This window comes from Xyrauchen texanus, chromosome 24, assembly GCF_025860055.1.
Source record: "Xyrauchen texanus isolate HMW12.3.18 chromosome 24, RBS_HiC_50CHRs, whole genome shotgun sequence".
Taxonomy (NCBI): Eukaryota; Metazoa; Chordata; class Actinopteri; order Cypriniformes; family Catostomidae; genus Xyrauchen; species Xyrauchen texanus.
This window is the reverse complement of record NC_068299.1, coordinates 4451234-4514117: the sequence shown is the minus strand read 5'-3', so window position 1 is coordinate 4514117 and position 62884 is coordinate 4451234. Positions and strand designations below refer to the sequence as shown.

Below are 62884 nucleotides of genomic sequence, written 5' to 3'. Positions count from 1 at the left end.
ATGATTTACCGTAACAAATACAAGTACTCTCTTGTTAAACATAATATAAAATCATTCTATTTTCATGTAAAACATTTTTTTGACAATGTTGTATTTTAAAATTACATGTATTGTCTTAAAAAATGTAATGTATGATAATTGTTTACCTTATATTTTAAGGTAAATGTCCGTTTACCAATTACACTTTTTTACGTAGCATTTTTGCAGTCTTATACCATTAAAATTATTGACATTTTTCACATCGTAAGTTCATGAAAGAAAAAAATTCGATAATTAAAGCATTTTTAACTTTAAATCGGCGCTTCCGTCCAGGGCTCAGATGCTGTTTGAAACGGCCAAACTCTCGCGTGACATCTTCTGTTGTAAATAAGCCCCGCTTCCGAATTCTCGCGCGAACTCGCTGACATGCTTATGTCATGTGACAGCTATGTGATGCGTCAACCATAGACATCATATATGTCTCTATATAATATCTATGGCGTCAATTGCTGGCAGGAAGCACTTTTTAAAAGTCAATAACATTTTACTGTAATTAACTACTTTTTTTTTTTTTTTACAGAAATGCATCAATTTGTGTCATTAGACATTCATTGATCGACTGGAGTAATATGGATTAATTTTATGCTGCCTAAATGTGACTTTTGGACCATCAAAGTGCTGCCACCCGTTTGCTTGTATTATAAGGACCTGACAGAGCTCTATCTTATTCTGAAAATCTTTATTTGTGTTCTGCTGAAGAAAGACAGTCATACATATCTGGGATGGCATCAGGGTAAATGAATAATGAGAGAATTACATTTTTTTAGTGAACTATCCCTTTAAAGGTATATTTCACTCTTCTTATGTTGTTTCAACCCTGTTTGACTTTCTTTCTTCTTTGGAATAAAAAGCAGATGACACGCAGAATGACAGCCTTAGTCACCATTCACTTTAATTGCATATTGTTTCTCCATACAATGATTCCATACTTTTTAAAGCGTTTCGCCATTGGTGCTCACGTGTTCTTTATCCAAAATTGGGAATTGGAAAATGAAATGTGAGAGCCACAGTGCTTAGAGGGCAACAATTTAAGTGAAAAAAAACTTAAATGTCTGCCTTGACTTCACACAAAGTTGTTGTATGACTCAAGATGACTGAATATTGTGCATGATTTTTATGGACTAATTTTATTGCACTTTTATGGTGATTTTGGAACTTGACAAACATGGTCACCATGCACAACACTATATAAGAAATAAAATCACAACAAAATCACATATGACATTAATAATAATTTAAAAAAAAAACATAAAATTCAGACAGACAAGGAAAACAAATTGACTGAAATAGATGTGCTCTGCCACATTGGGTGCTTCCAGCGGAGCTATATTGATCATTATGAGAGCAATCTAGTTTAGTGAAGACACAGTATGTGTGTTTTAAAGTGTGTAATGGAGATGTTAATGACTCCACAATAAGCAGAGCAGTTCTACAGTATAATAACTCTCTCTTTCTTTAGTACCTCTCAAACTGCCCCTCCCCTGCCCTCCACAGGGGCATTTCACACGCTGTTCACGCTCTATAGTATCTTATTTAATTCTTTAGTGCCAAGTTAATGTGTACCTAAAACTGCCTTTAATACTGCCTCATTTTGAAGTTTAAACACCTACACATTGTCGGGCGAATCTCACAAAACCTGTCAAGAACATCTCTAGGTCTCCCCAAAATCAAAAGAAAAAATTATTTATATTTTGCATTAAGAAAATTAAGCCTATTTTTACAGGACCAGATATATTACTATATAATTTTATATATTATATATATTTTTTAGATATTATATACATTTTTACTTTATGTATATGTATATATATATATATATCGTATATAATTAGTTAGTTAAATGTCACCTGTTCTTGTCAGGTATTGTGAAATTCACCCTGTCACTCTTAATGTACCATCTAAACACATTCTTAAGACAGGATTAAAGTTAGTTGAAAGAGTAACCAAGCAAAAACATAAACCGTAACCATATGATTGACTAACCATATTTCTTTTGCATTTGTTTGGTTTAGTTTGTTCATATATGTACTATAGTTTTGCTTTTTTTGCACAAATGTGTGAATGCGGTTTTGTGTGCCTGTGCCTGTGTGTGTCTGTGAATGTGTATACTGTATGTGTATGTGTGTTTTGTGTGTGGAGGCGGGTGTATACGACGCTTTTGGGACATTGAAGGGGTGTGCGGGGGTGAAAGTGTGCCCCCTCTTTCATTGGCTTTGGGCCTAATGTCACATTATGCATCTCATTGTGTCTTTGTGGTGTTGAGGAGTATAAATACAGCCTCCTCGATGTTCACACACACACACTCACTAATTCCTTCTACAGATCTACAAAACTGAATCATCAGAGAAAGACGACAGAAGACAGTGCATTGTTTTAGATAAAAAACGGACTAAAAGTGTCCTTAGATATCTTTATATTTAACTTCAGATTGCTTTAAACTTTGTTTTTAAGTAGCTTTAAAGGTAGACCATTTTTTCCTGAGAAGATTGTAAGTTCTCAGCCAAGCAAGAAACTTTGCGGTCACTAGCCTGGAAAGGTCCAAAGATTTTTGGCATCAGTTTTGTTGCTAATAAAATGGATTCTGATGCAAGTTCCACATGCAGCCGATCTTCTTCCCCTGACCTGGTCGTGGACTCCACTGTGGGTGGCTTTTTCTCCAACAAGATGTTCCAGGCATATTGTGGAGACCGGGAACCAGGACAACCCACAGAAAAGGGTTCTGGACGGACGCAGAGCTCTGGACCCGGCGGAAAGAGCCGAGCAGAAGCAGACCTCTCCAAAGACGACCAGCAGGACTTGCGATTGAAAGTCAACAGCCGTGAACGCAAACGCATGCATGACTTAAACCAGGCTATGGACGGACTTCGAGAAGTGATGCCGTATGCACAGGGCCCATCTGTACGCAAGCTGTCCAAAATCTCCACCCTCCTCCTCGCTCGAAACTACATCCTCATGCTGTCCAGCTCTCTGGAGGAGATGAAGAAGCTAGTTGGAGATGTGTATGGAGCAAACGCTCAGAATCACTCAGCTAGACGAATTTTACCTCCAACCCCAGCTGCTCCGGCCCCCCAGTTGTCCCTGCTCTCACTGGCCCCATCCCTGCACTCTCTGGTGGGCAGCACCTCAGCTGTGACGGCCGCCCCGCTCCAGCACACCACCACAGCTCAAGCCCCGCACTCGCCACCCTCGGCTGGTTATCTGGGCTTCCATGCACCACCTCTTCACACCCTTCTGAAGGACCCTCTACACCTTTCAAGCAGCTATAGGCATTTTCCCGGCATGCCCTGCCCATGTTCCCTCTGCCAGCTGCTCCCTGCTTCCACAGCCAGCCTGCACAGCCTCTCCATGGGGAAGTGATTCAGTAGAGGCCCAGGCTTCAGGCTGGAGAAGGCCGAAGTTGAATTATGGACAATTATGAAGAATTAAAACATCTAGATGTGTTGTATACATGTAAATATACTGTACAGAATATTTTCTCTTACAAGCTGCTGCTATTTTTCTATTGAAGAATGTTTTGTAATTTGAAAAGTGTTTTTGAATAGTCACTGTATGAACATAGATGCTTCTATGTTCTTTCTAGCAAAATGGTGATTGAAAACGATTTGTTTTGTTACCGCTCATGGTTTCTTAAATTAAAAGATCGATTATTTTAATGAAAATATATTTTCTCATTTTTCAACTTTTTCAAATTGACTTGATTGTTCACCCAAAAATGAAACATCTGACATATATTTCTTACCTTTTCTGTTGTAAACCTGTATGACTTTCATCCATGGAACACAGAAGGAGATGTTAAGCAGAATGTTAGCCTCATTCACCATTACATTCATTGCATTTTTTTAACATCTCCTTTTGTGTTCCATGGAAGAAAGTCATACAGTTTTGGAACAACATGAAGGTGAGTAAATGATGACAGAATGTGAATTATTGGGTGAACTATGCCTTTAAGTTTGAACCAATATTATTGGGGTTCAGGTTACCTGTTCAAGTGTGCAAACATTTACAAGCCCTTCTTTTGACATTTGGTGCATTTAGAGTCCATTTCTGATACTGCAATGTTTTCATTGAAATCTGATCCATTGTTGAAGAACCAGATCATTTTTTCTTAAATCTATTAATTACATTTGGCCAAAGATATTTGTCATTTTTCAGTAGCCTATATTGTTCTCTAACCTGAACATTATCAAAACATACATTTTCAAAGAAAAGTTACAGTTCTGAAATAGTAGGAAATCTATTAAATAGTTCAACCTTATTAAATCATTTAAGAAGAATGACACAAGAGACAAAATATGCATGAAAAAAATCATACAGCCCAATGTAAAAAAATACAAGGTAAATATAAATAATACATACTTAAACATTCAATTGACTGAAATAATAAGGTACTAAAAAACCTGTCAAATAGGCATCTGCTCAAACAGTCTGTTATATGGGATCATGTGTGAGTGTCTTTTATGATATGCATGAATATCAAAAGAGTCCATATGAGATCATCCTTTCCTGCACCATTGCTACAATATTGTCCACAACATGTTTATGCTTTCAGCATATGCTAACAAACACGGACATCATTTCAGCCCAATATAAAATGATTCTGAACCATCTGTAGTGAGACTAGTTAATGCATGAGAAAGACACAGGGCCAGACCACTCGGAGCCCGGGGCCTACTCACACCCATCAATCAGAGAGAGAGAGACGCCAGGTTGGCGCGTCAGCATTGTGCTGCACACGCGGGGAATGGGCAGCACTCCTTTTCATGATAGCACAGGAAGATTTGTCACTGTCCAATAAATCTGTGATCATATTCACTCGCACACACTAGGAGACATTTTCACGAGAGTCTCTGACAGCTGTGCACATCGTCATTTGTTAGCTTGAGAAATCAGAGGACATTCGACTGCTTGGTCTTCCTGATATGATCAATAGAATGGAAAAGGTGTTGAATAAGTTTAACTAGATTTACAAAGATATAAGCACAGTTAACAAGAATGCATAAGACCCAAAACATACTTTAATACATGATTGCTTTTCTGGCTATGCAAGTTCAAATTGTTGCATTCTGAATAAAGTGACCAGATGACCAATCAGGACATGTGTGGAAAGCGCCATTTAAAACGTTTCTTTATTCAAGATACCTAAAGCTAAGACTAATTATCTAGACAAAAAAGCATCCAGGCTGTACCTCCATTGGTTTTATCTGGACAGCTGGTCACCCCAATTCTGAAACGTGTCAGATATAACACAATGGAAGCACGTGTTGAACTCAGCATTTCCCCAATCTCGGTACAATATTTGTGTAAATATCTACAGTCAGTTTTGTCTGTCAGGTCAACTACTGCCATGGCAGAGGAACATTTAGAAGAAAATCTTGTCGAGCTGGTAAGTTGTACAACGAATCCAGTTTAATAGAAATTTGAAGGTAACTCTATCGCCCCCTTGTGTACGGAGGTTTGTTAACGCCACAGCAACATGCCAAATGTTGCAAATGCCAAATGTGTTCTATGAGTTTAGTGCTTTAACTCGAGTGTTGGTGGCGTAGCGGGCTAAAGCACATATCTGTTAATCAGAAGGTTGCTGGTTTGATCCCCACATCCACCACCATTGTGTCCTTGAGTAAGACACTTAACTCCAGGTTGCTCTGGGGGGATTGTCCCCGTAATAAGTGCACTGTAATTCGCTTTGGATAAAAGCGTCTGCCAAATGCATAAATGTAAATGTAAGTGAGTTCAGTGTTCACTGCTTAAAGTGTGCTTAATTGATTGTTCCAAGTGAACAGGACTTTGAGGAAAGTTATGTCAAATCAGATATGCATTGTGTGAAAGTTACCTGGTTAACCAGCTTTAGATGACTATGATTTTGCACAGACATAATTAAGACAGCCTAGTGTCATTTTAATAGACAATCTATGTCTTGTGGCTATATTTTTCAGTGTCGGAGATGCAATCTTTAAGTGGTTGTCTACACATCGGACGGGGAGGGGGATGCCAGAGATTTCTGGGAGGGGATCCATGGGTACAAGGAAAATCTAGGGGCACCCTTAGACCCAGCCATGCTTTCGATACTATACTTGCCCCATAGACTTCCTTTATAAATACATTAATGTAAATCAAATTTTTGTTTATTTTACAAACAGAGATTAATTGAAATTAGTCAAAGTAGTCACACCGTTGATGAAATTCCTTAAGTTAGTTTTATTGGCTTTTCTAACAGGTTAGCTATTATTTTACTAAAGGCTAGTGTATACTTTGTTTGTCTGCATGGCATTCTGTCTTGCACACTGTTTAGCGCTCAGCCTTTCAAAGTTGACTGTTTTGACCGTGAGTCTATACGGATGCATTCATCGCATGCACACTACGAATGCTTTGTGATCCTGTTTTAGTCTACGGCAGGCGTAGGCATCAATGATGTGCAAAGACGAAAACTATCAACATGTCTATAAAACTAGGCTACACACGGACGATGACATCTGTGCCATGAGCACAGTACATGATACATACAGGAAAAGCAAAGTATACTTCAACCTTAAAACTGATACATTGTTGACAAACACTTATATATTGATAGCGCGCTTATGGGCGGCAAGCAAAATGCCCATGTTTAAACTTGAAATCTTCATTCCTTTTACACACACACACACACACACACACACACACACACACACACACACACACACACACACACACACACACACACACACACACACACACACACACACACACATTTTCAGTCTGTATTTCTCAAGTGCCTAAATCGAGCGTGAAAAATACACATTTCTCCTCACATGATTTGAAGCCTGACAAGAGAAAGATCAAAGGAGAAATGAAGAAATATCTCTCCTCTCCTCTTCTATTCTCCTCCCTTTCTCTCTCACCCAAAGTGGAGGGAGACAATAGCACTCGCTCTGAGTATAAAGAAAGGGCGCAGGGGGCGGCCAGTAACACAGCCCCCTCTTTTTGTCCTTTTATCCATTCTATTTCAGTATGGTAACAGGCCCGGTCATCCTGCAGAGGGCCCTGACACTCCAACGGCAACACAAAGACGCTTAGCTCCTTATTTATGGGCCCATTGACAGTGCTAAAGAGCTCCTGTCAGGGGCCGCCACGCAGTCAGCTGGTGAACGTCCCAGCGGGGGGAAGCAGCTGCCATGATGCCCAGTGAAGAAGCTCCCTCAGTGGGACCCCGTGTCCCTCGGGCCCCCATGAGTCAGGGCCCCCCCTCCAGGTCCCAGGCACAGGTGGGTATGGGAAGATGAACACATTGTGGGGATTACTGGGATCTGTGGCCCGGCCTGCTGCACAGGGATAATTAGACACATTGACTTGTGCAAAGCTGGTGTTTCCTGATTGGGGGCAGATGGTCCATAGAGAGAAGTCACAGCAGGGTGTGTATCTGTATGTGTGTACATTGCTAGAGCAAGGTAGAGGCACATAGGAAACATACAGTATGTATATACTGTAATAAAATACATAAACATAATGTCTACATATGCTGTATATACTGCATATGCATGTTTCTTCAACTTGATGTACTTTTAGCACTGTGAACATCTAGAAAAGTAAATTCTGGTAAAAATAAATCAATCTCACACTCTCACTTATTTGTAAATTATGTCTGCTAACAATGTCCAACAGTATATGTAAATGCATCCCTGGATATTTATGTAATTTTTGCCATGAAAATTCCCATCAAAATGTAATTCCCACCACAGAATTTCACAATACAGTATTTGAGGTGTGCTGGAAATGACACTGATGGAAATTATATTTTTAATGTTAAAATTATTTTTGCTTAGTCTAATTTCATAGCTAACATTTGATGTATCTTAAACACAAACAATCAGAATCAGAATGAGCTTAATTGCCAAGTATGCTTACATACACAAGGAATTTGTCATGGTGACAGAAGCTTCTAGTTCAATGAATTAAGGAGAGTGATGGTGGCGTAGTGGGCTAAAGCACATATCTGGTAATCAGAAGGTTGCTGGTTTGAACCCTGCAGCCACCACCATTGTGCACTTTTCAAGTTGCCCCGGGGGGATTGTCCCTGTAATAAGTGCACTGTAAGTTGCTTTGGATGAAAGTGTCTGCTAAATGCATAAATGTTAGTAATATTTTCACACTTTTGCATTATTAGGCAAAATTTCAGCTTCTTGGAAATTATGGCCAATAAAACAATGAAAGTGATATTTACCTTAAATTTTCTTTGCATTCTAATTTGTCAAATATTTCATCTCAAGCATGCTCAGTGACATTTTTGTTAATTTGGATAACAAATACACTAACTTATTAGGGACATAATTGCTTGGCGTGGTGGAATTGGTGCCACAACTGTGGGACAGATGTTATTTTATAAATATATATAGAATTAATTTTCTCACAATAAATGTTAGAATTGTTTGTTTATTTCACTTTTTTTTTGTTGTTGATTATCTTAATTTTAAATATGTAAAAAAATTAATATTTCTATATGGAATTTTGTTGAAACATGGGGTCTGGGACAAGGCCAAAAAACAGTAAAGCCTGTTCATAAAAGGCATTAAAAAAGTACAAAAATAATGGCAAAAATAATATAACTGTCACAATCCCCTGTTGTCTGTCCTGTGTTTCTCACTTGTCACCTGTCCTAAACTACACTTCCCATAATTCCCTGCCCTCATCACTGCCAGCAGTCATTCATTGTCCTCACCTCTGTGTCGTTTATTCATTATCCTTGTGTATTTAAACCCTGTTGTTTCACCATTCGTAGTCGGTTGTTAAATGTAAATGTCATGTATGTGTTTTTGACCCTGTGCCTCATCCGTGTTATGTTTGCTCAGTTCATGTTTGCTCTTGTTATGATTTCAGTTTCCCATCATGGATGTTTTGTTTGCTCCAGTCGTTTGTCTTTGTTATTTTTCAATAAACTGCATCTAGATCCCCACTCCTCATCTGCCTGTGTAACAGAATGACCGACCACGAATGGTGAAACAACAGGGTTTAAATACACAAGGATAATGAATAAACGACACACAGGTGAGAACAATGAATGACTGCTGGCAGTGATGAGGGCAGGGAATTATGGGAAGTGTAGTTTAGGACAGGTGACAAGTGAGAAAGACAGGACAGACAACAGGGGATCGTGACAATAACAAAAATTAAAAAGTTGCAATATGTTTTTTTTTAAATAAATATCAACCCCCGGGACATGAAAGTGCCCAAAGTTGAAGCAAAAAGGAAGTCACTACCCCTTACTTAATTTAATTGTAGTTTTTACAAGTAATGTAATGTCTTTCATGTCTTTAATGTCTTTATGTCTTTCATTACAATGTTATGATGTAAGTTATACTGAGCTGACATAATTGAGTTGGATTTGGACAAATGTATGTACTATGGTAGTTTTTACTCAGCTTCACCATGTTCATCAAACTCAATTTTAATACATTTCTGTCAGTCTAAATTAATTAATTTATTAATCAATAGTAGTGTCAGGATCCTGTCACTTTGCCAGTCATATTTATTGCTGTGAAAGGACCCTGACAGTCATGTTTACATGTTCTGAGCATGGTGTCTGGGTCCAGCCTTGTTCGGTTTCTATTCTGAGTTGGAATCCGGACACTCGTTCTCCATGTCTCATCTTTGTGACATTTTGATATTCGTTATTGAACGAGTAATAACATATTTGATCTGAGATTTAATCACACAGCACATAAGCGTTTGTTCACATGACATTTCATTCCCTCTGCTTGTGTTTTTGTTGCCCAGTGATGCCTCTGCAATCTGTTCTGAATGTGAGATAAAGGGAACGTCTAATCAATAAATGAAACGCCTTATGTGGCCACAGATTTAGACTGACAAAGTTAATAAGAGAGCCAGAGGTCCCAATTAGTGGGATTGGAGAGCATTTGGGGGACATACTGCGTAACACACGCACATATTGCTCTATGTCTGGACACAGCGAGACTTCAATTAAGAGGGAGGCAGAGCGCTGACCCTGTGACATCCTCTTAAAACCTCACTTCCTATCAACTGCTTAGTGATAAGCAAAATACAGCTGGGATAGGGGGTCTTCTGTTAGCCTGTTTATAATGTGAGGGGCCCGGGACCTCAGGTGTGTAGTTAAGCACTCCCATTAGGGCTCCACCATATGGACTGCTCTGAATTCTAATGAGGTGATAAACTCCTCTTGTCAATTCCATAATGAGCAAATACATTTCTTGATTATGTGTAACAGCGTGACGAGACAAGCCCTCTCCCATGAGGCTTAACACCACTTTTGATACCTATAAACTCCTAACAAACTAAGTTATCAATATCCTAATGCGCCAGTATAGTGTTCTGGCCAAAAATCCCCCACTGGCCCTTATCTATCATGGCCCCCTAATAATCTCCATCCCTAAATTGCTCACATCACACTGCTCTCCTGTCCACCAATAGCTAGTGTGTGGTAGGAGTTCTGGCACACTATGGCTGCTGTCACATCATCCAGATGGATGCTGCACACTGGGGGTGGTTGAGGAGATACCCCTATACTATATTAAGCACTTTGAGTGCCTAGGAAAACACTTTATAAATGTGAGGAATTAATATTGACTTCTGATTTTGACTGCCAAGTGGACAATAGTTTTTAGTTTTTTTTTGTAACAGGTGAAAGTTTAGATATATCTGTTACAGAAATATAGCTTGCATGGTGTATGTATTAGAATTTTCCTAATTTTAAGAAAATAAAAAAGGAAATAAAAAAAATCCGTAATTTAGTTTAGAGGGGATGTTAAAAAGTAAATAAAGAGGAAATAAAAATATTTATTTAAAATTAAATAATAATAACAATTAAAGAAAATAAATTAAACAGACACAATAAAAAAGATTGAAGCTGATATAATCAATCAATTAAAACTAGATTTTTCCCCCTTTATAAATCAACAAAAGGAAGGAAGGTTCCCCTGATATAATATTTATGTTTTATTTTTGTCATAGGAAGTTTGGCTGTACAGCATTACTGTCTCTTAAACAGTTCTTACACTACATTAAATCAAAGTCAAATATATTTAGCATTTTTATGTATTTTTAACACAGTGCTAAACATGTGGGATATATCAAATACACATTTTCAGCAATGCATTTATTTATACATGTATTTATTAAGAGAATTGCTCATGCACTTTGACTAAATAATTGTTCTGGGGTTGTTAGTTTTGTTGCCCCCTGCAGGCCGTCAGCGGAATGATGGATGTTTTTGCATTTTATTGCAATTATGATCCTTTTCGTTTGCCGTACTCGGCAGTATAAGTTGCATTTGAAATAAATGAACAATTTCACATTTATTTTCACGTTTAATGCAATAGATATGTTATAAAGACTCACAAAATTATTAATAAATTATCTCTGACGTTTTAAATTAGTTTTTCAGGAATATTATTTTGAGACGCTGTTCTGGCCATACGGATGACGTCATGCGCTGAAGATGGCAGACGGGTGAGTTCACAGCTCAAAAACATCCACTTTACCAATTGAATTCACTATATAAGCACTCTGTACGCATTTTATAACACTAAACTCACTCTTAAAGACGTATAGCTTCATTAAAGGCATGCTACTGATGTTTTTAATTGATGTGTTTTTGAGGGCCGATGTCGGAGAGGAAGACCGACGGATTTGTTTACAAAAATCTCACCGAGTCACATACATGACATGAACTCAACATTTATGAAACAAACAGCGTTATTAATGATGCATTTCGTCTAAACCCATCGCATATGAACCTTAAACGGTCAGAGAGCATGTGTATCACAGTTGAGTGATGATATAGTGTAGTCAGGCTTTAAAGGGTCATGAAACATCCCTCTTTCAGCTCAGCTGCTCAAGTACATTTCACAAACGTTTAAAAAAAATGTAACTCAACTGGGCGTGGACATTTGTGAGAACAAGTGCCCTTCCGGGTGGGGCAGGGCAGGGGAGAAAGTGGGGACAGGAGATCTGTCATCTCAGTTTCCTTATTTATATAATAAAGTATACTCTGATTTGTAAGCTCTCAATACAGTACACAGGATCCAGGGGTGGAAAGAGTACTGAAAAATCTGTTCTTCATTAGCCTAAATTACAACACAAGCATGTGCATTTAAATGTTACAGAGTTCAAAAGGTGCATAATAGGAATGATGCAAATATGTCATGTCCATGAGTATTAGTTCGATGGATTATGTGTTTATGATCTCAGGGAAGGAGGATGGTGGGGGGGCTGGCTGACACAAAGTTTACAGACCGTCAAAGACAAGGTGAGTCAAATCCAGACCAGTAATCCAGATCAGATACAGATTGAAAATCTAGATCAGATTTGGATTGCTCATATGAATAATGCTGAAATGTCTTTGATCTAAGATATTAAGTTGATTTAATTGATCGATTGTCTCAACAGTCAAATGAGGCATATGAGTTCATCAAACGGGATCTGACTGAATTCTCCAGCGTGGTGCAACATGACACTGCATGCTCCATTGTCGCAACAGCTACCGCTGTTAAGAACAAACTGGCTGTAAGGAGATCATTTGACACCATACCAAAACCATGATGTTTACCTTCTGTATGCTTTGGTTTAGATTGTTGTCTTCAGTGCTAACACTAGACGTGGAATCACTCTAGTTTTATTTATTTAGATACTGAAAGAGAGTTGCTCATTAAACCCAAAAGTCACACATTGCCGGTTACATGCTGTTCTTAAAGTTCATCTTGTCTTTGTAGGTTGAAAGCTCATCAGAGGCCACGGAAAAGGTGAAGAAGGGCATTTCCAATATTCTTGGTGTGATCACAGATACTTTGGCCCCTCCCCCAGACAAAACCATCGACTGTGATGTCATCACGCTGGTAGCTACTCCCGCAGGCACAACTGAGGTGTATGACAGCAGCAAGGTCAGTCCCACTCTTCTGTACAGCTCTCATAACGCTCTTTCCATCCTACAGTCCTGGTACTTTTTCTTTAGTAAATTTCTAGATGAGAACTGTTACGAGGAGACTTTTCCCCTGTTGCATTCACATTCCCAAAAGTACCCCCGTAGTGACGTCATCTAGTGTCGACCATTTTTCTTCTGACGTGGTTGGAATGCACGATTCAATAGCAACAACAACGAAATCAACAACATCGACAGAGGAAGCCAAGATCAGGAGTTGCTAGGACTGTTTTACACAAGCTTTAGTTGTGTCTCCCGATGAAGACACACACACATACACACACATATGTGAAACGGGTGATCCTTTTTGTAAACTTTTTTGGATTTATTTTCTTTCTGTTAAGGGAATTGTAAATTAGCGCAGTCTTATGAGGCAAGTAGGTAGTTGTTTACAAATGATGTCTGTGGACTCCTCTCCTTAATGCTATTTGTGTGTCATACGTGTTGTCCAATCACAGGCTGCAGCACCTCCCACAGTCTGCTACTGTCTCTATCTGCCCCTAAAGTACCTACTCTGGAGTAGGAGCTAAAAATCCCCCTAAAATGGCTCCAAGGAACTATAGTTCCTCAGGTGTGAAAGCAAAGAAAAGTATTAGTACCGGGGAAAAGTACCTTAATCTGACTTTAGTACCACCAGAGGGAAAGGGTCTATATACTGTTTTTAGAGGCGGCAGATATGGAAATATCAGGCCTCAGTGTAACACTCTCTCCTTCGACTATAAACGTGAGTCCGACCATCACCCCTGGTGAGACAAAACCACGATTCGTCAGTGAAGAGCACTTTTTGCCAGTCCTGTCTAGTCCAGCAAAGGTGGGTTTGTGCCCATAGGTGACATTGTTGTGATGTCTGGTAAGGACCTGCCTTACAACAGGCTAACAAGCCCTCAGTCCAGCCTCTCTCAGCCTATTACGGACAGTCTGAGCACTGATGATTGTGCGTTCCTGGTGTTACTCGGGCAGTTGTTGTTGCCATCCGGTACCTGTCCCGCAGGTGTGATATTCGGATGTACCGATCCTGTGCATGTGGTGTTACACGTGGTCTGCCACTGCGAGGACGATCAGCTGTCCTTCCTGTCTCCCTGTAGCACTGTTTTAGGCGCCTCAACATACAGACATTGCAATTTATTGCCCTGGCCACATCTGCAGTCCTCATGCCTCCATGCAGCATGCACATTCACGCAGATGAGCAGGGACCCTGGGCATCTTTCTTTTGGTGTTTTCAGAGTCAGTAGTAAGGTCTCTTTATTGTCCAAAGTTTTTTATAACTGTGACATTAATTGCCTACCATCTGTAAGATGTTAGTGTCTTAACAACCGTTCGAAAAAAGGATGTTTCTTTTTTATTTGCTGAGTTTAAATGAAAATATGTAATGTGCATTTTACAAGCTTGACTCATGGAAATAAGAAGACAGTGCTTTTGTCCCTTTACTTAAGACATTTCAAATATATATCAACAATTGTACTGTATACATCATATTTATTTTAAACATTAATTCTGCAGACAAAATGTAATGTTGATCATATTAAAAAGCATTATTCCCTAAGGTAATAACTATTAATATGTAGTATTATAATGTATTGTTATTGTGGTTACAATTATTTATGTACAGGTGCATATGTCAGGTGCATATGTCATACACATTACAAATGTGTTATAATGCATTTATAATGCTTTTAAAATGTATTATAAATATGGGCTTCATAGAAAGTGTTACCCTTTTATGAAATATGACCTATAAAGATTCTTGACAAGTTTCATAAGATTGACATATATACTGTATGCAGAGCTTTTACCTACTGAATGCATTCAAGCTTTAATGCATTTATGGACTGCTGTATATAGGTGTTGATGGAGGATAGCAGAGCTTTGTTACTGCATTTTATTGAGTGACATATACTGGATATTCTTTCAGGCTCGATTATACAGTCTTCAAGCAGACCCTGCTACATACTGCAATGAACCTGATGGTACGTAAACATCTCATCTTTTCTCTCTCTCTCTCTCTGAAAAAGTGCCACTGTCTTTAATATTCAATGTGTGTTTATGCAAGATTGAGGTTTAATTCATGCACTTTACTGTTTCCAGGCCCTCCACATCAGTTTGATGCCTGGCTGTCCAGTTTCAGTTTGGAAGAGAGGAAAGCGGAAATCTCTGAGCTGTTGGTCAATATTCCTGCCATCAGAGCTCTCTACACTAAAATGGTATGCTGCTTCATCCCACTATAATAATGGGAAAGGGTTCAAAGACCTGAAGATAGCTACTCATTATAGTTCACTATATCAAAAGCTCTGTTTCAAAACCTAGGGAGCTAATAGTTGTGTTTCTTTTGATTGTGTTTATGGCAGGTGCCAGCAGCAGTGGCTCACTCTGAGTTCTGGCAGCGCTACTTCTATAAAGTGTTCCAGTTGGAGCAGGTATGTACAGCTGAGATATGCGTCTTATACTGACCCTTGAGCTGAAATCTATTGAATTCTATTCAGGCTTATGAGCTTATCTGGACTCAGACAAGCTGATAAACAACATAATGAAATCAGTATTAGTCACATGATGGTAACTGATGGCACAACAATTTCTCTCTTTGAGTTTTTGCGTTTGCTTGAGCTTGTTTGAAGGTGTGGTTTTATAGTCAGTTAAAGATTAACATGGAATCATCCTCTTATGGTCAGAATATGAATCTACAATATTCAATGCATAGCTGTAGGGGTGAAAAAATGCATCTTTCTTTGTATCAATCTGATGGTGAAAATGCAATGCATCAATTACAGAATTTAATAATAGATTAAAAGTGCTATTATAATAATTTATGTATGTCTCATTCATTTCTTATCCAAAATACAATTCTAGTTTGTAAAAAAGTAACAAATCCCAGTCTAACAAATGCATTAGTGACATTCAGATATTTGATTGATGATGCAAATAAATTGTTGAACAGATTCTTTAATTGATTCATTGAGTTTGAACTGATTCACATAAATGAATCGAACTTACCAACTCTAACACCATTTTTGCGACTCAACTTTAAATCAGAAACACAATTACAACATGTCTTAATGCTATGAGACTCTCTACGATACTGTCTTTAAGAAATATAATAGCCAAACAAAACCTGTATTTATTTCATTGTGATATTCATGTTGTTCCTTTAATTCTTTGCAAATATATCATGAATATTTGCCTAGCCTTTGTTACACCTTTGCTTTAGTTAGAATTAGTTTATTATACTGTGTGTGTATGTGTATATATATATATATATATATATATATATATATATATATATATATATATATATATATATATATATATATATATATATACTAGCTCCAGCACCCCACTATCTAAACTCACTACTTCAAACTTAGGTGCCCTCGAGAAGCCTGTGTTCTGCGGGTGAACGGCACCTCGTGGTGCCATCTCATAGAGGCAAAATCACTGTCCAGCACAGATTCAATTCCTGACATCTAATCGTAGAAAACATTCCCTGTCTTAGGTCAGTTAGGATCCCTTCATTATTTCTTTCATCACATTCCCAGTGGGTCAGAAGTTTACATATACTTTGGTAGTATTTGGTAGCATTGCCATTAAATTGTTTGTCTTCGGTCAAATGCTTTGGGTAGCCTCCCACAAGCTTCTCACAATAAGTTGCTGGAATTTTGGCCCATTCCTCCAGACAGAACTGGTGTAACTGAGTCAGGTTTGTAGGCCTCCTTGCACTCCCACGCTTTTTCAGATCGGATTGAGGTCAGGGCTTTGTAATGGCCACTCCAATACTTTGACTTTGTTGTCCTTAAGCCATTTTGCCACAACTTTGGAGGTATGCTTGGGGTCAATGTCCATTTGCAAGACCCATTTGCTACTGAGCTTTAACTTCATGGATGATTTCTTGAGATTTTTCTTCAATATACACACAAAATTTTCCTTCCTCATGATGCCATTTATTTTGTGAAGTGCACCAGTCCCTCCTGCAGAAAAGCACCCCCATAACATGATGCTGCCACCACCATGCTTCACAGTTGGGATGGTGTTCTTCGGCTTGCAAACCTCACCATTTTTCCTCCAAACATAACAATGGTTATTATGGCCAAACAGTTAAATTTTTGTTTCATCAGACCAGAGGAAATATCTCCAAAAAGATCTTTGTCCCCATGTGCACTTGCTGCTTCCTTCCTGAGCAGCCTTTCAGGTTATGTCAATATAGGACTTGTTTTACTGTGGATATAGATACTTGTCTACCTGTTTCCTCCAGCATCTTCACAAGGTCCTTTGCTGTTGTTCTTGGATTGATTTGCACTTTTGCACTTTTCAATGTTTGTTTCATCAGACCAGAGGAAATGTCTCCAAAAAGTAAGATCTTTGTCCCCATGTGCACTTGCAAACTTTATTCTGGCTTTTTTATGCTGGTTTTTGAGCACTTGCTTCTTCCTTGCTGAGCAGCCTTTCAGGCTATGTCAATATAGGACTCTGTTTTCTGTGGATTTAGATACTTGTCTACATGTTTCTTCCAGCATCTTCACAAGGTTGTTCTGGGATTGATTTGCACTTTTCGCACCAAACTACGTTCATCTCTAGGAGACAGAATGCGTCTCTTTCCTGAGCGGTATGATGGCTGTGTGGTCCCATGGTGTTTATACTTGCGTACTATTGTTTATACAGATGAGCGTGGTACCTTCAGGCATTTGTAAATTGCTCCCAAGGATGAACCAGACTTGTGGAGGTCAACAATAGTTTTTCTGAGGTCTTAGCTGATTTCTGTTGATTTTCAAAATGTAGGCCTTAAAATACATCCACAGGTACAATTGACTCAAATTAGCCAAATAGCCTATCAGAAGCTAATTGCCAAAAGGCTTGACATCCTTTTCTGGAATTTTCCAAGCTGCTTAAAGGCATTTATTTCTGACCCACTGGAATTGTGATATAGTCAATTAAAAGTGAAACAATCTGTCTGTAAACAATTGTTGTAAAAATGACTTGTGTCATGCACAAAGTAGATGTCCTAAACGTCTTGCCAAAACTATAGTTATGCTAAAATGAAATCTGTGTAGTTAAAGAGTTAAGAGTTTTAATGACTTCAACCTAAGTGTATGCAAACTTCTGACGTCAACTGTGAGTCGCTTTGGATAAAAGCGTCTGTTAATTGAATAAACGTTAATGTAGAGAACACAACCAGCACTGGCCCCTCCATCCTCCATGATCATTATATTAGTTTATTTTAAACTCTAATATTCTATGTATATAATATTCTATATATATTCAGAACAATGTCTATATATTATCAAACATTAAATATTTAACATAAAATTCAACAGCAAGAAGCAGCATTTATTTATTTAGAATTTCCCTCTTAAACTCCACCCCCACATTTCTTAAGTATGCGTGTTATAGCACCACTTGAATCATAAGCAGTGCTTTTTAGAGGAGCGCTGTGATCTTGACAACAGCAAAACAAGCTCTTGGACAAAACAACCAAGTAAGAGATATATACAACAATTTTCACCAAATGCTTTTTCCCAAGTGAACCAAAAGTCACTGTATGCACTGTAAAGACTCACTGTAACTCTAAATATGTGAGATGAATTTGTGTTCTATAAACAAACGGGCCTAGATTAATTTAGAAAATAATTAAGAATTAGCTTTCCTACTTTTTGTTTCCCATTTATCCAAGATTGGTTCCACGTGGAAGGTGTATAGCTGTTTTATCATCATTTAGTATAATAAAAATGCGGTCTTGTAGATTTTCTCAGAGGAGGGGCTTAATGTTCAAGGCTTTGAAAACCCCTGTATTACAGCATTAGCTTTCTTTGTTCCATGCTGATTATGAGGTTTTATTCAGGTGAAGCGTGTCTGTGTTTGTAGGAGGAGGCAAGGAGGGTGGCATTGAAGCAGAGAGCAGAGCAAACCGCTCATTCTGAGAGTCTGGGCTGGGAGGAAGAGGATGAAGAAGGTCTGACCAAAATATACACAATTTAGAGCATGTGAACTGAAAGTTTTTAGAAAGTATATGCTGCCTACCTTTTGGAATACCTTTTGCATCAGGAGTGCAGCTCTAGAGGTTTTTGAACTTTCACTATCTCTTTTCGTCTCCAGGTGAGTTTCTCGGGGTCAGGTCTACATCTCACTTAGATTGCACCCCAACTTTTGAGGAGGCACGAGTCCCTGCTGTCACAAAAGAGACCACCCCTGAAAGCTCTTCCCCCCCTCAGGGGATTGTCTCCCCCAGCAACTTAGCATCTGACCTCACTCCCTCCGTGAGCAGTGATAGCGTCAGCTTCCCCACACAGATCGAGAATCAAGCGGACCCCGTCACCATCAAAGTGACCCAGACGCCACCTGCTGTGGAAGAGGTGGTCTCATTTAAACTCTCAGAGGCCAGTCTACAGGACACGGCTGTCCCGGAGGAGAGACCAGCACAGCTTGAAGAGACCCCCAGAGAGGAAGTAGCTCAAGACCTCAGAGTGTTCGAGCTCAACTCAGACAGTGGCAAAATAACACCCTCTAATAATGGCAAGAAAGGTGATTATCCCAGGTAGACCTCTAGAGGTGAAATAAAAACAATAACTGACACCTCGTGGGGATTTGCTGAATGCAACTTCATAACTTGTGAATAATAATTAAACGTATTACTCATTAAACCTCATCTGATGAAAAATAAATTTACAAAGCTCTTCATCTGGTGAATATACATTTACATTTATGCATTTGGCAGACGCTTTTATCCAAAGTGACTTACAGTGTACTTATTACAGGGACAATCCCCCGGAGCAACCTGGAGTTAAGTGCCTTGCTCAAGGACACAATGGTGGTGGCTGTGGGGTTAGAACCTGTGACCTTCTGATTAACAGTTTAGTGCTTTATCCCACTACGCCACCACCACTCTACATATATATATATATAGGCTTAAAAAACAAAAAGCTTAATTTGGTCAATACTTGCATATAGAGCATCGGAACAGGGACAAGTCATTCTCATTTCAAAATAAAAGTCCACCGTGTTTATCAGGTTTGCTTTTAGTTAAAAGTAAGTATTGGACTTTTGGTTGCACAATAAACTGCATCTGGGATTTTATTAGTTTTGGCCTCTTGCAGCCTTTATGTCTGTGACCATCATAATAAGGAAAGACAGATTTTTTTTAACATACTATAAATCGATTTTTAATGATTAATTGGCGATCGGTCTTTTCCACCACTTTAGTTATCAGTATCGGAAAAATCCACAATCAGTTGACCTCTAGTTATTTTCATGTTTTTTAAAGGATTAGTTCACCCAAAAATAAAAAGTTTGTTCAAATTTATCTCCATGTCTTTCCAAACCTGTATTACTTTCTTATGTGAAAAGAGCACCCATTATTTTTTTTCAAATATTACCTTTCATGTAGTGTGTTATGTAGCTGTTTGTGAATGTAAAAAAGCCCGCAAAGTTTAAATAATCAAAGTGCACGACAAATGGAGTTATTGACTCCCAAAAGAAAGAACTGATTCTGAACACCTGAAATGAGTTGTTCATAATTCCAGACTTACTTCCTGTACTAACCTACGTAATATGATAACAAAAAAACACCTTTGGTCTTCATTGGCTGCTCACAAACAGCTTTGACCCGCCCTCAAACACTACACTAAGTGATAGACCAATCACAACAGACTGGGACATCTGACCAATCAGAGCAGAGTATGCTCTCTGAAAGGAGTTTAGAATGAATGCTTTAGAATGGATCATTGAACGAGTCGTTTTTGACACTGGGGAAAAAAGGTAATGCTGCAATTTTAATTATGAGCAAATTAACTCTTTCCCCGCCAGCGTTTTTAAAAAAAAGTTGCCAGCCACCGCCAGGGTTTTTGACGATTTTTGCTAAACTTTAATGGCCCGCAGAATATTTTCTTCCATGAATATATGAAGATGCTATATATCACAATAAAGATCTGAGCCTCTGCTTTTAGGCAAAAAAAAAACGATTTTATTTTATCTTCATTTGTTCTTTTTTATTGCGACTTGAACAGAGGTCGGTTTTGTCAAAAACAACATTTCAGACAAAAAGCTGATAAAAAGGCATGTTTATGTCTGATATTTTGAGCTTCTCAATACTCCACTTCTTCATGTTTGAGACGATCGCAGTCTGTTTCTTTGATCAAAGAGTTGCGTACTCTTTCAAAACATGCGCAGGGGTCTTCCTTACCGTATAATACCTAAAACACGGAAACCCGGAAAATTCCGTGTTTGGCGGGGAAGCGTTTTTTCATAAAACACGGAAAATTCAGTGTTTGGCTGGGAAAGAGTTAAAGTGTTTTTTGACCATGAATGCATGTAAATCTATTGTATGAGACCGTTAAAACATAATTCAGCACGTTTAAAAACCATAATAGGTGCTCTTTAAAGAATATCCCAGTCCATGCAATTCATGCATCATATTCCATGTCTTCTGAAGGCATACGAAAGGTTTTGAGGAGAAATATCCTAAAATGTAAGTCTTTTTTCAGTGAAATTTGTGACGTCCTGTCTCACAGTTCACAGTGGAGAACTTGCATTGTTAAAAGTCGATGGTTATTTTTAAATGATTGATTTATAATGTATTTTAGTACTGTGTTCTCTCCATATCGGGGGATAGAATGCAGACATTTAAGAACAGTTAAAGGAACCGAACACCATCAATTATTTGGTTCCGGTATTTTTTGGAACCGGAACTATACGCTTTTATTAGTTTGATTTGCTATTTTATTTTGACAGTTAGAGGTTTGTTTTCATTTGAGCTTTGTTTTTTTTATGTACCGTAGTTTGTTTTCATCATCTAAACAAGCAGCATATATAACATTTTAGTGTATGTATTTGATATGAATAGATTGTTGGTATAATGTGTGTGTGTGTGTGTGTGTGTGTGTGTGTGTGTGTGTGTGTGTGTGTATGCACAGGCTCGAGTACAGATGTGAGTGAAGACTGGGAGAAGGATTTTGATCTGGACATGACAGAGGAAGAAGTTCAGCTGGCTTTGTCAAAAATAGACGCAACAGAAGAGGTTTGTTCTGCTTCACCGAACAGTTAACATTAAGCTAGAAATGGCAGAGATGTGTTTAGGAATAAAAGTATTGTTTCTGCTCCCTCTTTATTATCTCATATTGACCTGATGGGCCAAGATTAAGTATACCAAATAGGTGTTGACATAAAATCTTTTAGGATCAGGGAGCTCTGATGTTACGAGTTACAATATGAACTCTTTTATTTCAAAATATCAAGGAAAACTTGAACCCTTTAAGGGTTCTTCCTTGAACTCTTTAATTGCATATACTGTGTGTGTGTGTGTGTGTGTGTGTACATATATATATATATATATATACTGTATACATATGCACATACACTGCCAAGTATATCTCAGCACAGTATGTTTATGTTAATTATGACTCCCAGCAATGACATCTATCACTTTACAGTAGAGCTGGGATATATATTAAATATATGATTTGCTAGCAATATCAAATTAAGCACTTGTGAATATTTTTAAGATTTTAATGCACTTTTTATTTGGCCATTAAGTTTCCAAAAGAGCATGCCAGATAGTTTTGCAATCCCTCCTTGCCTCGCAACCTGCGAGTATGAAAGTGTTAAGATATTTTACAGTGTAATGAATGTAGTTTTCATTATTTTATGTTTCCATCAGTTGGTGGATGAAGACTGGGAGAACTGGGAATGAAAATCTGGTGGAGGGAGTTCTGGCCTGATATTAATTTGAGACGTTGCTGCTTCCAAAATGAACCATGCTTAATGTATTTAACTCCTAGTCTATGGCCACGCCTGCTCATTCAACCGGTTCAGTGAGTGGGGCCCACCTCCTCCAAATAAAGTTCACATCCAAGTTAAACCTCAGTGGTCCTTAGAAGGTGATCTGTTCTAGATCTGGCTGTCCTAAATATAGCTTGTGGTGAAACACTAAGACTGTTCTGAGAAAGCGAGTATCTGTTAATGAGGAGAGGTCATCTTGCGATACCATTTGTACCTGCCATATGTACATTTATGTTTTTCTTCTTGGGGGATTTCGGTAGAAAAATGTTAATTAACTGCCGGGACTTTTGATTAGTTGTAATCTATCAAGATGTTTATTAATTTTAGGATTAGGAAATAATCCTTTACGTGAAAATGTATGTAATTTATGTTTATTATTTTTCCCCTGACATAAAGGTATTTGGCTTCTTTTTAAAGTTTGGTTCTCTTTAAATACTAACGACTTTAATCTTATGCAAGTTATTCTAGCATTGAGAATGAAAATGGAGTGAGACTTCATTCGTTCTGCTAATGCTCCATGGCCTTGATCAATGTTGTGTGGAATGAAAAAAAAAACATAAAAGTAAAAAAAGTCACTATTTCACTAAAACAGCCTGTTGTTTCCTGTGCTATCCATTAAATATTCCCCTCATTGTCTTTATATCATAGTCTGACATGTAATATAGACGTGTAAATATGATATTGGCCCAGATGATCGTGGGATCAAAACTTGGTTTGTCTAACAGGACTTTGCTTTAGGTAAATAAAATTAAAGGGTTTGTTCACCCAGAAATGACATTTCTATCATCATTTTCTCACTGTCATGCCATCCCAGATGTGTATAACTTTCTTTCTTCAGCCGAAGATTTTTTTAAGAATATCTCAGCTATGTAGGTCCATACAATGCAAGTGAATGGTGACCAGAACTTAATCTCAAAGGAATCATAAAAGTATTCCATATGACTCCAGTGGTTAAATACATATTTTCAGAAGCAATATAATATGTGTGGGTTTGAAGCAGATCAAAATGTAAGTCCTTTTTATACTCTAAATTTCCCCTTTCGTATCTGAAAGTGAAAGTTAAAGCAAAGATGTAGAGTAAAAATGAACGTAAATATTGTTCGGTTTCTCACCCACACTTATTATATTGATACTGAAGACATGAATTTAACCACTGGAGTCATATGACTACATTTGTTTCCTTTGTGATTTTTTTTGGAGCTACAAAGGTCTGATCACCATTCACTTGCATTATATGGACCTACAGAGATGAAATATATATATATAAAAAATAATTTCCTTTGTGTTGTGCTGATGAAAAATAATTTCCTTTGTTGTGCTGATGAAAAAAATAAATAAAAGTCATACACATCTGGGATGGCATGAGAGTGAGTAAATGATAAGAGAATTTTCTTTTTGGGTGAACTATCCCTTTAAGGGACACTGGAGGTCTTGTTTATTGGTCAGTTAAATAACACTTGGTACCAATATAGGTTTAAACAGTGGTCTAATCTGTTGTATAAGTGAATACACCATACAAACTGACTAATATTTTCTGATATTTACAAATATCTTCACAATCCTTTTTTTTTTTTCTGTACACAAAAGGGTTTCTATAGTATTTTACTTTGAGTATAATCTGACATAAGACATTGCTGTCTATATTTTTTCAACTATATTATCCTCTATTTTTCCAATGAGCATTACCATTAAAAGCAATAGCATGCAAATTGGGGATTTGTTTTAACATCTGATTTTATTATTGTTATTAATACTATTACATGTAAGGTTAAATCACACTTGTTACACATGAGCCATAATTTTACAAAACATTACAATGGAAAAACTCCATTGAAAAAACAAAATACATTATTTTGTAAATAATTACAAAATCTATAATAAAAAATAGTTTCAAAATATTACAACATTGACTATTACCAAATTTACCACAGTGCAAGAGATCAAAAAAAAGATCACAAAGATGGGACCTGGTTAGCTCAGCAGGTAAAGACGCTGACTACCACACCTGGAGTCACGAGTTTGAATCCAGGGTGTGCTGAATGACTCCAGTCAGGTCTCCTAAGCTACCAAATTGACCCGGTTGCTAGGGAGTGTAGGGTCACATGGGTTAACCTCCTCGTGGTCGCTATAATGTGGTTCGCTCACACACTATGTCTCTGTGGTGACGCGCTCAACAAGTCACGTGATAAGATGCGTGGATTGGCGGTCTCATACGTGGAGGCAACTGGGATTTGTCCTCCACCACCCGGAGTCACTACGTCACCATGAGGACTTAGAGTGCATTGGGAATTGTGCATTCCAAATTGGGGGAAAAAAAAGGTATAATAATGTTAAAATGTTTACCCTCCATGTTCATGAGCAAAAACTGAACTGACTGGAAAATTTCAATATTTTGTAAGTTGGAAAGTCAAAATTTTTTGAGAATGTCCCATTAGCATTTTCGGTCAGTTCCTCACATATATTTGTTGTGTGACTTTCGAAAACATGGAACATAGCCCATGAGTCATATGGACTGCTGTTTACAGACCCGGTTATTCACTTTTGTTGGAAATCGAAGTGCGTTTTAAGGGAGCACACTACAACCGTCAAGAATGAACTAAGAATTATTTCTGTGAGGATGTGCAGTTAAAGATGTACATTGAGATATGTTGTACTTTAAATACATTTTTATTTAAAATGTACAAAAATGTTTTAATGACATCTCGAGCGTAGTCCTTGAAAACAAATAAAAATGTGCATGAAAAGTCCTTGAATTTCACTTTGAAGCATCTGCGAACCCTGTAAAAGGCACATTTGATTTTATTTTCTCTCAAAACAGCAGCATAAACTACAACAGCTGTTCCTAAACACCCGTTATCCACTATATGCACTGCAAAATGGTCCTAATCCATATGCATGTAATGTCTAGATTTTAAGGCAATTTTATCTAGTTTTTAATACTTTTTAAAATGTTGCAAATTTATGTAGCTGATGAAAATGCCTGAAATTATCACATTTATTTTGAGACAAAATGTAATTTTCAGTTTTGATCAAGGTGGTTAAATCAAAAGTTTTTGAATAACTGTCCAATATGTGAAAGGGTAGTATTTGGGGTAAAAAGCCCCCCTGTTGCAGGGCTTTGTCATGGAAAAAGGTTCAAAGTGTGCTCATGTTGACTGATCCAATCATAATGGACATTCATTTGTTTAACAAATACTTGAGATGTTATAAAATGTCAAATGTGATTGAAATTAAAGGGATAGTTCACCCAAGAATGAAAATCCCTCATCATTTACTCACCTTCATGCCATCCCAGATGTGTATGACTTTCTTTCTTCTGCTGAACACAAGTGAAGATTTTTAGAAGAATATCTCAGCTCTGTGGGACAATACAATGCAAATGAATAGTGAAAAAACATTTGAAGTTCCAAAAAGCACATAAAGGCAGCATAAAAGTAATCCATATGACTCCAGTTGTTAAATCCATGTCTTTAGAAGTTCATTGTTGGGTGAACTATCCCTTTAACAGGATATTTTTAACCCTTTTCTGAAGTAGTTATTTTGAATAAGCATCATCTTAATTTGTTTCTCATAAAAGCATCTTGCTGTCTCAAAATTATTTGCATCATCTGACACATTTTGCACTAACTTTTGCTCCTATATCTGCACGATATCATTATAACCCCCTCTGGGGGCCTATAGCATGCGCCGCAACCATTTACGCATGTGTTCCCAACAGACACTGAACACTGGAGTTGCACAAGAGACCAACAGAATATTGGTCCGACCATTTAAATCTATTCAAAATCTTATCAAGGAATTTTTAATCAGTAGAAATGCAATTTTGTTTTTGCAATTTAGCAATTGCATCTAGGAAATGAAGTGTTAATTAAAGAGCTCCAATGGAAAAAAATATAACATACACAATTAAAACATAAACTCATTATTTAAGTTGTTTTAAACAATTCTGCAGACATCGAATGCAATTATTAATTTAATTTTAACATGAAGCCGGTAGTTTCCTTAGAAGACACCAGATGGCAGACTTGACCCAAACCTGTAGGTTAAAACACTTTTTCTGGTATGCAGAGCAGATACAGTTGAAGGCTTTTATTTATTTGTTTGTTTTATGTATTTACATTTTTTATTTTATTTTTTTAAATAGGTGACTTGCATACATATGCATGCAAAAGTGGGCACATGCAATGCCACTTTTCATGAACTCACAATTTCTTGGGTTACAGCCATTTGAGATGATCAGTGATCATTTGAGGTGTTTTACGCACCTATTTCTGCAAAGGTTTCCTAAACAGACCTTTTCATATAATATAGGAACTTTGGCTCATTGATCCATTTGCATCAGTTTATGCTTATCATCTCTTTGGTTGTTGCCATGCATGCTCGTGTGACTTAAGTGATTTTTTTTATGGAATGGTATGCAGAAAATGTTCCTTCTCCCTGAAAGATATCTGAAATATGTGTTCTGAGATATCTCACAGTCTCGAGTTGTCTCATCAAATTCCTGAGTTGTGGATTTTTGACTTCCTGTGGCATTCTATTGCACTTTTCTATTGCAGCTTCCATGTAAGAAGTTGAAAAAGGTTGATTGTCCAAGTTGAATGGACCTCAGCATTAGTGTAAGGGGATTAGAACAAACTCTAACCTGGATGTTTGAGGAATATCAATATAGTGCTGCCCTGTGGGCACTGTAAAGATGTTTTTGTGTTCATGTGTTATGAGCAAGCTAGGGAGAGATTTAGTAATTGAGCATTAGTGAGTTGGAGAGCGAATTGCATTCCAAAAGGGAAATAAACTGGAAGAGGGGTGGTATCTCATTATCCCGTTCCTATACATTTAACCAAGCCAATTAAAAATAAAGAGATTCTTAATGAACTCTCCACATTTGTCACTCACAGCTCTTAAACGTTCCTGTCTTTCTAAATCCCTTTCAGTTACTTCAACTTCAGCCTCTTTCAGAACTTTCACTTGGGACCTAAAGAGGCCTTCAATGTCTTAGACACACACACCTGGTCCCTCTTTAGATTGTGAGAGATTTGAACAGAGAGTCTGTGAAGTGTTTCTGTCTGAATGCTGTTAATAATAGCCAGTTTTCGTTCTAGTAGCTGGGAACCCATACACCTGTCTTTGAACTGGAACACTTTTTATGCAGCACACCATATACGGTCTACTTTAATAATAAAACATTAAAAAGTAAGCATTATTCATTGACAAACATTTCAAACAGTGCTGTCACAAGACCTTAATGACCATCACGTTGCATGTTAGACTGAGTCCAGTTACCAATAAAAGCTGATTTAATTTTTTTAAATTTATTTGTTCAAAAAATCCAATTGACAGCATTTGTGGCATAATGTTGATTCCCACAACAAAAAAAAAATTCTTCAAAAAGGCAAAAATCGGTTACAGTGCACTTACAGTGGAAGTGAATGGGGGCAATCTGCAAATGTTAAAATACCCACTGTTTTAAAAATATAACCACAAGACTTAAGCAATATACTTGTTAACATGACTTTTGTGTCATAAAATTACTTACTAACTTTTCAGTCACACTTCATATTAGGTGGCCTTAACTACTATGTACTAACATTAAGTAGCACACAAGAATATGTCTTTACTGTGTAACTACATTTACATTTATGTATTTGGCAGACACTTTTATCCAAAGTGACTTACAGTGCAATTATTACAGGGACAATCCCCCCAGAGCAACCTCGAGTTAAGGGCCTTGCTCAAGGGCCCAACAGTGGCATCTTGGTGGTGCTGGGGCTTGAACCCCCAACCTTCTGGTCAGTAACCCTGAGCCTCAACCACTGAGCCACCACTGCCCTCTTTACTACATGTTGTTCTGTAAAATGTCCACATTTGCTGCTACTGAGGTGGATGTATGGGTAGGTTTAGGAGTAAGGGTTGGGTTAGAGATAGGGGTGAAGTTAACGGTGTTAATACAAATGTAACTGAAATGTGACTTTCATTTGTCAATTAACATCATACAAAAGCTACATTAATATTTGGTGTGACTACCTTTGCCTTTAAAACAGCACCAGTTCTCCTAGGTACACCTGGACGGGCGTCTGTTTCTCAAACTAGAGACTCTGATGTACTTATCCTCTTGTTTAGTTGTACATCTGGCCTTCCACATCTCTTTCTGTCCTTGTTAGAGCCAGTTGTTCTTTGTCTTTGAATACTGTAGTGTTCACATTTGTATGAAATCTTCTCTGAAGCCTTCATTCCTCAAAGCAATGATTTACTGGCGAGTTTCTAGATAAATGTGTTTCGTTTTTGCCATTTTTGACCTTATATTGACCTTAAGACATGCCAGTCTATTGCATACTGTGGCATCTAAAAAACAAACACAAAGACTATTTTAAGTGTCATTTAACAAACCAAATAGCTTTCAGCAGTGTTTGATATAATGGCACGTGCTTTTCTAGCACCAAATTAGCAATTTAGCATCATGTTCTCAAGGATAAGGTGTTTGAGTGATGGCTGCTGTGGTCTAGATTTGATCAAAAATTACTTTTTCAAATTGTTTACATCAGTAATGTCCTGACTATACTTTGTGATCATTTGAATGCCACTTTTGTGAATTAAAGTACCAATTTCCTTCCGAAACAGCAAAATCTGTACATTATTCCAAACTTTTGGCTGCCAGTGTGTGTGTGTGTGTGTGTGTGTGTGTGTATAGTATATATATATATATATATATATATATATATATATACTGCATAAATAGTAGAATAGTAGTATGCTATTCTGAACACAGCCAAAGACATTTGTGGGGTAACCTATTCAAGTCAGATATCACATTTAACACATTTATAAAGGAGAGACCATAATGGCTTATATCTGGCATAGTAATTTAAAGTTGGACACAGTGGCACACATTAGTGATCTACTGTACATCTATTAGGTTGGCATGCTTGCTTAGGCTGTTGCTTTTTGGTTTGCAGTGAAGTGGTTGGCATCTTTTATATTTAAATTGCCTGCCATGCCATTGGCAATGTTTTATTTAGTAAAAATGAATATGAAGTAGTTGACGTGGCAGAGTGTTTGTGTGGCTTGGCAGCATTGAGAGTAAAGCTCAAGAGCTTACAGAGGGCAGCCTGTGATTTTCTACGGCAGGTTGGAATCACTGTTATGAAATGTTCTCATTACACTGCAAACTGCCATAGTTGTTTAGATTTAACAATGACTTATTATAATGTAAAATGTCAGAATGAAATCTCATAAGAGAACTGGTGTAATTTATTGTGGGCATTTTATATCCGTTGTTGACGCACTAAATCTTCGCTTTATTCACTTTTTGAAATGTGTGTCATAGTGTATTTTTGTCATATTGTCATGAGAAACCTGGAAAAGTCATGGACATTAATACAATCTTGAAAGGTTAAGAGAAGATATGCTATTCTTTTGGAGTAATGCTCAGCTCTGAAATATTTCATGGGATAAAAGTAGAGAGAAAAAGACACTGGAGTCAGACCAAGACTGAGAAAATAGTTACCATGGAAACAATGTTCCTCATCTTTATTCTGTTTTGCATCATCTGAGTTACTGAGACTGTAGAATTGAGATGTGCCCTCCCTTTCGGTCAGAAATGGATATTGGTTGATAAGTTTGTGATTTGGGTTAGAGCATAGAGCAAACTTCAATGTTTATCTCTTCTCTGTGGTACACAACAATTATTTTCCTATAATGATAGTAAAGTTCAGGGTTTGGCTTTGGGGTTAGACTTTATGTTTAGGTTTGGGTTAGGATATATGTTCAATTCAAGTTAATCTCAATCGACAGCATTTGTGGCATACTGTAATGTTGATTACCACAAAGGTCAATTTCGACTCGTCCCTCCTTTTCTTAAAAAAACAAAATCGAGGTTAGAGTTAGGCACTTATAATAGAAGTGAATGGGGCCAGTCCGTAAATTTTAAAATACTCACCGTTTCAAACATATAGCAACAAGACGTAAACATTATGCGTGTTAACATGATTTTAGTGTGATAAAAACGATTACTTTAACTTTACAGCTCAAACACCAGTAGAATTAATGGAACAGTGCTTCAAATTTCAGCCTTTAAACCCTCCAAAACTGGACAAAAATTCACTTCCATTGTAAGTGCCTCGCTGTAACTTTGATTGTTGCTTTTTTTTTTAAAGAAAAGGATGAACGAGACACATTTTGTTTGCGTGTGTAGTCAGGTCTGGACTGGCAATCTGGCACGGGCCAGCATACTTTGGGGTCGATCGTGGATGGACTGGCCATTGGGAGAACCGAGCGGGCCGGTGGGTCGGCCCCGAAATGGGCCGAATGGGCCACGATAAGCTTAAATGAGCCGTCACATAATGCTGAATGGTCACCAAAATGGCGCTGTGGACAGCAAACACCTGAGCAAACAACCAACATGATTCAACCTTCTCATACTAATTATTACAACTTATATTGAGACCATATTGGATTCTGCATGGTTCCTAGCCGATCCAGGGTGTTAATGTATGATCATTAGCTAACCCACATGGAATCTGAACTCAACAGAAAGCGCTGCATATTTCCCAAATATCTGAATATCCATCATTCACAGACACATTCCTTGCCCATTGTGTGTTTGTTTATTACATACTTGGGCTTATTTGCTTATGTTATCAGACACCAATAAGAGCAGTACTCACAAAAAGTTAGCACATTCCGTCTGGGCTTGGTCATTAGCTGGTCCACGCAGCTCTAAATGATTGATCAGCTGGACTGCCAACCAGTGGGGCTGAGGTGGTCCTGGTATACCATCTTTGTCAAGCTGGTTAGAGCTGGTAGATTTTTGATACAAAGCAGCAATGTTTCAAAACCATCTTGACCAAAAAAACTAAATAAAAAAACAGGGCAAAACTGCTGAATTGAACTATTACTAGTATGATTTCCTTCAGGTTTTCTTTCTGATGAACGGTATGTATCTTATAGTTTATCAGATCAGTTTTTCCCTTCAAACTTCCAGGCTCCAGGAGTTCTTTGGAACGTTTGCTACAAACCATTTTGCTGCCTTTTGGAGTTTTTCTCTTCTCCTGCCACTCTTGCAGTCTGATTGATTACAGATCTCTAGTCAGAGTAAGATCAGAGTGTTTTTTCCAATATAATTTCTTTTCTCATCCATTCACATGAATGGATGGATAGGAATGTTGCCAGCAGCAATAAAGCAATGCTTGCCACTGAGGAATGCTGAGAATGTTTCCTCTGAAGAGCCGAGATAGGAATACAAAGAGTCCCTTTTCCTTTCCTCTTAAGCCCTGAAGGCAGAGACACCATTTCCAAAGATCTTGTGGTGTATTGTGTGTGTTTCTGAGAGTGTGTATGTGTGTGTCCTGAGTGCTCTGAAAGATGAGAATGTGTTTTGGAAGTTTTGGCTGTTTTGAAAAAGTTTAACCTCAAAGCTACAGCGATCAGAGTATTCCATGAACTGAATACCTTTCATTTAGGATCTGATCCCCACAAAAACAGTTTTTAGTTATTATAAATATCAAGTTCTGCTTGACCAGCTTTAATCTGTTTATAGAGGGAATCTATGTGTCTATGTGCCTATGTAAACTTTCATATGTGCTTTAAAGGAAAGGTTCACCCAGAAACGATTGATTTCAAATGCTATTTTGAAAAACGCAATCACAAAAGTAAATTGAGAGCTACAAAGGAGGGGAAGATTATTAGCAAATGATAACTTAAAGGACTGTTCCTGGTTCAGAATAAGTTAAGCTCAATCGACAGCATTTGTGGCATAATGCTGATGACCGCAAAAATTACATTTTGACTCGCCCTACCTTTTCTTTAAAAAAGGAATCAAGGTTATAGTGAGGCACTTACAATGGAAGTGAGTGTGGCCAATTTTTGGAGGGTTTAAATAAAAAAATGTGAAACTTATAATTTTATAAAAGCACTTACATTAATTCTTCTGCTAAAGCTTGTGTATTCTTTTGTTTCAATCCCATTTTTTCTGGATTACTGGGTTTATGACGCTAAGTCGCGTCATAGCAGCAAAGTTATACAATTGAATAGAGCTGTACTTGAGAAAAGGTTAGTAAGCGATTTAATTACACACACACACACACAAAAAAAAAAGCAATTGATTTATTTTTACGTCTTGCGGCTATGCTTTTGAAACAGTGAGTATTTAAACATTTACGGATTGGTCCCCATTCACTTCCATTGTAAGTTCCTCATTGTAACCCACATTGTTGCTTTTTTACAATTCTTTGGTGTGAATAAACGTTATGCAACAAATGCTGTCAATTTAAGTTAACTTGTATTGTACCCGGAATATTCCTTTTAAATAGAAAATAATATTGGGTTGGAGCATCACGAGGGTGAGCAAATGAAGACAAAATTTTAAGAAAGTTAAGGATGTGGCTCAGGTTGTAGAGTGGGTCGGCCACTAATCGCAGGGTTGGCCCACATGTCTCCACATGCCAAAGTGTCCTTGGGCAAGACACTGAACCCCAAGATGCTCCCAATAGCAGGCTAGCGCCTTGCATGGCAGCTCTGGGCCGGGAATCGAACCCTAACCCTGCGATTAGTGAACAACCCGCTCTACCACCTGAGCCACAGCCACCCCGTTACACAAATGTAATGGCCTCGCCATTCTCAGAGTGAGCATCCAGTCATAGACGTCCTTTTTTGCCAGGATAACAGGCTAAATGTTTATTATCTCAAATAATCAGGCACAAAAAGAGAAATGTGCTCAATAAATAAAATGCTTATTAAAAATGTAGTTTTGTGATAACACAATAGTTCTTCACCGAAGACCACACACCCACACATCTGTCTGACAGAGTGTGTCTGTGTTTCCTCAGGGAATATCGGACTCTGGCACTCGTTTAGCTGCTCTATCACTCTACTCGGAGAGAGAGAGAGAGTCAGAGATAATGAAAGCATGTCTGTGAAAATGAAGGATGATCAGAAGAAATGTGAAATCTGAGCATGCTCTTTGCGTTCTCTCTCTTTTCACCCTGGAGATAAACCACAGACATGAGAAAAAGAGCTAACTGAAGAAAACAACATTGAGGTGTTCCTTCGATACCTCTCAAATGATTGTATACCCAAAAATTGTATATTTGTACGTAGCTATTTGTAACATTTAAACATACAAGTTTAGACATTTGAATAGACACTAAAATGTACAATGTGGACGTTTGAAAGCATCTAAAACATTAACATTTTTATGTATTTACATCTTTAGAATTGTAAAATATTGAATGATCCATTAAAACTACATTTGATTACATATTTTACATCCCTTAACCCTACCCCAACCTCTAAACATAACCACATTTCAACCATATGAAACCATGTAACAAGTACATTAATGTACAGTAGCAATCGTTTTTGTTACAATATATACATTTATATATATTTTACAGCCGCTAATCCCACACCTACTCCTAAACTAACCATAAATATTTATTAAGCATATAAAACACGTAAAAGGCAGATCATTTAAATCACAATAATTTATTCAGAAAAATGACAAAATTCAGTACAAATGTAGTCCAAAAGGCGATGCGCTGCATCCGATGTGCTCCCTGACGGCATACAATAGCATTGTGTGAAGTGGAGATTAGAATTTAAGTTATTAATCTCTGTAAATCTTCTCCTGATGCACTTCATAACGGTTCTGTCATATCTCATTCAAACATATACATCGCAAAATACGACATGTCACAAACGGTCACGAGACACTTGAGAGTCTATGAGCATTCGACATCACTGCTGTAAAACCGCGGGTCATAATTTTGAAAACAAAACCAATGAGTGTTGATGTTACAGCGGGCATGACGACGCTGCGGCGGATGGAGACAGAGATAATTGAATAAAAGGCTTGAATTTGGGACTGTTCGTCACAGAAAGCAATCTGAAGATTTGGATTATGGCTAACAAATGTATGGATTGCATTTGTTTTTGTGTCATGGTGCTTTTTGTGGTTTATTTATTTTTTTGGCATATTCTGAAAACTCCTTTTCTGTCCCATGGCAAAATTATTTTTATAATTTTTATTCCATGATTTTTTTTTTATAATATTTTAAAGGTCAAAATGATGTAATCCTGAAATCACACAGGACTGAATGAAACCAGTTGCATTAAATAAATGTGATGGCATTTAACTAATCTCATTGATTATAGATTAAATTTAATTAAATTTTTCAATAATAATCAGTTCAAACAGTACACATAAACATTTGTACATTTCTAGGTGTTGATACATAAAATTATGACATTAAGATGCTGAATACACCAATATTGTACGTTTCAGTGTCTTTGCAAACGTAAGAAAATGTACGTTTGCTAGAACCAAATTTACATAAGAATATAGACGTGTGTATTGTATAATACTCGTGAGATAACGTTGGTATATCCTATTGTTCATAACTGTAACGCATCAAAACTTTGATCAGATTAGCCAATCAGAAGGCTTCAAAGTGCTTTTTGCACTTTTATAGGGCAGCCTATATATGGGAAGCAGGTAGTCAAATGCCATTTTCAGCTTCATAAGCAGTTGTTAGTTGGTCATTCGAAATTTTAACTTGCTCCTTACACTCAGATGACACGCTGCTGCTCTCTTGCCCCAACTCTGATTACACTATTAGCTATGTAAGCTGGCCTTATGGAATTGAGGTGTGTGTCTGATTCATTGGCAAAGTCTGGAGGAACTTTAATGGGGTGATTTTGAGTGTCAACTTGATTGTGTTTTGTGAACATGTATATGGATTTGAAAATGTCATTACTAAATGCATGTCCCAGATTGTTGTCTTATTCTGAAGACATACTTTTTTAAAACACTACTGGTGGTAACATTTCACTTATGGGCGTTCCTGCATCTTCAGGCATTTTCAGCACCATGGACATCTAGAAAGCAAAGTCTTGCTAAAACATTTTTCACACTCTCACTATTTTTTTTTATTTGTCTACTAACAATGTCCAAAAGTGTACACTGGGTTCGCTGTCCTTTTCTGTTTTGTGATCCATTCTGCATATCGCTGTGGCTCGCCCATTGGGTCAACGGATGAGTGGTTATGTCCTTAAACTCAAGAACAGCATTTCTATCGGGAAGACACGCAGGCTTGAGTGAGGTTTAAGATGCCATTTATTTGATAAATGTAAAACAGAAAGTAATGTCTCTCTCTCTTTGGCGTAGGCCCCGTCTGGCGGTCCGAGGGAGTTGTGCCCAGAACCGTCATATCCTGCCGGAGATGGGAGGTAGGGGCGAGGAGCCTACCCCCATGCGGGACAGGGCTCAGCTGGTGGTGGTGGGGTGGTGGAGGTTGCCTGTGTTTTAGCACACTGAAACAGCAATGTGATAGATTGTGAGCAGACTTATAAAGCAATGGCTTACATGCGACTGGCTAGGAATTACCCCGCTAATGAAGTGATGATGTACAGCTGCTAGTCTTCCCGCTAGAACTACGCTGCACTTCCATGGATGAGTAAAATATTGTCTGAAGGTTTTGAGCCAGACTGGTGCCTCATGAGTTTACAGGTTCAGCTTCTGTGTTCACATGTGTTTCCTCCCACAATAAGGTAATTGTCAAGTCTTGGGAAAACAAATACAATAAACGTGCCGACAAACTGGCAAAAATAGGCCACTAGTGTGCACGGTATCATTCATTGTCTTTATGTCACGATGACATGAATACTCACTGCCTCTGAAGATCTTGTGGCACACAAAACAATATTAATTAGTCTATTGGCTTACTGACAGAGACATGGGCATGCAAAACATTACTCAACAGCTCCACACAAAACATTCCCATTATAACTTATGGGTAAGTCGTACGACATCATCCACTGTAGATACACAAATCCAAGTTGTTGGCGACTCCATTGTCAGACACATCAGTTCCTGGTTGGTTAAAACATGCTGTTATCCAGGTGCCAGATTTTTGGATATAGCACAAAAGGTGCCCTCTGTCCTTAAAAAGCACCCTACTTTGAAGGAACTCATCATTCATTCTGGAACGAATGATATCCCATGTCGGCAATCTGAAATGCTGAAGGCTGACATTGTTAATCTTAAAGATACTTGCCACTGGGCCTAACAACTTCTCTAGGGGAAACCCTGATCATATCAATGGCATCACCAAGGTGCCTTTTTCCAACTCAGAAACATTTCCAAAATGATAGGCTTTCTTTCCCAGTCTGACTCAGAGACACTCATGCATGCATTTGCTGGACTATTGCAATTCTGTTTGTGGGTCTTCCAAACATACAAAAAAAATCCTTAGATTACAACATATACAGAACTCTGCCGCACAAGTTCTAATCAGGACAAAAAAAGCAGACCACATAACTCCAGTCCTCCGAAACCTTCACTGGCTACCGGTTGTTTTCAGAATACATTTTAAAATCCTCCTCTTGGTTTACAAAGCACTCGCTTGTCTGGCTCCACAGGACATCTCAGACATGCTTTCAGTTTACAATCACAGCAGATCTCTCCGGTCACAAGGTGGAAATCTCCTCCATGTGCCTAGAGCATTTTCAAAGTCTGATGAGATGGCTTTCAGCATCTATGCACCAAAAGAATGGAACATTTTGCCTGTTGACCGTAGACTTGCTCCAACACCTTCCTTTTCAGTCAAGCATTTTCTTAAACGAACACACCATTTTTGTACAGTATGTATGTTTGTATGTGTGTGTGTATTTATGTGTATGTATGCATGGATGTTTCCGTTTATAATAACATTTGTCCTGTTTTATTTTGTTTTTCTGTAAAGCACTTTAAACTGCTTTTGTATGAGATGGTTCTATACAAATAAAATTGGAATTGAATTGAATTTTATCTTAGTTTCATGAAACAAATTAGTAAGAACAAATCCAACTCTGTATGGCTTGCATCTGTTTGCCTACCTGCCTACTGTCAATTTACTATACCACCAATCATTGTACTTGGTTGCCAATTATGTACGCAGAATTCTGAACCATATCTTGCACGAGAGCTGTGGGCAATCTACAAATATGTGGACTCAACCCATTGTCTTCTCAAGCCAATCAGATAATGGCCACATTACTCGGACCAATCGCAGCACGTTCTATCTTCAACCAATCATGCTTCATTTTACTATCGGGGCGGGACCAGTCACAGTGCTCTCATGAGCATGGAATCAATCACTTACAGATAAGCTCCAAGGCCACAAACTTTTAAAGAAACTGATATCATCAGGAATACTGTGATTTAAGGTTTGTGTAATTGTCTCTCGGATATAAACATGTGTAGTGTCTTGTTAAATGGCAACAGCTGAAAATTGCGTGTCCTGATCTTTAGCTTTATAGCTAACCTGGCTGTCTGTATGAGTCTGCTATTTTAATTCTAACCAAGTTTCTTGACTGAAACTCCTAGCTTAATGGAACTGTATGTATGTGTCGTCAAAACCTCTTAATGTTACATGGTAGATCCAAACAAACACACTACTAGACACTACAAAAGATCAGTAGTACAGACAGTGTCTTAATAAACATGAATCATATTAGATAATCTTAGGAGCACAAACCGTAAAATTAGAGTTATTTTCTGTAAAATTAGTTTTATTTTTTTACAGAGTATGTATATATGCTCCACAAGAGATTTACATTCCCACCTCAGTGTCATTTACATGACATCTTTAATTCTGTATTGTGTTATACTGTAGGTGGTAATGAGTCTGATGATAATGGAATTACATTTGAAATTAAACTTAGTTATAATTTCATAACGAAATCTGTATGTATCAACAATTAAATCATATTTTCATACTATTTGCATAATTTGGCAAAATTACAGCTTGTTTGGAAATGACACCCAACTAAAAATATTCTGCTCACAAGTGATAATTACCTTGATTTTCCTTTGTTTTCTACAAACATCACTTTTCATCACAAGCATGCTCTTCACTAACACTTTTGTTGACTTGGTGAACAAGTTAACTAACTAACAAACTAAACTAAAACGTTTGGTGTGGTGGAAATTATGCCACAAATGTGAGACAGTCAAATATATATATAAATATTAGGGCTGTCGATTTAACACGTTAATTCAGTGAGATTAATTTGACAAAAAATAACGCGTTAAAAAAACTTATGCAAGTAATAGCACCATAATAAGGAAGATTCCTGAGAAATGTAAGCTTGTAATACCACCTTTTTACTCCAGAGGGCAGTAAGTGACATTTCAGCTGTATGAGCAAAGCGCAGTTTATACAGTGAAGAAAACAACCCATAACAGAAACGTTCAAAACACTTGATGGAGTGCAAATGCGAACTAAGGGATCTCAAGATGTGTTTAAAGGTTGAGCATTAAACTATATTTATCTTGAAACAGTGAACTAAACATTTTATGTTTATGATGCAACGCACCCGAGACGCTACACAAATGATGCACGTGTACATTGACGGGCTCTTAAACAAGCCCTCATAATAAATCTCCAAATGATTGACAAATTCACTTGTGTAATGGATTGCTGTGAACTGTGTGTCATTGATTGACTTATGATCAATAATATGGAAGTAAACAATACATTGTATTCTAAAGCAGCTTTTTGTATCGTCTTATCAGTGATTAACTCTTCTGCCACAAGAATGTAATGCATTTTAATTATCTGAATATGTTTTTTTATAGATATATATATTCAATGAGCCGGTGTGTATTCACACATATATATATACAGTATATATATATGTAAAAAAGTAGTTTTATAGTTTAATGTTGCAATTCTGTGGGTCTGGGACAAGGGTACAAGGCTGTATATAAAAGGCATTTGAAAAATACCAAAAATAAATAATGAAGGCCAGGAAAAGTTTCCAATTCAGTTTTAATGTGACATTCATATAACAAAGGACATTTTTTTTTTATCTGTTTGTTTTACTAAAAATCAACTCCTGGGACATAAAAGTCCCCAGAGTTGAAGAAACACTTTTACAGTATTATTCAGAGAACAAAAAGCAACAACAGCACTGACCAAACTACATCAACTGCATGTGCATGAGTTGCACTGCGCGACCCACTGGATTGCTTACGTAACAGTTTACTTCTTCACTGGGTCATAGTTTATTCATACGGTAGTTTATCCGTGTTGCGTGGTTCATTTGGAGAGTTTGGCTTCTAGATCAACTAGATGAAATGGTACAAAACAGTCTACATAACAATGAGGAAGGATAGTTTGGCATGCACTAAGCAAGATTACTTGCTACTAAGTTACTCAAACAAAACTTTGTACATCCTTCAAAGTTTTAATTAACTTTGGCAAATCCACTAATAAGTAAAAGCACTCACTTGTTTTTTTTAATAGTAATTTTGGTCCAGGACCAACAAAAGATGCTGATCCAGGAATTCACCATAGTTTGCGACATTTTCTTCTCCTCTCTTTCTCAGGAGCGTAATTAGGACGTGCTAATAGAAGCCACGTAGCTGGTTCATATGTCTGATTTTGCTCCTCATACACACTCAGGTGTCCAGAATCATTGTGAAATCATTGAGGCCATTCTTATGTGAAGGAAGGGGAAAAAATGAATTTTTTTCACACAAATCATGGAATTATTTGGTCATACAGATAGATTTCCCCTCCGACCGTGTCTCCAACATCTGTGATCCATTACACACGCCCTCGCTCTGACTCTGTCTTTGGGTCTGTTATTCTTTCGTCTTATCTTTACACTCTTTCAGCAGATGAATAGTATCTGTTCTCTCTGCCTGTGTCCTTTTCGGCCAAGTCAACTTCTTTCAGACGTACCCTTCTCCAAGGCAATGATCATTTCATTTCATCTTAGTTTCATCTCTTTATTGTGTCTCTCTGATGTTTTGTTCCTTAGGGGAATGAACATTGTGTCAAAGGTCGATGGAAGATATCATGGAAGATACATGCTGTACTGCCTTTCATTAAATTTCACTGCAACATGGTCGTAAAAGGCAGTATAGGCTGTCTAGAGTGTCTGGAGCATACTTATGATGCTTTTAGTGTGAGGTTTCCTCTGAGGGAAATTAAATATTATGTTGAATAACTCTGTATTTTCCTCTTTTAAGTTTTTTGCTAACTTAATAAAATATTTAAACTGTCTGAATAGCTTCAAATTAGGGGTTTTCTCATTCAAATTAGGGGTTTTTCTCATCTCATTTAGGCCAGACACATACATGTCTGTGTCGTTTAACCTTATGCGGGGTGTGGGGGTTACAGCAAAGGGCTCTCAATGGAAGTCAATGGGGTCAGCATGATTTAAACCAAACTGTATAGATCTGTATACAGTTATTTAAAATATTACAACTACGTTGCCATGGCAATGTATCACTGGTAAACTCTCTAGTTCTTGACAGGTTTTGTGAGATTCACTTGAGCAGAATGAAATGCTCCTGTTAGTCAAATGCTCAATTAGTCAGTGTGGAGTGGTGAAGGAGTTTTGCATCTTGTAGGGTTATATAAGTCTAACACGTGTGGCATGCAAGAATCTGAGCAATGATGTTGTGTTTGTCATTCCTATAAATTACTGTGAAATATATTTCCTAATTGGACCAGTCCTCTAACCACTAAGTGCTTTATGTTCTCTTCTGCTATGTGCAGTGTTGCACATTCTCCAAAGTAAGTATCCAACCATGTTATTTCTGTGTTTTGTGCACAAGAGATGTGTATGTGTGAATGTGTGAGAGCATGCATGCATTCATGTTCCCTTTAAAAGGATGCTTTGCAATCACTTGCATTGTATGGACCTACATAGCTGAGATATTCTTCTAAAAAATTGTATTTGTGTTCTGCAGAAGTAAGAAAGTCATTCACATCTGGGATGGCATGAGGGTGAGTAAATGATGAGAGAGGTGATCTATCCCTTTAAATGGCAATTCAAATGTAAAGATTCCCTTACTGTGCAGTTACATTTTGTGTCTCTGTCAAATACACAGAATTCTAAGGATGAATATACTACCAGAAAAAAAGAAAAGAATAAATAACAAATTCACCCCCAAATGAAAACTAAATAAGAAATTACTGTACATTTTGCATCAAGACAACAAACACTATTTTAGGGCCATTAAGAGTTTTTAATGATGAAATTATTTTTATAATGTGTCTGGACATTTTACATTAGTGCTAACTTGGGAAAGCAGAGAATGCAAGCATATGCAAAGAAGTTTTGTCTGTTGTTGCATACCAAAGTTCAAGTTTGGTAACCAATGAATTCATATAGCGAAAGACGTTTGGCCAAGATGTAAACGTCACAGATTGACCTCTTTGCTCAATATAAGCTTCAAAGCTGCATGGTTGTGGGTAAAAAGGAGTACATTTATTTGTGTTGTTAGTTCTAATTATTTGTCTTTTCAAATGTATGATTTATTTAAAACAGCCCTAGAGCGTGACATCATATGCTGTAGCCCATTTTCTCTACACAGGGTAATTTACAGGTAATTTGGCATACCTAAATTCTCTCTCTTTCACTCAGACATTGGTACAGTTATGCATACAGTTGTCGTCTTCCATTTTGTACTCTTTCTTTTCTTTGTTTTTATTTGTGATGGGGTTCGGGGGGATTTTGATGGAGATGGAGGTGTTACTCAAGACCCCAGTAACAGGTCTGATTGCAATGCATGTTGCCCTAAGCAGCCAATCCATTACTAGTACCACACTGGCTGTTACCATGACAACCCATAGGGGCAGGAAGTGGAAAAAAGAATGATTGGATCAATCAAGTGAATGCAACATTGTGTATGTGTTTGGAGGGAAGGTAGAGATGAATTTAAGAATTACACAAAGATTCAGGTTCAGGTCATCATTAGATCCACAAAACAAACATCCCATCTGATCCGTCTCTGTCAATAATTCACAGCACAATTTTTTTCTGGACCCAGATTTTACAGTCAAAAAATGGTCTGTGCGCATTCCCTTTAAAGAATAAGGGAGATGGGGAGAGAGAAAAATAATAAGTTAATGGTGTGTGTCCTGTGAAACTCAATAACATTTACGGACTATTGGATTTACTGTAGCATCCATCCATTGTTCCCAATATAATGTATCTATCACCCAGAAGGTATGATTATGAGTAATGTATAATTCAATCCATAATGGTTTGTATTTCCCTGCCGTCGCAGGAAAACACACTTTTATGAAATACCACCACTCCAGAGTGATGCTAAATTACAGAAACATTGCACATAGCATCATTCGCTCTACCCTGCAGGCAATCTGTCATTTACAGAGGCACATCACCATTAAGAAATCTAGTTTATAACTAATCTGTTAATTAACGAACTATTTCCAAGGTTTTATTCATTATTATTATAAAGATGCAACCAGGGGCAGACAGGGACTAAAAAGTGGCCCTGGACTTTCTGGCCCAGAGCGGCCCACCAAACCTGGCCCGCAACACACCATACCATAACACACCAGCTCATTGATTTCATTTTCCGGCCTAATTTAACTTTTCACTTTTAATCTCACTTTTTTTACACATAGTTATGTAAGAATCTGACATGAAATTGTAATAATTGTCAGCAGTGTCTCGATGTTGCTGAAGTTGCCCAGAATATGTACATATATAAATATAAACCAATATAAATATATGTAAAAAAATAATAATAAAATAAACATACCTCTTAAAGTGTAGATCTTTGCAGATGAATTGCCCATATTTTCTCTCTATGTGAGTTTGTTGTGTTTTTATATATTTTTATATAATTATATCTTTAGTGTTTTAGTTTGTTCCCCAGATTATTCTTGAGAAAAAGTGCTTTGACAAGCGCTATGTCCTTTAAACAAAGCAAGCCTCAAAGACTCAAATATCCACAAAGCAATACTTTTTATGACTTATTTTCTGCATTTTTATCAGGTGTGAGCATTATTCAGCAGGCCGCACTACAGCTCCCACTAATGCATTGCGGTATGAATAAATTATGCAAATGACTATGTACTGCTCATAGCTTTACCGTTTGCCAATTTTATTTATGCTGCTGTTATTGTATTTGGTGCACAGTTATTTCTCGTTTTGTGATTATTCAGAGCTGATCTTTTACTTAATATGTTGTTTTTGGTTGTCACCATTATTGTGATTTGTATGTCAAATAATTAGGTCCACAGCTAACTTGCATGTTCAGAAACTGCACCACCATGTAAGTGTTTACTTAATTAAAGTCATGATGATGGTTAAAAAAAATGGCTCTGAACAAGAACAGGTTCTCTGTTCCAAGCATACGGAGGAGTTATTTACCAAAGGTTGCTATAAATGACCAGCAATATGGCATGAAAGTCATGGCATAACCAGTGGTGAATGGTTGTCAGTAGATCACACTACAAGCATGCTGGGCTGAGCAGCTTAAGTCTGGACATTCAAATCCGATCCAATCTCTGAATTTTGACCTATTTCTTTTAGCATGAGGATTTCTGCTACTGTAGTGATGTTGTGCAGATATTCAGGTCACAGTATGTATCTATGCTACAGGCAGGGACTTAGTACACTACAGTAACCTCAACATCCACTTTATATGTAATTGAAAACATACAAATGGATTAACTGCACAGGATTCATTGCCAGCCATGGGTAATGGAGTGAAACAGAGAGAGAGAGAGAGAGAGAGAGACAGGAGGATATAGAGTGAAGTCTAAAAGTCTGAGGACAGTAGAGATAATCTTCTATTTTGCATTATTTTCTAATTGAATAGATTTTTTTTTCATTACATATTTTATTAGCATCATAATAACTGCAGAGAAAGTTTAATTGAAAAATCAACATGAATTACAGAATTTCTTAATTTTTGCTTTAATGACGTGATGCACCTGAGCTGGGATGGACTCCACAAGTTTGTGCCAAACCAACCTAGTCTCATTGAATGAACATTAATATAACAACATTTTTTGGAAACTGAGTTTTACATGCTGCTATCTACATGTCGTCAACACTAGAGGTTCGTTATATTCACTTTCACACAAATCATGAGTACAACTGCTGATTGAATTTTATAAACACATTTATTTCGCTCTAGTACTCACACGCCAACGCTATAATATCAAACATTTTTACTATAACACCTCATTTGAAGAACGATACATTTTAATTATTGTATTACAGGCCCACCTACATTTTGGACCCTACTAAATGTTTCTGTTGAAACACAAAAACATAAAAAATAAGAATAAAAATATCACATACACTGAACATAACTATAGAAAATCAGACTGATCAAACTGTCTTTTTAGGTCTATCTGTGGTAGAGTGCCAAAAGTGACATAATAGGAAACAATGCAATAGATTAAAGGGGATTAGATTAATCTGTTGTGTACAAATCCTGCAGATGCTATTTGCACCCTGGTGCAAATATTGTCAGAAACTATTTGCACCCATATTTAAAAACTAACATATCACTGCAGTGTGTTTATTGTGTTTATTTAGAGTCTGACATACACACTACATTAACCCAAACCCCTAAAACTAACCTTAACCTTACCTTAGAAAAAATAACCTTGGTTTTTACTACAGTAACCATGATTTCAGCATGGCATTTTTTGTACATTTACAGTAACCACAAGATGAACCATGGTTGCTATATTAACAAAACATTACCATGACCAAATCACAGCAACAACTTTATATTCAATCGGATGGGAAAATGAGTGTAACAAAACGTGGATTCGAAACACGGTCGCTAGTGCAACCGTACACAGTCACACACCGTCTTTACTCCTCACACCACTGCAGCGACCTCTCTTGTTAGTTTGTCGTATATTTCATTGCTTCCATCACACTATTGGGGTGCAAATAGCTGCACTGTGTGACAGATGCTATTTACACCAGCGTGCAAAGAGACACTCCAGCTTTAATCTCGGGCCCAGATAACTGAGTCTAAAAGAGTAAAGTTAACTTTTAATAGTTAAAGTACCAGATCTGTGATACACTCAAGCAAAACTCTCTGGTGTCACTGGCCAAAAATGACCTTTAATTAGATGCAGTGGAAATATAGTACAGCTATTTTGAAAAATTGCAGTGTTGCTTATTTTTGCTGCGTTTTGTGGCCAATGTTCACATTTAAATAGCCTGTGACCCTTCGCTGTCCATTGTGACAACATCTATTTATACAATGTTGTTAGCTAGCTAAATCAAAATAACAGATTTTCAACTCATGTCACACAGACAGGACTAGAAGTAAATGTCATAAAATAATTGCATCATCTCCTTCAGAACTTTATGTTTGGCTCAAGGTCTTTGACCACAGACTTCTTACATTAAAGACATCATTGTCTTGTTCTCGATTGTTCATTTTACAGCTTTGTTACTATTTAAAATCTTACTTGACATTACATTACCTCAGTGGCATGTGGTGGACTTTTGAAATGAGGAGGCATTTAAATAGCTTTCAGGTTAAACCAATACAAATCTGAAATCTGATTTATCACAACATATGATATAAAAAGTAGGCCTGCATAAAAATATATGATATAACAAGTCACATATTTTGCTTATAAATGCAACAACATAATAACAAAATACTAAAAATGGCTGTTGTTCTTTATGTAACATATACAGTATTTTCCTTCAATCTCACATGCCATTACTGCGAGGCGTGAACCCTCTTCACAGAGAATGCATAAATAAGCATGTCGTTTGAAAGCAGCCCTCAGTAGTCAGATAGCTGATACTACAGAAAGTATTTATTTATGTATTATCATTTATGTAATTTTTTTTGCATGACTTTTGACATCCCAATGTGTGTTCCTTGGGTAACAGACCCATAATAATAATCCGTAAATTATCAAATCTTATTTCATAATTAGCATTTTGTCCATGTTTCACCCCAAGATACAGAATCAAATGCAGTTCAGACAATATTTTGTTTGTAAACCACTAAAGGAAACTGACAGTAATTTAATTGTGTGAAGTGAGAGATGAGATGATCCAAGAGAAACGTGAACAAAGCAGAAAACAAACCGACACATGTAACACCTGCAAACACAGCACTAAAGCTTACTTACAAAACCACTTACAAAGACCCCAGCAAAGATATGCACTACACACACTACACACACGCACATGTCTGCTGCGTTTGTATATTTATGTGCATGTATTTTCTTTTTCTTCTTTTAAAAGAATATTTATCTTTCTTTGCAGTTGGTTTATTGTTATTTTTTCCTTGACTGTGTCTGTTTGATAAAATGAAGCAGAACGAGAGAGAGTGAGAGCGAGAGAGAGAGAGAGAGAGAGAGAGAGAGAGAGAGAGAGCATTGTGCTGAAGCAGTCTGTGTATTTCATCACAGCATCTGTGACCTAGATTCCTGCTTTTCCCCAGACATCCCTCTCCTTCATTCATTCCTGCCTCCCTCTTCATCCCTAACTCATAAATGTTTGAGTATTTCTCCTATTATAGCTGTATTTATGCCACAGCACACATAGAGACAGATTTTGATATGAGCAGTTTCACCTCCTACAGGAAACTAAAGGCTCAGAGCAAGAGAAGTGACAGTTATGAAAGGTGTAGTGAAAGAGAGAGTATTTATGATGGCCACATATCTATCTATCTATCTATCTATCTATCTATCTGTCTGTCTGTCTGTCTGTCCGTCAGTCCGTCCGTCCGTCCGTCCGTCCGTCCGTCCGTCCGTCCGTCCGTCCGTTCGTCCACCCTTCTATAATCATCTATATATCTGTCTGTCTGACAGTCTATCTGTCTATCTGTCCATCCATCCATCCATCCATCCTCTGTCTGTCTGTCTGTCTGTCTGTCTGTCTGTCTGTCTATCTATCTATCTATCTATCTATCTATCATCTGCCTGCCTTTCTGTCTGCCTGTTTGTCTGTCTGTCTGTGTTTGGGATCCACACTTAACAATCAGTGTGTGCGTGACATCTTCTTGACCACATAAATGCCCTGAATGCGGTTGTCATGGTTACAGTGCAGCAGTGATGAGCCTGTCTCCAGGATTACCCTTGTGGGTGCATGTTGCAGAAATGGATGGGACCAGTATAGATGAATTTAACAACAGAATATAACAGAAACTTGCTTAGCTGTGTTTCCATATCTATGCTTTACACACACACACACACACACACACACACACACACACACACACACACACACACACACACACACACACACGAGCGCGCACACACATATACATCTGTTAATCTCATTCCAGTAAGCACACAGAACTGGCTCAGCGAGGTAATCTGCAGAAAGCCTGAGTTTTGATACACTGGGACAACTGGCAGCAAACACAGCCAATATACACACATGAAAGAAAAAAATAACACTCAAATGCTTTCATTTTTTAAACAATCTCATTCGTCTTTTTTATCTCCCTCTTGTTCAAACACTGTGTGCATGACAGAGAATGTGTGTGTGCATTGGAAAGGGCCCCTGCATTCAGTTCTGATTAGATTTTGAAATCTGTTCTTTACTGACTTGCTGCACTGTCATTTTGCAAGTAATATAATCAGATTTGTTTGACAAGACAGTGCAGTCAGTATACTGTTTATGTTTTTCTGATGCAATAATGATGTCAAAAGACATAAGAGAGTAGCGGTCAATGAGGGAGAACCGAAAAATGTTCTGTTAAATATTACCCAGTCTGTTCATTTTGATCGAGTAGGTTTGGGTGAGCTCAGTTTGTGCATTCATTACTTGTTTGTCTTTGGCCATTGCATCTTGTCTAGCAGCAGGAATGCTTTAAAGACACAATTTTTAAGACGGTGTCTTGTACAAAGTAGTAGTATATCTGCTGTAATGTACAGTATATGTTATCATGTATATTTCACCATACCGCCCAGTCCAAACATGTCACCCTGGGCCCCTTATGTCACACACACACACACACACACACACACACACACACACACACACACACACACACACACACACACACACACACACACACATGTTGTGTTTCCATGTTTTATGGGGACTTTCCATAGACATAATGGTTTTTATACTGTACAAACTTTATATTCTATCCCCTAAACCTAACCCTACCCCTAAACCTAACCCTCACCCTCACAGAAAACGTTCTGCATTTTTACATTTTCAAAAAACATAATTTAGTATGATTTATAGGCTGTTTTCCTCATGGTGACCGACAAAATGTCCCCACAAGGTCAAAAATTTCGGGTTTTACTATCCTTATGGGGACATTTGGTCCCCACAAAGTGATAAATACACGCTCACACACACACACACACACACACACACACACACACACACACACACACACACACACACACACACACACACACAGGAAATCAAATCCAGGATATGGAGGCCAGAGAGGCCCTGTTGCAGGGTGTGGACAGGGTTTAATAAAGAGTGTGTGTGATGGTTGATACCCCTGTAGACAGCAGTCTGATCCATTAGTCTATATTCTTTCTGTAAGACAGCTGTTGAAACCCTTCATAAATACCATTGACCTCTGAACTTACACTGGATATTAATGAGACAATGGCCATTGCAAAAACACAGACACATTATCCCTGCTGAATAAAACAGCTTAAACAGCGTAAGGTTGTAAATCTTAACTGGTTTAAGGTGGTTTAGCTGGTCTATCACACAAACAGCCTAAGTCAACATCCACTTTCATTGAAAAGATAGTCAATGTTGACTGATGATAACATTCTCCCTTACATCTCCCTTCATGTTCATGGAAGAAAGGAAGTCTTATAGGTTTGGAACAACATGAGGGTAAGTAAATGATGAGAGAAATTTTGGGGTAAACTATCCCTTTCATTTCCAAGAATGCTACTTAAAGTTGGTTTCCCAAACACTCCACCATCTGCCTTTGGTTGGAAAAATGACCCAAAGTCATGCAATTGGATAGGTCAGTGTTTGTGTGTGAATGGAATGCAGCATTATTTTGGGTTTAAGAACCTTCTAATAACAACCCACCACACAATATCATGTGTCTGGATTCTGTAGCACCACACACACACACACACACACACACACACACACACACACACACACACACACACACATACCAGGAAACTGAAATTGTGACCTCTGAACTAGTCCAACTCTACATCATTGGTTGGCCTCATCGCAGTTCGAATGGGTCTACCAGCTGTGTTACACACACACACACACACACACACACACACACACACACACACACACACACACACACACACACACACACACAGGCATCTGTCACCCATCTGCACACAGCAAGTCTTGGGGGCCATTTATCAAACACTGGGGACACAGACACTAACAAATGCAGACATACACCCCACTTCTATCAATCAGTCTATCTGTCCATCCGTCGGTCTTATTACTGCCTTGCAGTGCCATAGTAACCCCCCTGAACACCCTAGCAACTGCTTTAAAATGACCCAGAATGCTCTAGCACCCGTCTCGCCAAGATGCTCATAGTACCACTCCATATTTTGCATATTTCCTCTAACTTGTTTAATAGTTTCAATTTACTTTTAATTTTCTTTGGTTCTTTATGGATGCCATTTGAAATTAATAAAGGTCCTTTAAAAGCTAATTGCACATTTCTATCACTACTATACACTTCAGTAAACAATGTAAGCTTGATTTCAGTTGAACTTTTGATCACTTAACAATTAACATTAGCCTTGTGATGATGTCATTGGCCCTAACTGCTGATTCGTTGGTTTGGTTCAATGATTCGGTTAATGAAACACATAAAATATCATCACTTCAGCGATCGGGACACCCAAGAGAAGCAGTTAGTCTTTCTCATGGACTGAGTGTTTTTAATGTGAGCAGCTGAATGTTGTTGTAATTTTCAGGAGTGGTCTCTTGAGTGAAATTATTATCTCAGTTTCATGATTCTATTTGTCTCTGAATAAAGTCATGTTAACGTGATCCAGAATGAAATAAAATCTGACAAATTCAGCAAACTCTTGCAGAAAGAAAGCCAAGTGCAGATGGAAAAGTTTTTGGTCCTGCTTAAGTTCTGGCTTTGTCTTGAATGGCAAAATAAGGACAAAGATCTGCCTCGGGTCAAGCTCAATTTAATGCGTCATTGCATTCTGAAATGTGTCAGAGTGCAATTCATAACACAATGCAATATGAGTGGCTTTCTTAGCATTGCCCAAGGGGTACTAAAGCAAGAATTACTGTAAACCTTTTTCTAACTGTCATGGCAGAGTAACGATTTAAAGAGAAGCTTGCAAGTTAGTTAAAACAGTTGACATGCTTATAGCTAGCTGCCTATAAGATTACAGCTGTATGTGTGTGTGTTTGCACTCAGACCATATGTTACCATCTGGCTCCATCCCAGGGGAAGTCGAGAAAGCCTTAAAAAGCTTGGCTCAGGTTTGGTCTTTAGCTCCACGCTGGAGCTCTGAGCTCCAGCATTCATTTCTGCATCGGTGGAGTCTAGTAAAGCACCTGATGAATGGATAACATATCCGGTTTAATAGCATATACATTTGTAGGTAACTCATTAGACCCCTTGAGTACTGAGGATTGTTTCAGCCACAAGAATGCATGTTAAGCATAGACAACATGGCAGTACATTGGACAGGGGTATGCATCTGTGTACTTGTGTAAAGTATATTTCTGGCCGACAGTTGTGTTTGCTTAATCAAGTGGGAGTGCATGCTGTATTTCACGTCACAAACTGGTTCCTGAAATGTTAATCGTATTTATCCAGGCATTTTATCTTACAATGAAGCTACAACCGTATGAGCGTGCTGTAATTTAGTGCTGTTCCTTGGCAGTCAAGGTCTTTGGATTTCCTCTGAGAGCGTGTTGGATTGGATCGTTCATTCCATTCGTATATCACACTCTTATTTATTTCTCTCACTCTAATGTTCATAACTCATTCTAAATGTGGACGATCCCACTCCCAAATGTCCTCAATACACACCCTGTTTGGAGCCTGTTTTGGGGCGGGGGGTTAATCAGAAGCAGGCTTGTTAATCTGTCCACACCCTGTACAGTGGGTCACTCTCATATAAACACACTGGACAGTGAAAGAGCGATTTATGATTGATTACATGACCATACACCTCCTATTCTCTGGAAAAGAGTCTAAAATATAGATCTTCAATGCACACACGCCCAAAGATGGCTGGAACGCATTACAGCCCACTCACGCATTAGAATTCTGTCTGTTCATGTAGTGCACTTGAGTAAATCGAATTCCTATTCATAGATATTTGTACGTACATGTAGAGTTTCAATCCATCTACAAGTTCTTGCTTAGTCGAGATACATCTGTAGTCTACATCTCTCTTTCCAAGTTTACATGACCCAATAATCGAATATTTGAAGGAAGGACATCAGCTCAGGAAGTGTTAAAGGGTGCAGAGCAACGTCAAGGCCAATTGTGGTTCGATTAACGTGTTTACATGCTGGACAAAGCCAAGCTACAATCGCATTATCGAAGTCTGTTGGTCTGACCTCACAAAATCAATTAGCACGAAAATACTAAACTTCATGACCATGCTAACTGGCGCGTATGACATATCGCATGATAGCACTACTCTTAAGCCCTTAAAGTGCATAGAAACCTATTGAGTGTTGGATAGACACTGAAATATCCAATATCAACGTATTGACAGTATCTGAAGCGTAAAGCCTATTACATATACAGTATATAACTTTAGCGATGAACAAATCTTGGTTGGCATTTTAATGTCTCAACCTTTGTGAGGTTACCACCACAGGTGTCCAAGTTCATTGGTCCCATAGATACAATCCCAAATTGAATGTACGGTGCATCTGCACCCACACTAGCACCTGGAAACTGCTGAGCCGTCTATAATCTCAGCCGTTGCATCAAACATAAAGTACTGTATGCCTGGACTCAAGATACACACAAACTGAAAGAACGTCTGTAGAACTTGCACTTTCAATCTCCTTTCGTCTGTTAATTCGTGCATCACATCCTTCACTGGGACAGCTATTTCCTGTTTTCCATCTTTGCAGACATTTGTATTCCATCTATCTGTTCTTTGCATTATATTCTCTGTGTCAGGATGCAGTAAATAGTGAGCATTTGTTAACTTGAGGAGCTCTTTCAACATGATGCTATTGATTGTCATTCTGCAGGTACATCATTAATTTGTTACATTGCATTTAAATGTATTGTGATAGAGCGACAAACAGAATATATTTGGAAATAGAGATGCAACGATGCAAAAAGCCACTAAATGTACTATTGGACAGCAGATTGTTTGACAGGGGTGATTATTTTCTGTCAAAAGTAGGTGGAAAAACACTTGACAATTTGTGTAGTGTGTAAAAAAACTATCTTTTGTGGAATTGCTTTAAATTGGGTAACAATTTGTAAGCTTTGCACTGCTAGAATTTCACGAGGTGGAACTACCATTAAAATGTGTACTGTACTATTGTAAGTACATAGTGTGTATAGTGCGTCATTTGGGACATAGCTATAGAGAATAGATCTGATCGCCTGAAACTGATCTCAATATGAGGTGTAGACGGAGTCAATGGGGCTCTCAGTCAGATTTATGACATGGCAATAGAATATATCAACGATGTTGCTGCCATCAAGGAAAGAAGCTTTTAACAGTGTGTATGTTTGTGTGTAAGGCTGAGCAGTGTGAATGATTCAATGATGTTAGATAAATCCAAAGGCCAGGACATGGTCACAATATTTCATTCTCAGCATCAACAAGGACAGGACCCAAATCAAACACAATCTATTTTTTCTGATTTCTAGTGATTCTGAGGGCCCAATTTTAAGAGGACTAGCGCTAAATGCAGAGCTATGCCATCAGTCATACAGCATCAGTGGGCATGGCCATGAAGTTTTGGTATTTCCATTCAAGCGTGCACTGAGTCTAGGTGCAAGTGGGTTTGGTGCAATTGCATAGCACTAATGGGTTGGTTTAATTGCATTTTTAACTCTGTGGTTCTTCTCCGGTTATTCAATCCATCTGCGTCCTTTTATACAGTCCATTGCCTGTCAAGCACTAGTGATATGAACAAAGACAGAACATTCATAAGAAGTTGGTAGTGTAAATGGCCTGTATGCTATGAATTAAAGTACAGAAATATGGACCTACTTTCTTTTGTGCATTAACTGCATCCTTGGCTCGATTAAATTAAAGAGGATTTAATTGTTATTACGGTAATCTCATTGATCAAGTGTCAGGCTGTGGATGGAGGGATCTTTTTTTTTTTTTTTTTTGGTATGCACTTCACTTCTACTGGTTGATTTTGCCTAAAAAATTTATAAATGTATTAAAACACAAACATCTTAAACCAAAAATATTTCTAAATTCAAATAACACTTCAAATAAAATGAAAATAACAAAGTCGTCAAAAAATCCTATAAAACCACCAGGGACTAAAAATGATTCAAGGTACAAAAACGAAACATGTTTTGCAGACTGTAATTGAAAGTGGGAATTCAATTGTTCCAGAGTGAAAATATAGTTCTGATAGTTTTTCATTTTTTATAGGCGGCTGCAGCTCAGGTGGTAGAGCGGGTTGTCCACTAATCGCAGGGTTGGCAGTTCGATTCCTGGCCCACGTGACTCCGCATGTCGAAATGTCCTTGGGCAAGACACTGAACCCCAAGTTGCTCACAATGGCAGGCTAGTGCCATAATGTGAGTGTGATTGGATTAATGGGACACAGTGTAAAACACTTTGGTATCCGCTAAGGTTAAAAAAGGCGCTATATAAGTGCAGACCATTTACATTCATAAAAACCTAAAAAAGTTAATTTCTCTGTTATTTCCAAGTCTTCACTGAATTATTGTTAGATATGATGCAGTGATACAGACTTGTTGCTGCCGGGTTTTGACTGACAAGCAGATCTGTAAATACTTTTATACTTAAATGTTAATTAACTGTATGCTTGTTATGATTTCTATGGTGAAAAATTCACCATGGGGGGTGGATTGTTTTTGCTTATTTTGGTGAGGCAAGTGGCTTATTTTGGGCTTGTATCTCCAGATCAGGTTGCTTGTTTCTGTTGCGAGATCTGGCAACAGTACAATTGGTATTTCACCCACCCTTAGCGTAGAGTTCTGTCATTTTAAAATGATTGTTATTAACCGTTCTTTTATTTTGCTCTAACTGGTTACCATTTGGAAAGGAGGCTGTGGAACTTCTGAATAGGAATGAAAAAAATATATAATTTTGCTCTGAAGAACCAAAATGAAAAACATTTAGTTTTTAGTCCCTGTAAAATCCAAGCATTTTACCCTTCTACCGGCCACCTTCTGTGGCTTCAGAATTGCTCTATGACTACAGGTAGGAAAAGACCAATACAAATGAGATAAGAAAAACAACTGTAAATATAAACATAATAATAATAATTTTAAAATAACCTATAGATAGTTTAACCCAAATCTCATACATTTTTGTTTCATAAAACGGCTACACCTCTGATCGTCAGGGACATCATTTGATGGTCCATTTTATTTTCAGAGTTTGTACATGAAGTTTATTATCGCCCGCTGGTGGAATCTCCAAACTTCTATTTTTCTATCTATCTATTTTTCAGGAACATATCAAATTGTGCTTTGCAACACATTTATTTATCTACAATGCACCCACAGTTTGTGTGCATGCACCCACAGAAACCCTCCCACCCATGCCCACTTGCGCTTTACACATAGCATGAAAATTGTGCTTAGATTTAGCACTCTTACAAAAATTGTATAATATGTAGCGCATGTAATGCACTGAAGAGATTGCAGTGTAGAAAACCCCCAGAGAGTTGAAAGAGTAAGTATTTTTTGGTTGGACAGCTCCTTCTCTAAACCCAAACAAAAAGTTAAAAAATTAAAATACCAAAACTTTCTATTGGCACCTATATTTCCATTCATAAGCTCTCTTAAAGGTGAGCTGTTTTAAAAAACAAATGTGAACCCGCTAAAACCCGCTATCATGTCCCAAAACACTGTTTATAAATTAAAGAAATAGTTCATCCAAAAATTTAAATCAAGTTGATTACTCATCCTTATGTCGATTTGGATAAAAGCTTCTGCCAAATGATGCTTACATTTAAAAATGTCAAATGTATGACTTTATTCTGCTGAACACAAGATGACATTTAAAAAAATGCTGCCCTTTTTTCCCATGCAATGAAAGTGAATGGTGACGTAGTCACCATTAATGTCATTACATCTTTTGTGTTCCACTGGAAAAAAATAAAAAATTGTGGGTTTGGAACAACATGAAGGTGAGGCCCACACAGCACACAAGAGAATGCAAACCAGAACATTTCACGCACACTTTTCACCTGAAAACCTGTCTCACACACATGTACCACCCAGCGTGAGAACATACTTCTGTACGCTCTCACTTTTTTCATTCTCAATCTTTCTCATAGTCCAGGTGTCTCCAGCTGTTTCTAATACTGCTCTCAGTCATGCTGAATGCTTTGGAACTATAAGATTACAGCTGTATGTGTGTGTGTTTGCACTCAGACCATATGTTACCATCTGGCTCCATCCCAGGGGAAGTCGAGCCAGTCTTAACGAGCTTGGCTCAGGTTTGGTCTTTAGCAGCTCTGAGCTCCAGCATTCGGTGGAGTCTAGTAAAGCATCTGATGGACAGATGAAACAGGAAAGTGTTTTTTGGGGTTTTCCATAGAGAGATGCTGATTCATTATTGGTACATTAAAGAATGAACATTCTGTCAACATTCACTCACCCTGATGATTTTTATGTCTCTTAAAACATTTTGTATATAATTGTTTTGGACACTCCTTATGTGGCTACTGTTATTTAAAGGAATATTCTGGGTTCAATAAAGGTTAGCTCAATCGACATGCATTTGTTGCATAATGTTAAATATGCAACATCCCTCCTTTTCTTTAAAAAAAAGCAAAAATCGAGGTTACACTGGTGCACTTACAATGGAAGTGAATGGGGCAAATCCATAACTTTAAAATACTCACTGTTTCAAAGGTATAGCCACAAGACGTAAACAATATGTGTCCATATGTTTTTAGTGTGATAAAATCACTTAATAACCTTTTCTGTGTAAAGTTTTATCCAGTTTTACAACTTAATTGGGTTAGGGTTAGATGCCATGACTACATAATACCATAAACTCTGGGATCCTGGACAAATGACGATTTAAACAAGATCAAATAATACACATGTTTTAACAAAAGAATTAAAGTGTTTTTCACCTAAAACATTTTATTCTCTCATCATTTAAACACCCTCAGGCCATCCCAGATGTGTTTGACTTTCTTTATTCTGCTGAACACAAACAAAGATTTTTAGAGGAATAGCTCAGCTCTGTGGGTGACCAAAACTCTGAATCCAAATATCACAAAGGCATCTGAAGCGATCCAGTCGGTTTTGGGTGAGAACAGACCAAAATATAACTCTTTTTCGATTTCAAGATTTCAAGCTTAATAACACTTCCTAGAGCCATCTAGCGCTCTGTGCATGTCAAGCATTAGGAGGCGTAATCAAGCTTGAAATCATGATTGTACATAGAAACTGCAATGGCAGGATGTACAGTGAAAGTCCATGTCTTCTGAAGCTATTCGATTCCTCCTTGATGCATTAATGAAAGAAGCTCCTTCACTTATTTTAAATAATAGAGAGATTAGATGGAATAAGACTGTGGCAGGGCGGAGGGCGGGGCCGGGTCGTGATCCTACACACCCGGTCCCATATTAGGCTAATTATGCCTCCGTGAGGGTTAAAGGTCGACTGCAGGGGATCGTGCGGTTGAGAGAGATCGTTTACGGACATGTCCGTCATGTGTGTGTTCGTGTCTTCTTTTAAGTTTATCATTAAACTATTATTTATATTGAAAAGCCGGTTCTCGCCTCCTCCATTCCATTGAATACCTTTACACTGGTGCCGAAGCCCGGAAAGGAGGAGGCAAGAACCGGCTTTTCAAGACTTAATACATTACATTTTGAAAGAAAATAAATATAGGCTATATTAACAAATGAATTCAGAAAATTAAACTAATCATGTTTAATGATTATGATAAAGAACGTGGCAAAGTTTACAAGTTCTATCAGGAAGACTCGCAGACTTAAGTGAAATTTAAAATGACATTTATATGATGAATATAAAACAGAAAAGTAATGTCTCTCTTTGGTGGTCCAGAGAAGTCGTACTCAGAACCATCATATCCTGCCGGAGATAGGAGGCTTGGGCGAGGAGCCTACCCCCGTGCAGGACGGGACTCAACTGGTGGTGGTGGGGTGGTGGAGGTTGCTGTGTTAGCACACTGAAACAGCAATGTGATAGATTCTGAGCAGACTTATAAAGCAATGTGATTGTACATGTGATTGGCTGGGAATTACCCAGCTAATTGTTTTGGACACTCCTTATGTGGCTACTGTTATTTAAAGGAATATTCTGGGTTCAATAAAGGTTAGCTCAATCGACAGCATTTGTTGCATAATGTTAAATATGCAACATCCCTCCTTTTCTTTAAAAAAAAGCAAAAATCGAGGTTACACTGGTGCACTTACAATGGAAGTGAATGGGGCAAATCCATATCCTGATGTACAGCTGCTAGTCTTCCCGCTAGTACTAAAGATATTTAAAAACTGCGCTTCAGGTAACTGCAAGTTAACGAGATATCCACAAATTTATGCCAAACTATCAATTTTGATGCACATCATGCTGGTGCAAAACACCCCGAAACATACTTACAAATACTAAATTGTAATCTTTCTATCTGAACGCTTCAGAATAAGATAATCAAATGTGCAGAATATTGCATAAAGTATTGCAGTTTTTGTCTAATTGACAAGACAGGCTGTTTTGTGGAGAAAGAAGAGAAGAGAAATTGATGTGAGCTACCTGTATGCAAGAATAATTCCAGGTACTGTGAAAAGCATCACACATAATTGCCAGTACGGCGTACTGGCCCACTTCGAGCACAGAGTAAATCAAACACTTAAAATGTATGGATTTCAAAGTGGATTTAAACATGTGTTTGTGGTGTTGTCTACAGTATAAAGTCTTCTAGAGCCTGTCAAATGGGGTCACAAGTGAAGTGGTGGCATATTTTCACTGGGTGATTCACACATGGAACATTCTGCAAACGCAAAGGAACATTATTTAAATATTTTTAAATGAATCAGTTGAAGGGAACTGAATTGTATTCTCAAGTGGGTTTTGTGGTAATAGCTTATGTTACCCTTAGATCTAAGAATATGACATTTGAAAATGGTTTCCACTCACTATGACAAGGTTTCTGCTGTGGTTAAAAAGTACAGTCTTGCCCATTGTATGTATCTTTTTGGTAGATAAAACATTTAGAAGTTTCAGAGAGGATACAATTGTTGTTGTTGTTGTATTCATATTGGAAAAAAAAGAAATAGTTAAAATAGTTTTCAAAAATAAAAGTTATTTACTCACACTCATGTTGTTCCAAACTTATGTGCTGTTATTTTTTTCTGTGGAACACAAAAAAGATAATTTTGGAAGAATCTTTTGCAGCTCTTTCCTATATTACAGTTCATAGTGACCAGGCTGTTATACTCCAAAAAGGAACAATAAAACATGATGTAGACTTATTGACTACTTTAATGGTACGTTGTCTCTCAAAAATGTTCCGTTATTGTGCAACAACAAATACCAACATATGGGTTTGGAAAGGTAAATAATGAAACAATTTTCTTCATAGAGTGAACTCTTAATTATAGAGAAATAAAAATGCTCTAAATCACATGCCAAAACAGCTACAGGTAATTATTTAACAGCCTGATCTCATGAACATTATGTGATCATGGCAACATTGTTGCAAAACTAGATAACATGCTTCATCACACATTTCTCTGCATTTTCCAAGCGCAATATGCAGCAGGGGGCGCCAAATGCGAGTGAAATGGTGTCAGACAAGTTTTTTAAGGTGAATATTAGATTGAGGTTTTAATGAGAAAAAGGTACCTCCCAAACTTAAAACCTTTACCTAAACTAACCACTAGTGTTCTAAATGCAAATGAGAGGTAAACAAAAAAGACCTTACTGTAAACCAACACCTAAACTTAACCGACAGTGTCTTAAAAGCAAATTCGACATGAAATGCTAATTTTCTGAAGCACCTATGTCATTTCTTGTTCCTCTCACATGCGTGGCTGGGCTTGACCCGCAGTCTTCAAAGTACAAAAGTCCAACACTCTATGAGGCGAGCTACCGCGCAAGACAATCACATTGGAGTAAATGAAGGTGTGTCTGTAATACAAACGCTAAAATGTATTGTTCTTCAAATGACGCATTAGAGTAAAAGTGTTTGGATATCATGACTTAAATGTGTGTAAAGAATAAATGTTTATAAATTCACAATCAGCTGTTGTTGTCGTGATATGTGTGAAAGTTAATAAAACACAGTGCTGTTGCACCTTTAGTGTTCATTTCACCAGGAAACTGCAGCGAAATGTAGAACGCAGCATGTAAAGGTTAGCAAAGTTAGCAAAAATGTTATTATGGTAACATTCATTCTATGAGACTAGATGCTATTTAAGGTTAATACTTTCTTTGTTTTTATTTAATGGACACTTTTAATCCTGAAAAGAAGAGCATGGAGCCTTACCAGTCCAATTTTTGAACCACAACGCTAGCTCCTCCTCTAGTTCTCTCACCTGGTTTAACAGAGCCGGGTAATGATTTCCTGACCAAACTTTGCTTGAACCACAATATGGAGCTTAGGCATCCATTAAACCTTTTGATGTATTATAAAACCTCCTCTTGTGGTCTCCTCTGTGGTTTTGTTGCTAGCTACCTTATTGCTAACCAAAACTTTCACAACTGTTGAATCTGGAATCAAAATGTCATTATATTTGTAACACACTTAACATGAACAATCACAAATGTTTTGACAACTCTGTGAGGTCAAATACAGTCTGCATACAGAGCGATAGAGTTCTATCACACCATTAATGCAGCTCCTGCTGCCACTGTGGACACTTTAAACACTGCTAATGCAACTGATGCTAACGCTATTGTTGCTATGCTAGTAATGGACTGGATTGTAATCAATTGCTGAAAGTTTTTGGCTAAGTTGACAGTAAGTTGCCTGAACCCTTGGTTCTGTTTCTGTTCTGGAATGGAGAAATACTTACATATTCAATCTGGTCTCATAGAATCACGTGTATTTACTTCTACATTTTTGCGAACTGATGTTTACGTAGCTTGTTGTCTGTATCATACCAGTCTCCTGGTGAAATGAACACTAGAGGTGCTACAACAACAATACGTTTTATTCTCTTTCACACAAACCACAAGTAAAACGGCAGATTATCAGTTAATAAACGCTTACTTTTAACCCTGCTCTTCACGCAATGCTATGGTATGACATCAGAACTCTTTTACTATGGGGCATGACTTGTTAGGTGATATATTTTAGCATTTGCATTACTTAGCCAACAACATTTACAACATACAAGCTTGTTCGGTGTGATCAAATTGCATGGTTGTTCAACTGATAGAGTGTTGCGTCCTGAAGAGCATGTGAGTTGACACATGAGCTAAAAGTGTCATAGAAGTACCACTACATGATATGGTTTCATTAGCAATTGTGTTTTTCATCTCACAGTTACTCTTTCTGACACCATCGTTTAGGGTTAGATTGAAGGTTTAGGGTAGGAAGGTCATTTCTGTTGAATTAAAGCTCGATAGAGCATTGAAAACCTCACCTGCTTGGGATATTTAAGGCAGATTCTATTTGCACCCTGATCTAAATAATAGCATATGCTATTTACACCCCAGTGCAAATAGTGGCAAGTATTATTTGCACCCCAACCCTGGTGCAATTGCACCCATATTTAAATACTAACATACAGTATGGTCATCACTGTGTGTTTATTGTGACCCATAGACAAACTACATAAAACCCAACCACAGTTGTTAGGACAACAGTACACAATCACGCACCATCTTAACACCCCATGCCACAGCAGTGACATCTATTAGGGTGCAAATAGCTGCCCTGTGTGGCAGGGTGCGAATTGACACTCTGAATATTTAACTTGATTTTTAGTGCCATACAGTGGGCATTTCAGTGGGCATAATGGGGATTAGCAAAGGGTTGGTTACATTTCATGTCGGTCAGACTCTCTTTCTATATAAGTGGGTGGTTCTTGGTCAAAATAAGCTGTGAATTGTACCAGACTTCATGTCGCTAGTCATAAGTCTGGCTATTCGAGACTAGGCCAGCTCTAACCAGCATGGGAATTCATTCTGGTGTAAGCTGGCCTTTTCAACCGGGTGAAAGAGCAATATGAATAATGCAAGAGAGGTATGAGAGGGCGCAGAGGTTGTGGAAATGACTGAATGGTGGGATAGTGAGAAGAAAAATAAGCAAAATAAAAAAGTACCATGCAGTAGGAGGGTCGCAGGGAGAAAGAGCTCTTTAAAAGGGGGTGTGGGAATGAAAGAGAGGGAGATTTAGTTGTGCAGTTGGGTGTGGGAACGCCGGGTCACAGCTCTGCAGGAAGAAGAGGCTCTTGGCAGGACACAGCTGAACGGGATCGTGGGAATTTACATAGGATTAGTGGAGTGTCTGATGATGCCATAGAACTCACACAAACACACACAATCATCCAAAACCACAGCTATACACTAGGCCGGGCGATATAATAAACCTTCCATAGCATTCCTGATTTAAACGTTAGTTACAATCATTTTGTGGATGATTCTCACAAATCCTGTCCAGAAAATGCCCTGGTCCTGTTTTACTCCAAGATTTAAGCAAAATAAATATATAAAGAAATTGAAGTCATTTTAGGGCCATTCCAATTTTTTGCATTGTGACTATTTTAATGACAGTTCTGCAAATTGTTCCCCCTAATTCTCATTATCGCAATGCAGAGAAAAAAAGGTGGTCATTGTGATATTTTCATAACCACATGTGAAAAAAAAGATGATTTGAATGGTAAAGTATTTATACATCATAGTAGGGGAGAGAGTGTCCTGAAAATAACATCACAATGCAAAAAAATCTTAATGCAGGCTTTATTTTATGTAAAATAAAATACTGTATAATTTAATTTTTCTTTTTTTTTGTATTCATTTGGGGTTAAATATGAATAGGACATGTTCTGTACAGGTTTTGTGAGAATCACCCTCAAAAACAGCATTAGAGTTGGTGGATTTTGGTGAGGAGATTAATTTACGTGAATCAATTCTTTAATTTGCCTGTTGCAATAAATTGATTCTAAATCAACAATTTGTTTGTGATTCACATTGAAAAAAGTCACCACATCAAATTTTTTTATACAGTAAAATATTAACTGAAAGCTACACTACTCGTGATATGGCTGATGTGAGTT

The 62884-nt window shown here is 37.7% G+C and overlaps 2 protein-coding genes across 2 annotated transcripts; both read left to right on the top strand.

Annotated features, from left to right (window-relative positions):
• Positions 1-2613: 2613 nt before the first annotated feature.
• Positions 2614-3396, top strand: olig4 (oligodendrocyte transcription factor 4). The gene has a single exon (XM_052090462.1). It carries the CDS (start codon positions 2614-2616, stop codon positions 3394-3396), a length of 783 nt encoding a protein of 260 aa, XP_051946422.1.
• Positions 3397-11467: 8071 nt separating this feature from the next.
• On the top strand, positions 11468-23360 carry bsdc1 (BSD domain containing 1). The gene is made up of 11 exons (XM_052090461.1): positions 11468-11493; positions 12235-12292; positions 12433-12549; positions 12756-12923; positions 14874-14928; positions 15047-15162; positions 15307-15375; positions 18812-18899; positions 19043-19468; positions 21856-21959; positions 22599-23360. The coding sequence occupies exons 1-11, from the start codon at positions 11483-11485 to the stop codon at positions 22629-22631; spliced, it is 1245 nt and encodes a 414-aa protein (XP_051946421.1). The 5' UTR covers positions 11468-11482; the 3' UTR covers positions 22632-23360.
• The last annotated feature ends 39524 nt before the right edge of the window (positions 23361-62884 follow it).

What these genes read in the sequence shown, in the direction of transcription:
- bsdc1 (XM_052090461.1), top strand. An exon ending in ATACTGCAATGAACCTGATG is followed by an intron (nt 14,929 to 15,046) that starts GTACGTAAACAT and finishes TACTGTTTCCAG; the next exon opens with GCCCTCCACATCAGTTTGAT. An exon ending in AAGTGTTCCAGTTGGAGCAG is followed by an intron (nt 15,376 to 18,811) that starts GTATGTACAGCT and finishes CTGTGTTTGTAG; the next exon opens with GAGGAGGCAAGGAGGGTGGC.
- olig4 (XM_052090462.1), top strand. Translation starts at nt 2,614, where the DNA reads ATGGATTCTGATGCAAGTTCCACATGCAGCCGATCTTCTTCCCCTGAC.